The 60,948-nt window shown below is 42.2% G+C and overlaps 2 protein-coding genes and 1 long non-coding RNA gene across 4 annotated transcripts; 1 reads left to right on the top strand and 2 right to left on the bottom strand.

The window, feature by feature from the left end:
* Positions 1-8,176: 8,176 nt before the first annotated feature.
* Positions 8,177-10,018, bottom strand: LOC100691478 (uncharacterized). The gene is made up of 4 exons (XM_005472321.2): positions 9,863-10,018; positions 8,920-9,013; positions 8,716-8,803; positions 8,177-8,599 (listed from the first exon to the last, which is right to left on the bottom strand). The coding sequence occupies exons 1-4, from the start codon at positions 9,918-9,920 to the stop codon at positions 8,198-8,200; spliced, it is 642 nt and encodes a 213-aa protein (XP_005472378.1). The 5' UTR covers positions 9,921-10,018; the 3' UTR covers positions 8,177-8,197.
* A 21,137-nt stretch (positions 10,019-31,155) lies between these two features.
* On the bottom strand, positions 31,156-58,941 carry prr7 (proline rich 7 (synaptic)). Its single transcript, XM_005472318.4, is given in 5 exon segments — positions 31,156-32,634; positions 44,422-44,640; positions 44,643-45,851; positions 56,953-57,367; positions 58,800-58,941. Coding segments are annotated over 3 exon segments (465 nt in total). The 5' UTR covers positions 44,779-45,851; positions 56,953-57,367; positions 58,800-58,941; the 3' UTR covers positions 31,156-32,524.
* LOC102082024 (uncharacterized) lies at positions 56,108-60,541 on the top strand. 2 transcript variants are annotated; one of them, XR_269537.3, is made up of 3 exons: positions 56,108-56,913; positions 59,834-59,950; positions 60,120-60,541. It is a non-coding gene; the product is annotated as an uncharacterized LOC102082024 (long non-coding RNA). The 2 variants fall into 2 exon arrangements; XR_001225208.2 differs by having other exon boundaries at positions 60,123-60,541.
* Positions 60,542-60,948: the final 407 nt, after the last annotated feature.

The following is a 60,948-nucleotide window of genomic DNA, read 5'->3' on the forward strand; positions in this document are numbered from 1 at the left end:
TTCACCCTTTAAACCTGCAGATAAATTACAACTTGTACTAAAAACTGATAAAAATTCTGCCTCAGTTATCCCTCGTTACACACTGCTATCCTCTACAGCCAGAATCATTTCTTTCACAGGTAAACCTCCGAAATGTAGCATGTTATGTGCAGTTTTATTTTGAAATCACTCACCTATTTTCATTTAATAAGCTCTACTTCCTGTCTTTCTTTAAAGCATCACCTGTCACCAATCATCTAATTCATTTCCTCAGTATTGATGTGATACCCTGCTCTCATTTGTTTCCTTCCATATGCTCTTGTTATTTCCTTTCCATCTTTGTTTCTTTCACTGAGTGATTTGCATTTTTGACTTTACCCTGCTCCTGGCCTCAAACATTTGGGTCCCACGTCATGAAAAATCCCTCATTAAGATAAAATACCAAACTATCTGCTACACTGTGAAACTAAAAAATCTCCTTTTTCACTCGTTAAAACTAGTTCAACTTCGCCCACGTTGCTCTCCAAAACAAACCTTTCTGTCTCTATAAAACACTCTGATTATCAGAAGAGTTTCCGCTCTGTCTTTGATCTGTCTCGTGTTTTGTTTAGTAGATGGTATTAAATACTAAAAATAATTCCCAAACGTGCCGTGTGCTGTCATTTGCAATTTTCAGGTTTGGATAATCAGTATTCTTTTTCTTTCGCCATCATATCCAGGAGAAATAAAGAATATCTTGAGGCTCGTTTCACTTCTATCTGTTGAAACATGTCAAATATTTGTTGTACAAGTATACATATTTAGATATATAGAGATTTTTTTAACCTGACGTGTCCTTGTTTGGGTCTAAATTCTTCCTTCACATAAACTACAAAAGCAAAGAAACAGTAGAAATATTTGATGTGGTTTCCAAGGTTTCATTTAGGGGAGCAGCAGCTCCACTGACTTCATTACAGTCGGTTCAAAAATGTGAAACTTTTATCTCTCAAAGACACAAAACAGCAGAGCAGCTACGTGGTTCCCCACTCTGTGGAGGTAAATTTCATCATCCTCAGTGCAGCACATGATGTCCTCAGTCTCATCATCTCCTTTTGTTAGCTGAAGCTTTTCTGTTTTTTGGAGTTTGCCTGCCTGTAGTTAATTGCTTTGTGTAGATAAATACGACTGCCAGTAATTTTTCACTAGCAGTCTTTTTCTCCCACTGTGCTGTCTTTAAATAGCTCTTTTTGTACAACCCACAGTCCAAAACTAAAGGAAATCGTTGGTTTGTTATCACAGCAGTCAAAGACAAGCAGACACACAAAGGGACATTTGGTGTGTTCAATGTAACAGTGACTATTGTCTAAGTAAAGCAAGTGAATCAGTAATCATAGCGGTTTCTCAGAAAACTGGAAATTAAATTGAAAGCACAGAAAATGAAATCTTTATTAGCGAACAGGAAGGAAGCTCTTCAGAGTACAAAACAGTCAGAGAGACAAATGATAACATGGAAAATGTCCGTAACAGGGTGTCTCCGGCACCGAATAGATGGAAAGGTAAAGCTTCAACATAATGAAGATGGAAGAGATCTTCACAGGTGTTTCTCTGCCTGCTCATAATGAGATGAACTAAACGAGCAGGTAAGCTCTGAGTTTGCGTGGAGTCGAACATACCAAAGATATCTGCAGGATGAGTAACATCACTCAAGACAACAAGAAGTGCGGGGAGGAAGTCATAGCATATCCTAAGTGTGATAAGTCCAGAATTTTTAGCCTTTTATTTACATTAAATCAAATAAAGAAGCAGCTGTCTCCATGCAGAGTCTCAGGCATCTATTACTCCCAGGATCTGTAGTCCCTCCTGATATTTGGCAGTATCGTCCATAATGAGGGTGATGATATCTCCCCCTGACCGGACGTTCTGCCTCCCCCTTGCCATAGCATGTGTTTTGCCTTCATATTTATCTCTCTTGTTAGTGTTTGGATACAGACACCCCACAGGCAGGAATCAAACCTGCAACTGCCAGTCCAAAGGTGTGTGGTGTTACCACTATGCAATCCAGCTGCTTACACAGAATAAACATTCTACTTATTTTACCCACAGGTTGACCTAATATGGACCAGAAGTCAGGTTTGTTGAGACATTTGGGCCACGGTCACTACTGTAACTCATGTGAAACAATAAGATCTTCTGGGTTAAAACTCATCACGGTCAGCCATGTCTTCATGGAGCACATAAAACTACTCTCATGGTGTTTGCTCTGGGTTTAGAGCAGCTCACTGAGCTCATCTTGACAACAGATCAAGGATCGCACATTCCCCTTCATAATCGCTGTAACGGACAGTTCATAGTTCCTCCTCTTAGCTCTCCACTGTTCTCCAGCTCTGAAATCCCAAGCGTCGGAGTAAAAACGCAGACACGTTCAACTGCTGGAAGCTCTCCAAGTGTACAACGTGAGGAAAAAGCAAGACGTGCAAACCAAAAAGCATCCCTTCACATAAAACACGAAACGAAAACTGAATACAGCTGAATAAAATTATTGAAACATAGAGCTGCTGAATAGTGTTTCCACATCTCAGAGAGGTTCCAACAAACTGTTTCAGACTTTTGCAATAGAGAATTTAAATACATGTTTAGTTACAGTACTGCTCAAACATCCTGAGTCACGCCTCATTTCTTCAGCCTCCACATTGGCACCAGGTGTGGGAAGCTTTTAGATCTGACAGCTGCTTCTAGCTTTGAAGCTGCGATGTAACAGTGGGCGTGGCCAGCAAGACGACGCCGGCAGATGCTCCAATGAGAGGACAGCAATGTGGGACCGAAGCCAGCCCGTTCTCCATCGTTGCTGTGGCGATGTGATGGTGCGTTGGAGGGATGCGCCGATGTTCTCATTTTACTACATGTAAGCAAGCCCGAGCAGGTTTCCAGGCAACACTCAAACAGTCGATGGTGGAAGGCTGCGTCAGGCTCGATGGAGGAGAAAATGGTGCTTTTTTGTTTTGCTGCTTTTGTCTTTGGGTGGAAAATTTTCAGCGAGTGCCAACAGAAGGAGTCACACCAGGGTGTCCGGCGCTTCTGCCAAGGAAACGTCATCATTGTCTTGACCTTGTCGGGTTAATAGATGGCTGCAAGCTCCAAGGCTTCACACCTCAGACTTTCTACTTTTATTTGCTTCTGCACACATGAATAGAAATGTGTATGTCAGGCACACTCAGCAACACAAGTTCTACAATAAATACTGTCACCCTTAAAGGAGTGTTGATACACTTTGCTTGGGCAAACTCTGGACAACACTGAGATTATAAGAAAATACAGACGTAACACGGCAGCTTGAACAATCCAATTTAGATGCCAGTCAGTCCTCATGTTTTCATGTTTCTTCCTAATCAACTGAAGGAAAATGTTATGACGCCGAGGTCTGAAATAAAATGCATAAGGAGTGAGGAAAAGAAAACCATGGTGTTCAGGGAAGCCAAGGATAGAATTTAATTGAACCTTTGGGGTAAATAAATAGAAAACCGATGGAGGAATCCTAAAGACTGTACTCCACTGTGGGGCTCCACACCATCACTTCCAAGCAGTGCAGTGCCCCAGTCACCCACCGCGCTCTTGAGCATCCAACGATGACCCGTTTTCCCCCCACAAAATCCCATTCTATTCCCAGTGAGGATGGCATCTTTTTCCGAATCAAACTAATACAGAGAGCCAAGGAAAACTGCAAAACCAGAGAGCGACACAGAAAAACGCTCCGCTTCCTGTTCCCAAGGAAGGACCAATGCAGCCACAGAGTTTGCAGTTTTACAAAAACCAAATATTTTATTAATCTTGGAAGATTAGAAACGTCGGCGTGGGCGTGGCCAAAACAACAAACAAAACACTTTAGAAATGAAACAGAACTAACTGACCTATCAGGAGAAATCCAAAGTAAAACACAGGCCTCATACCGGTCTCCCTAACCTACGGGAGAAAAAAGGTTTTGACAAAAAAAACAAAGAACTTTCCCATCCCTAAAAAAAAATCAATCAGAAAAGGTCTATTTACAGTATTTACAAAAACAACCAATCTAGTTCTTCTAGCACAGAAACTTCAACACACAGCTAAACATAAAGCACAGGGCTAAACACACAGCCTGTTTGGAAGCAGGAAGTAGGCAGGCCATGCTGAGCTTGATGGGTCCCAATTTATAGCCAACCCCCCTCAGTCTTCAACCAATGGTTAGCCTCCACCTGGAACTTACATAAGCAAAAACAGCAGCGAAAATGAACAACGCCCCCCTGAGGTGTGAGGAGCAAAAACAACACAAGAAATCATGACCTGGGTCATAACAGAGACTAACCTTTGTTGCTTGTGCTGAAGACACCCATCTTCTGTCCTTCAGGTTACTCACCATGAGTCGCCTCCACTCATGGCATTTCCTCTGGTCTCAATCAGCTCATTGAGCTCCTCCATCTTATTCTCCAAGCACCTCACACTCTGCATGATGATCTGGGTCACCTGGTCCAGCCCTAACTATATGCTTTGTCAAAAAAGAAAGTTTTAAGCCTAATCTTAAAAGTAGAGATAGTGTCTGTCTCCCGAATCCAAACTGGAAGCTGGTTCCACAGAAGAGGGGCCTGAAAACTGAAGGCTCAATGGAAATACACAAAATACACAATATGAGGAAAGATGAGGAGAAAAAAGAATATCCACCCAGACTGAGCTCCTGAAGGGAGATCAGTTTGAGAAGAGAAAAAACACACACCGCAGCACATGAATCATCACATCTGACAACATAAGAAGACATAAGTCCATCAGACGCGTTTGAAAGGGGGAGGGGTGGTTGTGCGTGTGTGTGTGTGTCCTATAGCCAACTCGTGAGACAGTGTCCTTTCACCCAGTTAAGCGAACGTCAACAATCCCCCAGTCTGGCTTCATGGACATATAGAGCTGGGTGTCATCAGCATAGCAGTGAAAATGTATACTATGTCTATACTATGTCCATGTATAATGTAAACAGAATTGGTCCTAGCACTGAACCCTGTGGAACACCATAACTGACCTTAGTGTGTGAAGAGGACTCTCCATTTACATGTACAAATTGGAGTCTATTAGATAGATATGATACAAACCACTGCAGTGCAGTACCTGTAATACCTACAGCGTGTTCTAATCGCTCTAATAGGATATTATGGTCAACAGTATCGAACGCTGCACTGAGGTCTAGCAGGACAAGCACAGAGATGAGTCCACTGTCAGAGGCCATAAGAAGATCATTTGTAACCTTCACTAAAGCTGTTTCTGTGCTGTGATGAGCTCTGAAACCTGACTGAAACTCTTCAAATAAGCCATTCCTCTGCAGATGATCAGTTAGCTGTTTGACAACTACTCTTTCAAGGATGTTTGATATGAAAGGAAGGTTGGAGATTGGCCTATAATTAGCTAAGACAGCTGGGTCTAGAGATGCTTTTTGAGTAAAGGTTTAACTACAGCCACCTTGAAGGCCTGTGGTACATAGCCGATTATTAGAGATAGGTTGATCATATTTAAGATCGAAGCATTAATTAATGGCAGGACTTCTTTGAGCAGTTTTGTAGGAATGGGGTCTAAAAGACACGTTGATGGTTTGGAGGAATTAATTATTGAAGTTAACTCAGAAAGATCAATTGGAGAAAAAGAGTCTAACTTAACATCGATGGTACTAAAAGTAGCTGTAGATAATATTACATCTGTGGGATGATTATTGGTAATTTTTTCTCTAACAGTTCAAATTTTATTTGTGAAGAAGTTCATGAAGTCATTACTAGTTAACGTTAAAGGGATTGTTGGCTCAGTAGAGCTCTGACTGTTTGTCAGCCTGGCTACAGTGCTGAAGAGAAACCTGGGGTTGTTCTTATTTTCTTCAATCAGTGACGAATAGTAAGATGTTCTGGCTTTGCGGAGGGCTTTCTTATAAAGCAGCAAACTATTTCTCCAGGCTAAATGATGATCCTCTAAATTTGTGACACGCCATTTCCTCCCCAGCTTACGAGTTATCTGCTTTAGGCTACGTGTTTGAGAATTATACCACGGAGTCAGGGACTTCTGATTTGAGGCCTTAGTTTTCACAGGAGCTACAGTATCCAGAGTCGTACGTAGTGAGGAGGTAAAATTATTAACAAGATAATCGACCTCTGTTGGAGTAGCGTTCAGGTAGCTGCTCTGCTCTATGTTGGTACAGGGCATTGAAGATGATAACAGTGGGTGGATTATATTCTTAAACTTAGTTACAGCACTTTCAGAAAGACATCTACTTTGATAAAGTCTACTCTCCACTGCTGTGTAATCAATTATTGTAAATGTGAATGTTATCAGGAAATGATCAGACAGCAGAGGGTTTTCAGGAAACACTGTTAAATGTTCAGTTTCTATGCCATATGTTAAAACAAGATCTAGAGTGTGATTAAAGTGGTGGGTGGGTTCTTTTACATTTTGACAGAAGCCAATTGAGTCTAATAACAGATTAAATGCCATGTTGAGGCTGTCATTTTTAGCATCTACATGGATGTTAAAATCACCCACAATAATTATTTTATCTGAGCTGAGCACTAAATCAGATAAAAAGTCTGAGAAATCAGAGAGAAACTCTGTGTAAGGCCCAGGTGGACGATAGATGGTAACAAGTAAGACTGGTTTCTGAGTTTTACAGCTGGGGTGGACGAGGCTAAGCATCAGGCTTTCAAATGAATTAAAAGTCTGTCTTGGTCTTTCGTTAATTGATAGACTGGTGTGAAAAATTGCTGCCACACCGCCCCCTCGGCCTGTGCTTCGAGGTTTCTGGTAGTTAGAATGACTCGGGGGTGTTGATTCATTTAAACTAACATACTCATCCTGCTGCAACCAGGTTTCTGTAAGGCAGAGTAAATCGATTTGTTGATCAATTATTAAGTCATGTACTAACAGAGACTTGGAGGAGAGAGACCTAATATTTAATAATCCACATTTCACTGTTTTACTCTTTGGTTCAGATGTGGATACTGTATTGTTCTTTCTTTGTGATTTTTTATGTTTAAGTTGTTTATTGCTGGTTTTTAGTTTGTTTTTTGTCTGTTTGGGAGCTGACACAGTCTCTATGGAGATTTTTGGGGGGGTAGCAGGAGGAGAGAAGCTGCAGAGAGGCGTGTAAGACTGCAACTCTGCTTCCTGGTCCCAACTCTGGATAGTCATATTTTGGGGGGTTAAATAAATTGGTCCATAGTTCTAGAAATGAGAGCTGCTCCATCCAAAGTGGGATGGATGCCGTCTCTCCTAACAAGACCAGGTTTCCTCCAGAAGGTTTGCCAATTATCTATGAAGCCCACATCGTTTCTGGGACACCACTCAGACAGCCAGCAATTTAAGGAGAACATGCGGCTAAACATGTCACTCCTGGTCTGATTGGGGAGGGGACCAGAGAAAACTACAGAGTCCGACATTGTTTTGGCAAAGTTGCACACCGATTCAATATTGATTTTAGTGACCTCCGATTGGCGTAACCGGGTGTCATTACTGCCGACGTGAATTATGATCTTACTGTATTTACGTTTACCCTTAGCCAGCAGTTTGAAATTTCCTTCAATGTCGCCTGCTCTGGCCCCTGGAAGACAATTGACTATGGTTGCCGGTGTCTCTAGCTTCACATGTCTGAGAACAGAATCACCAATTACCAGAGTTTGACCCCCGGCGGGTGTGTCGCCGAGTGGGGAAAAACAGTTAGACACAGAATACTTGCTTAACAGCCAAGTATTCTGCTTGTAGAATATTACTTGTTACAGCTTTATTAACAGGATTGTTTGCACTTTTTTTTACATTTTTCTGAATAAATCTTAGTGACATGGCAGCCATCGATTACATCAGCCCTGTAAACCTAGATGATGCGGTGGACAGTGGAAACGAGTATCCCTAAACACCTCCTGGAGACCACCCAGTATCATGCTCCACTCACTGGCTGGGAACACAAACCAAGGTCTCACTTGTGGCACCTCCATCTCTCTGGTCCTGGTCCAGCAGATTCAGCAGCACTGCCAGAGACTTCCTGCTCAGCCAAAGATCAGGCCTGGTTAAAAGTACCTGTGTATACTGGGACACTCTGTTAATCCAGGGTTTTAATAATAATTACAAAACCTGTTGTGTTTTTTTTTCCATGTTATTTACTCTGTTTATACATGTTAATAATTGAGATAAAAATGTTGTACATAGTTTGAAAAAAAGAATTCAAATAAAGTTTAAGCATTCACAATGATTTTTATTTACAGAACTTTACACATTTTTTTTCAACAAGTTTTTCCAATAACCCAAACAGCCTGTCCATTCTCTGTCTTGCTTCCTCTGCTCTTCTTTCCTCAATTTCCCTCTGCAACCTCATATCTTCTCTGATCAAATCCAACAACTCGCTCTCCCAGTTCCTCTTTCTCTTTTCCCTTCTTGGCTCCAGCTGGCCATCATCCTCTTGCTCCTCCTGATCCCACGCTTGGTTTCCTACTGCTGAACTGGGACCTGGAGTGTTGTCCTGGATGGAGGTAATTAGGACTTGAGGTCTGGTGGAAGGCCTCTGTCCTAACACTTCATCCATAAGGGCAAACCAGGGCCATGTAGCAGCAGTGGGCTTCTCACTCCCTCCCTCGCCTGACCCTGGATACTTGCAATCCTAAAGGCAGAGGAAATCAAAAGTGGTGTTAACAAAAACAGCAACAGTACACGTTTACATGAATAAGTTTAATAACTCATAGTTAAAAATCCATATTTGAATACGACTGTACATACTTTGTATTTTTTTTTTAAATTGTCCCATTTTTTTTTGGCCTGTAACGGGGTGATTTTTCCCAGCAGGCCCATCTTCTCAAGAACTGCCCTAACAGACAGAAAGCAACAGAACATGTCGATCATGTTAATCCCTGAACAGCATCCACAGCAAAATATACTAAAAAGCACGCTCCCTCATGCCTAACAGATTTACTGTTACTGTACCTCCAACCCAGAGCGGCTGAGTGTTTAGCACCGGTGAAAAGGTGCTCGTTGTCTCCGCGGAGTTTAATAAACTCCGCCGTCTGCTCTTTGCTCCCTGAAATATAAAAGGACATTGGAGTAAATTCTCGACCATCTCACACTACTGTTTGACGTTTATTCAGCTGTGTGAAAACTATCAGTGTTTTATTTGTTCCTGAGTAAATCGGTTTGGCTGAAATTAAAGTTATAAAGCCAAACAATAACATTTTTAAGTTATCTAAGTGACTTATATATATCATGTTTAACCTGAGTTTGAAAACGATGCGTTTTAATAGTTTCTATATTACGCTTTTCTGGGTCACAAAATAAACTTTTAGGATATGTTCCGGTGAGAATGTAGCTGCGTAAACTTCAAATATCTACTCGATTTATCAAGATAGCCCATATCTGCAAAAGTGCTCCGACGTTTTCGGAGACGTCTGTTACGAACCAGCTCGATAGGTAGCCGCCTCACTAGAGCCGGTGAGAAAAGCGACCTCCCGGCACACCGTTTTCAAACCCCCCGCGGTCTTTCGTTACTCGGGTTAATAAACACGTTATATTAAACTCCACCGAGACAGCTGGTGACGCAAATCCAAAGGCTAGACCGTCTAATTTCACAGCCTCGCAATTGCGGCCTTCTCGGTCTTCGGAGGACCCGGCCCGCATGGACCGCGAAAGCCGGGTCCTCCGAAGGATGCAGCCCCTTAAGTTGCACACAGCTAATATCTTAAAAGTTTATTTTGTGACCCAGAAAGAGTAATATTCAAACTAACCCTTATGTTTAAAAAGAGCGGGATCTCATCTACAGTCACGTAAGTTTAATGACTGTAAAAAAACAACAACTTCACCTTAATATTTAAAATTAAACTCACATTAACTTTAACATCTTAACATTTGTATCGCTCCTTCAAAAATACCTTACATTTAAAAATGTAGGTTTCCTCCGATGCCATCTCTACCGACTCTGTATCTGCCGCCATTGTTGCAAACTGTTACTGGCTGGGCCGCGCTATGAATTCTGGGATAGAATCCGGGGAAATGGAGGACGCATTTGGAGCAGCCTTCGAATTGGACAGCCTTCGTCGCCTGGCTGTGACGTATTAGGCCTTCAAATGCGGCCTCCGAAGGATGCGGCCTAGGAATTGGGACCGGTGGATGACGTGATCAGCGGGAGGAGAACGTGGATCATTCATAAGCTGCGTTCCAATTCAGGTCCGCATTTGAAGGCCGATTACGTCACAGCGACGCAAGGAAGGCTGTCCCAATTCGAAGGCTGCTCCAAATGCTTCCAGAGAGAATCTCTATCTGTTCCACAGGTGATTTCTTATTGGAATTCCTTTGTCAGTGACATTACTTGGAAAAGTGTACAGACAATTCCTAACAAGTATCTTGTAATGAATAAAGTAAAAGAAGTTTCATTCAAAATACTTCACAAATATTATCCTGCTAATCATTATATGACAAAGTTTAAAAGGGACATAAATGTGATCTGTGGATTTTGTGGAAGCCAACCTGAGACTGTGCAGCACCTCCTCTGGATCTGTTCACATGCTAGAACGTTTTGGAAACACTTCAGTAGATTCATTACTGGACAGTTTTACAAGGACGTTACTCTGAAATGAGAAAATGTTGTATTCTGTTTCTTTCGAAGGCAAAAAAAGAAGATGTTTACTTTATAATAAACTTGTTAATTATCTTAGCTAAATTTTATTTCCACAAATGCAAATACAGTAGCCAAAAGCCTAATTTTAAACGCTGCTATAATGATACTCTATCTTACATAAAACTGATTAGTGGATCACTTAATAAAAAGGCTATAAAACCAATTACTATTTGTACTAATTACAAATTATTTGAATGTATGTAACTTTTTACATTACACCCCCTGGTGTATGTTAATTATGTTCCAATTTGTATACATTCTCTGTATACTGTTGCTTAATAAAGTTCAGAAAAAAAAGCCCCCAAAAAAGGATTGCATTTTCGGGACAAATGCAATCGCATAAAAGGATGCTGTAAACGGACCAAACTTCAATCGGGAGAACAACAGAGATAATCCATCCATAATACAAGGTTAGTTATTAATATACTAGTAGTAGTACACCATAAGGTTTTAAAAAGCAAGCTTTAAAATGAACAGTGGTAATAAAAACCAAGAGAGGCCAACAGTGACCACTGACTGTTTTTAGGGGCTTGTTCAGATTAAATAGAACAAGATACAAAGCATTAAAACATGTAAAAAACACAACAGCCTTATTAAGCGCGGGATCTATCACGTCATCACTTAAAGACCGGATATTATCCTAACACAGCTGTGTAGCTAGCGATCACGTAGCACATCATTATATACCAGCTAGTCCAACTTCAGTAACCCTACAAATGTCACTGCTGTTTAGTTTTCTGTCTTCATTTATGTCAGAGGTGATAGCAGAGCTGTACGTCTTAATTTGTTTCAGAAATCTCTCAGTCAGAACATGCTATACTACATTTAGATGGAAACTAGTGAGCTAACTCCCTGCTAACTTCTAACTCCATTAAATTATATAAAATCAGTTTTCATGGATACCTGGATATTAAACTTAATTGTTACACCTGGCAGAGCAGCCACACAGATCATTTTATTACAGATGAAAGAATTTAGACAGTTTTTCAACTCTCAGTGATCCCGCAGTGTTCGTTTGACTTTGAGACCTAAAGCAGAGTTTGGGCCCAGACATGGCTAATGACGTTGGACTTAAAGACCGGATTGGGCTCCAAGTGTCAAGAATGACAGAACTGACTCAAGTGCAGATTTGAAGTAAAGGGCAAAGGTTTATTTAGACACACAAACACTCGAACACATGAATTCAGGGGCTCCATGCTTAATGATCCACTCTCCTCACTCCTCTGGCTCCCGTCTACTCTGCAAACTTGCACACGTTAAGGGAAATCCAACGGAAGAGTTTGAGGATGGGATCGGGGAATCTATGTACACAACAGACGAGAAATCAAAGCCAGAAAAAAAATACAAGAAATCACGAGATTAGGTTGACCCGAGGTTACAGTGACGTGTGTAGTACAACGTTCGAGCGATGAGAAGAACTGAGCCGCCTCCTCAAACAGTGGCAGGGAGTGGGAGGATAATAAGCCGCAGCTGAGTAACTGCTTCCAGGTGTGTTGGCCAAAAGTGGGAGCCCACAATGAGCTCCGCCCAGGCGAGGAGGAGAGAGAGCGAGAGAGAAGCAGAAACAATAACAAATACCTGTAGCCTCACTGAGCCAGCCCGGTAGACACGGGGACCGTGACACTAACTTTTAGTTCTTGCCAGATACAAATGAATGTTTGGTCCACATGTGCAGTTTTCTGTAGACTACATTTGGCCTTCGTTCTACTTATTTTACCCACAGGTTGACCTAATATGGACCAGAAGTCAGGTTTGTTGAGACATTTGGGCCACGGTCACTACTGTAACTCATGTGAAACAATAAGATCTTCTGGGTTAGAACTCATCACGGTCAGCCATGTCTTCATGGAGCACATAAAACTACTCTCATGGTGTTTGCTCTGGGTTTAGAGCAGCTCACTGAGCTCATCTTGACAACAGATCAAGGATCGCACATTCCCCTTCATAATCGCTGTAACGGACAGTTCATAGTTCCTCCTCTTAGCTCTCCACTGTTCTCCAGCTCTGAAATCCCAAGCGTCGGAGTAAAAACGCAGACACGTTCAACTGCTGGAAGCTCTCCAAGTGTACAACGTGAGGAAAAAGCAAGACGTGCAAACCAAAAAGCATCCCTTCACATAAAACACGAAACGAAAACTGAATACAGCTGAATAAAATTATTGAAACATAGAGCTGCTGAATAGTGTTTCCACATCTCAGAGAGGTTCCAACAAACTGTTTCAGACTTTTGCAATAGAGAATTTAAATACATGTTTAGTTACAGTACTGCTCAAACATCCTGAGTCACGCCTCATTTCTTCAGCCTCCACATTGGCACCAGGTGTGGGAAGCTTTTAGATCTGACAGCTGCTTCTAGCTTTGAAGCTGCGATGTAACAGTGGGCGTGGCCAGCAAGACGACGCCGGCAGATGCTCCAATGAGAGGACAGCAATGTGGGACCGAAGCCAGCCCGTTCTCCATCGTTGCTGTGGCGATGTGATGGTGCGTTGGAGGGATGCGCCGATGTTCTCATTTTACTACATGTAAGCAAGCCCGAGCAGGTTTCCAGGCAACACTCAAACAGTCGATGGTGGAAGGCTGCGTCAGGCTCGATGGAGGAGAAAATGGTGCTTTTTTGTTTTGCTGCTTTTGTCTTTGGGTGGAAAATTTTCAGCGAGTGCCAACAGAAGGAGTCACACCAGGGTGTCCGGCGCTTCTGCCAAGGAAACGTCATCATTGTCTTGACCTTGTCGGGTTAATAGATGGCTGCAAGCTCCAAGGCTTCACACCTCAGACTTTCTACTTTTATTTGCTTCTGCACACATGAATAGAAATGTGTATGTCAGGCACACTCAGCAACACAAGTTCTACAATAAATACTGTCACCCTTAAAGGAGTGTTGATACACTTTGCTTGGGCAAACTCTGGACAACACTGAGATTATAAGAAAATACAGACGTAACACGGCAGCTTGAACAATCCAATTTAGATGCCAGTCAGTCCTCATGTTTTCATGTTTCTTCCTAATCAACTGAAGGAAAATGTTATGACGCTGAGGTCTGAAATAAAATGCATAAGGAGTGAGGAAAAGAAAACCATGGTGTTCAGGGAAGCCAAGGATAGAATTTAATTGAACCTTTGGGGTAAATAAATAGAAAACCGATGGAGGAATCCTAAAGACTGTACTCCACTGTGGGGCTCCACACCATCACTTCCAAGCAGTGCAGTGCCCCAGTCACCCACCGCTCTCTTGAGCATCCAACGATGACCCGTTTTCCCCCCACAAAATCCCATTCTATTCCCAGTGAGGATGGCATCTTTTTCCGAATCAAACTAATACAGAGAGCCAAGGAAAACTGCAAAACCAGAGAGCGACACAGAAAAACGCTCCGCTTCCTGTTCCCAAGGAAGGACCAATGCAGCCACAGAGTTTGCAGTTTTACAAAAACCAAATATTTTATTAATCTTGGAAGATTAGAAACGTCGGCGTGGGCGTGGCCAAAACAACAAACAAAACACTTTAGAAATGAAACAGAACTAACTGACCTATCAGGAGAAATCCAAAGTAAAACACAGGCCTCATACCGGTCTCCCTAACCTACGGGAGAAAAAAGTAGTGATGTAGTGACACTCTGGCGCGTGTGTAAAAAAACCCAACACACTGCTTCAGAAGCACTAATTCAAGGCTTCATTTACAACGTAACTGCTTCGGTACCTGATTCAGTGGTTTATAAGGAAGTGAATCATTCGTGGGATTTGTGTTTTGATGGCGAGAGATAGCGATTTTCGTCAATTGGGTGGGTTTGCCAGGTTTCTGTTCTTGTTGTTTGCCTTTGTTTTGTAATGTATATATATATATATATACAGTTAAGCCCATAATTATTCATACCCCTGCCAAATTTTGACTTAAAGTTACTTTTATTCAACTAGCAAGTTATTTCTTGACTGGAAATGACACAGGCATCTCCCAAAAGATAATAAGATGATGTACAAGACGCATCATTGTGGAAAAAAAAATATTTCTCAGCTTTTATTTACATTTGAGCAAAAAGTATCATGTCCAGAATTATTCATACCCTTCACAAACTGTCACAGTCTCTGGGAAAATCCAAAGTTCCATACCATTCCAAATAGTCAAAGCTGTTCTAAAGCATCCTAATTACCCTGATTAACTGGGAATAGCTGTTTTAATCAATTCAACAGGTGAAAAACAGCAGCTCTCTGCAGGTGGTCTGTGGACAGTCATGGCTAAGACAAAGGAACTCAGTGAGGACCTGCAGCTGTGCATTGTGGCTGCTCACAAGTGAGGAAAGGGCTACAAGGCCATATTCAAATGTTTTCAAGTTCCAGTGGCTACAGTGCAAAGTATTATTAAAAATACAAGATGTTCCGCACTGTGGAAAATCTCAGAGGACGTTGTCGGGAGCCAAAAGTGAAACCTGTGCTGGCCAGGAGAATAGTGAGAGAGGTGAAAAAGAATCCAAGGATCACCACCAAGGCCATTCTGGTGAATCTGGGCTCTGCTGGTGGCAATGTCTCAAGGCAGACAGTCCAACGGACACTGTTGGGTTCCACGGATGCAGACCAAGGAAAACGCCACTTCTCCAGGCACTTCTAAGGCATGCAAAAGCTCATTTGGCCTTTGCAAATGCGCATCTGGACAAAGAAGAAGGTTTCTGGTCTTCAGTGTTATGGTCAGATGAAACAAAAATTGAATTATTTGGTCACAATGATGTTGCCTTCATTTGGCATAAAAATGGAGAAGCCTTCAACCCAAAGAACACCATCCCCACTGTCAAACATGGTGGTGGGAACCTAATGCTTTGGGGGTGTTTTTTAGCCAATGGACCAGGGAACCTAATCACAGTAAACAGCACCATGAAAAAAGAGCAATACATGAAGATTCTCAACAACAACATCAGGCAGTCTGCAGAAAAACTTGGGCTTGGGAACCAGTGGACATTTTAGCACGACAATGACCCAAAACATACAGCAAACGTGGTGAAGAAATGGTTAGCAGACAACAACATTAACGTTTTGCAGTGGCCTAGCCAGAGTCCTGACTTGAATCCAATTGAGAATCTGTGGAGGGAGCTAAAGATCAGGGTGATGGCAAGAAGACCCTCCAACCTGAAAGATTTGGAGCTCATTGCTAAAGATGAATGGGCAAAAATGCCTGTGGAGACATGCAAAAAGCTGGTCTGCAATTATAGGAAGCGTTTGATTGCTGTAATAGCCAATAAAGGCTTTTCTATTGATTATTGAGAAGGGTATGAATAATTCTGGACATGATACTTTTTGCTAAAATATAAATAAAACCTGAGAAATATTTTTTTCCACAATGATGCCTCTTGTACATCGTCTTATTATCTTTGGGGAGACACCTGTGTCATTTCTGCTCAAAAAAGAACTTGCTTGTTGAACAAAAGTAACTTTAAGTCAAAATTTGTCAGGGGTATGAATAATTATGGGCTTAACTGTATATATATATATATGTGTGTGTGTGTGTACACACACAGCTGCTTTTCTACCAGTTTCTGTGCCCTCCAGCATCGTCTGTTTCATGTGAGAGGATTTTCTCTAAGGCAGGAGAAATTATCTCCAAGAAAACAAACTCGGCCATCGCACAGTGGAACAAATTCTCTTCTTAAATAAAAACCCAAATAGGATAACCTTAAATACACCATGTTTTTACTTTCCAGTTCACAGTCAATTCTACCCCCAGGTCAAAAACATGTATGAGAAAATTGGCCTAATATCATATTATTTATAAACACAGCTGTCCAGGGATTCAATTGCATAAGTACATGAAGGTAGGACCTCACAGTAGAGCCATACTCCATAATGTGTTGTACTTTATTATATGTATATTATATGTATTTTTCATCTGTTTATCAACATCAAGAAGTCACAAGCAAAGAAAGAACAAACAATGGCACATGTTTAAACAAGGAAAGTTTATTGATCAAATTTATTTATTAAACAAATAGACATAATTTTTTCACCCAAAAAATACATGTTCAAAGCAACATAAGGATGGCCCAATATCAGACAGAACTGTGAACTCCCCTCTGTAGAGTGGGCGCTCAGGATGAAGCAGTAAACTTTAATTTATAGATGCAAGCTGTTCTTCATACTTTTGGCCACCAGATGTCACCAGAGATGACTGTGTTGAAAAGCTTCGAGAAAGCTTCAATGCTAAAAGCTTCGTTTGGCCATCACTAGAAAAAAGGTTTTGAAAAAAAAGAAGAAGAACTTTCCCATCCCTAAAACTACCAGCTCAATCAGAAAAGGTCTATTTACAATATTCACAAAAACAACCAATCTAGTTCTTCTAGCATAGAAACTTCAACACACAGCTAAACATAAAGCACAGGGCTAAACACACAGCCTGTTTGGAAGCAGGAAGTAGGCAGGCCATGCTGAGCTTGATGGGTCCCAATTTATAGCCAACCCCCCTCAGTCTTCAACCAATGGTTAGCCTCCACCTGGAACTTACATAAGCAAAAACAGCAGCGAAAATGAACAACGCCCCCCTGAGGTGTGAGGAGCAAAAACAACACAAGAAATCATGACCTGGGTCATAACAGAGACCGACCTTTGTTGCTTGTGCTGAAGACACCCATCTTATATCCTTCAGGTTACTCACCATGAGTCGCCTCCACTCATGGCATTTCCTCTGGTCTCAATCAGCTCATTGAGCTCCTCCATCTTATTCTCCAAGCACCTCACACTCTGCATGATGATCTGGGTCACCTGGTCCAGCCCTAACTATATGCTTTAGCAAAAAGGAAAGTTTTAAGCCTAATCTTGAAAGTAGAGATAGTGTCTGTCTCCTGAATCCAAACGGGAAGCTGGTTCCACAGAAGAGGGGCCTGAAAACTGAAGGCTCTGCCTCCCATTCTACTTTTAAATACTCTAGGAACAACAAGTAAGCCTGCAGTGTGAGAGCGAAGTGCTCTAATAGGGTGATATGGCACTACAAGGTCATTAAGATAAGATGGGGCCTGATTATTTAAGACCTTGTATGTGAGGAGCAGGATTTGAATTCAATTCTGGATTTAACAGGAAGCCAATGAAGGGAAGCCAAAACAGGAGAAATCTGCTCTCTCTTTCTAGTCCCTGTCAGTACTCTTGCTGCAGCATTTTGGATTAACTGAAGGCTTTTCAGCGAGTTTTTAGGACATCCTGATAATAAAGAATTACAGTAGTCCAGCCTGGAAGTAAGGAGTAAGGAGCTTGGAAAGAAAAGCGTCTGGACTTCTTTAAGTTGCTTGAAGACGTTTCACCTCTCATCCGAGAAGCTTCTTCAGTTCTAAGAACAACTGGTGGAGAGTCCCAGATTTTAAGACTTATGGCAGTCTCCCCCAAGAGGGTCATGGTAGAGGATCACCCTCTATTGATCCTCTACCTAATCACATGAGCAAAGGTGTGAAAATGGGTATCGGTCACAATCAGCCAAGGTTTCAGGTGAACCCGCTGTGAAACCTAGCCCCACCCTATCATTTGATTTCCTGAGGTCAGATGACACAGGATGTGAGTGGGCGTTTAGGTGTCTGGGAAGGATCTCAGACGTTGCACATCTGAAAACTGAAGGAACGCTAAAGGACACCTCGCATAATGTAACAGCGAAACAGGAGAATTCTGACAAATAGCAAGTTCTGAGTGGACATAAATGGCTTCTTTCACTCCTCTTTCAAACCATCTGGCTTCTCTGTCCAAAATGTGAACATTGGCGTCCTCGAAAGAGTGACCTTTGTCCTTTAGATGCAGATGGACCGCTGAGTCTTGTCCCATCAAGGTGGCTCTTCTGTGTTGTGCCATGTGTTTGGTGGCTGTTTGGTCTCTCCGATGTAGAGGTCTGGGCAGTCCTAGCTACACTGTACAGCATGTACTACATTGTAAACTTGTGTTTAGGAGTTTTGTCTTTGGGATGAACCAGTTTTTGTCCAAGTGTGTAAAGTAGACTGGGATGCCGTGCTTGGAGTGTACAGTAGTCCCTCGTTTATCGCGGGAGTTATGTTCCAAAAATAACCCACGATAGGTGAAATCTGCGAAGTAGCCAACTTTTTTTTTTTTTTTTTTTTTTTACAATTATTATAGATGTTTTAAGTCTGTAAAACCTCTCACTACACACTTTATGCACTTTTCTCAGACAGGCATGAACATTTTCACACTTCTCTCTCTTGTTTAAACACTCTCAAACCTTCGTAGAAAAATAAGTCCAGTATTATAGAATGAAACCAAAGGCACCTGCAGCTGCCTTTGACGGTGCAAACCGTTTCATACATTGTTGTATTTTGGGGGGAGAAAACCTAAAAACATACAGTTCAGCACTTCAGAGTCACACTGCTAGCGATCGAAGATTTATGTAAATTTGACAAGCTGAACGCATTCTGTACTGTACAGGAGACACGGCAGGAGGTTTACAGCCAATCAGGACGCAGAACACAATTCGCTGTAAGAAAGAAAAAAAAACATACAAAATTGCACCAAAAAAAAAAAAAATCCCACGAAACAGCGAAGCCGCAAAAGGTGAACCGCGTTATAGCGAGGGACCACTGTACTTCAGACCCAGCCACACACTCAGACAAAAAACGGTTCATCCGAAAGTTAACTCAGAAAGATCAATTGGAGAATAAGGCTCTAAATGAATATCAATGGTGCTGAAAGTAGCTGTAGATAATATTACATCTGTGAGATGATTATGAGTAATCTTTTCTGTAACAGTTCAAATTTTATTTGTGAAGAAGTTCATGAAGTCATTACTAGTTAACATTAAAGGGATGGTTGGCTCAACAGAGCTCTGACTTTCTGTCAGCCTGGCTACAGAGCTGAAGAGAAACCTGGGGTTGTTCTTAGTTTCTTCAATCAGGCTTTTTGGAAGTCTGTTTTTTTTTTTTTTTTAAATAAAGCAGAAAACTATTTCTCCAGGCTAAAATATGATCCTATAAATTTGTGATACGCCATTTCCTCTCCAGCTTACAAATGATCTGCTTTAATTTACGCATTTGAGAAGGGGGGCAAGAAAACATCCTCTACACCAGGGGTGTCCAAACTTTTTTCACTGAGGGCCACATACATAAAAATATAGGAGGGGCTGGGCCACTTACTAGAAATTCGGTATATAACCTTAACTGTAGCGTATTAAAGTTAGAAAAATCATTTAAAAGTGGTCAAATGTGTTATATTGTTGAATATAATTAAAGACAAAACTGCCTTCATCACAGCTTTCCATAAATGGATCTTTATTGATTTATTCAGAAAAAGCTTTGGTAGCTCATTCTCAGAACAGCAGCCTCAGATTTCTTCTTGGACAGAAGATTTACAGCACAGAGAAAAAACAATAAAGGGGAAAATGGGACGGGGACATTTCAAGTTTGTTATTTAAGTTCTTAGACTTAGCAACACACCTATTAACGTTCGTTTGAAACCTTTATCAACATTAACAGACTGAACTGGACTTAATAACAGGAGTGCATATAATTTCAGTAAATTATTCTGGTGAGTATCAGCTGCGCTGGGTGTAAATCAGGCCATCCAGCCGCGGTGCTGATCCGACGCCACTCGTGCCAAAAATCCGGACAAATGTCACTTGATCAAGGAGCAGATCTGCATCAGATGAGATCAGCTGACTTTGCGTGTGCGTGCGCTGTGCACAGCGGTGTGTACTCTGTGTGTTAACAAGAAAAACGCATATAAGAAAGTGGTGCGCAAAAGCAGGGTAGTGACAGAATTGATGCGCATTATTGATATTTGAAGCATGTGTACCTGCACATTAACACACGGGTACTGTGGAATATATTCTTTACTCACCTAAAGCGCTCGTGCTCTCGTCCACTCCCCGCAAAAAAAATTAGCAGCTGTGCGGTGTCTGTGGCATCGGTGCTCTCATCGCATGCGATGGAGTAAAAATCAAAAGCACAGCTTTATCAGACAGTTGCAGTTTAATGTTGGCTGACAGTCTTCAGTGCGTGGCACAACTGTATTTCTGGACATGCTGACGTTGGTGAAGTCCTGCACTGTTTCCGGGCACATTATTTCGGTGACTTTAACGAGGCTGTGTTTTATGAGTCTCCATCTGAAAAGGCTTGCCATGTCTTGTGATGAGTTGGGCGACCTCATAGCTGCTATTGGAGCCTTTTCCTGGACAATTTGAGCACGAAAAAAATACTGTTGCTGACCCCGCAGGATAGCTACCCTTTGCTTTAATTTCTGTTCTCGCTCAGCACCAGTGTAGGATGCATAGGCCTGATGTTTGGTTTCATAATGACGTCGTACATTATACTCTTTCATAACTGCCACAGTTTCAGTGCAGATCAAACAGACACACTTCCCCTTGAGTTCTTTGAAGAAATATTCACTCTCCCACCGTGTCTGAAATTTTCTGCACTCACTTTGCTTCTTTGGTTCTGCCATGTTTGGTAACTTGGGGGTAAATTTCTTCTGTGATTGTCCTTTTTGGTGGAGCAACTGCCTTGATCAACAGTAGCTCCCCCTGGTGTTAAAACTAAGAAGTGCAATACACTCAAGCAAAAGTTGAAGTGCGGGCCATTTTCTATTCTATTTATAAAATTACTTGAGGGCCAATTAAAAATGGACCGCGGGCCGGACTTTGGACACCCCTGCTCTACATCATTACACCACCAGCAGCCTGAACCGTCAATACAAGGCAAGATGGATGCTTGCTTTCATATCTTTTACACCCAATTCTGACCCTACCATTCAAATGTTGCAGCAGGAATCGAGACTCCTCTCACTCTGCAGCTTTGGTTTTTAATCTTTCCTGATATCTCAGTCTTTCACTGCCTTCAGAGTGATTTTAGTGTTATTAAAATGGGAATTGGTGTATCACAAATGAGCCTGGTTTATATACATTATTCTGAAAAATAATATGGAGAAAAAATGAGATCATGCTCAACAAGTGGATGTTGAGTGATGGTTTCATAAGAATCCAGGCATGTGGTACAGAAATATCTCCAAATGTCACATCAAAATAAAAATACAGAACAAAATGAAGCGTGAAGCTATCGAGAAGTCTGTTTTGTTCTCTCTCCAGAGGTCTTTTCATTACTCAGGAGCACATTTGTAGTTGTGGAGACGGTACTGTATGGCCTCCCTCCCTCTCTCTTTATATAACCTCACAGGGTGAATCATCCCCATCATCAAGGTGTTTGTCTCCGTGCTGAACTGCACGTCTTAAAAGCCAGATACTCATACTGTTACACACTCAATGTTCTCAGTTTCCTTTAGGCCAAGAAATATTTCTCTGAAGGTGTGAGGATGTCATGTTTGTGAATCATGAGCCTGGAGGTACTGCTGTAATCATCCTTTAACAAGATGGTGACCGAGTTGACTCTCCGCTCACTCAGGGGCATCAAGGATTGCAAATAAACTGCAGGCGTGACTGAGCTCAACGGGACACGAGGAAAGTCTTTAAGAGAGTGGCTCATAGGCAGCATGTTGGTGAGCCTGCAGCTCAGAGTGAATACAAAATGACATTCACATGGATCTGAATCTATTCTAAATGACTCTGCCGACAGAGGCAGGGGTGTGCCTTCTTTTTGCAGTGCAGGTAAAGTAGTGGGAACTGTGCTGGTAAACAGAAACCCAACACAGGGTCCAGACTCATAATTGGACGGTGGTGCAGTGGCAAGCTCTGTCACCTCATAGCAGGTACTAACATTGGCACTAACAGAGATGCCCTTTTTTACCCAACCCTTCCAGGGATTTGAGTCTCCTCCAGTGTCAAACCGGGGACTTCTTCTGTGGCAGGTGAATATGATAACGAAAACAGTCTCGAGCCAGTAAAACTGGATATCAGTGGCTATAGGAGGAAACGCAAGACACTGTCCACCACAGCTGTCTTAAACCAGCTTCTGCCAGTATGATCGTTTCATAACCAGGGGTTACAATGGACAGGAACTACCCCAGTATTACTGTGTAATAACCAGAGGTCACAGTAGACAGGAACTACCCCAGTATTACCGTGTAATAACCAGGGGTCACAGTAGACAGGAACTACCCCAGTATTACCGTGTAATAACCAGAGGTCACAGTAGACAGGAACTACCCCAGTATTACCGTGTAATAACCAGAGGTCACAGTAGACAGGAACTACCCCAGTATTACCGTGTAATAACCAGAGGTCACAGTAGACAGGAACTACCCCAGTATTACCGTGTAATAACCAGGGGTCACAGTAGACAGGAACTACCCCAGTATTACCGTGTAATAACCAGAGGTCACAGTAGACAGGAACTACCCCAGTATTACCGTGTAATAACCAGAGGTCACAGTAGACAGGAACTACCCCAGTATTACCGTGTAATAACCAGGGGTCACAGTAGACTGGAACTACCCCAGTATTACCGTGTAATAACCAGGGGTCACAGTAGACAGGAACTACCCCAGTATTACCGTGTAATAACCAGGGGTCACAGTAGACTGGAACTACCCCAGTATTACCGTGTAATAACCAGGGGTCACAGTAGACTGGAACTACCCCAGTATTACTGTGTAATAACCAGGAGTCACAGTAGACTGGAACTACCCCAGTATTACTGTGTAATAACCAGGGGTTACAATGGGCAGGAACTATACTACACACAATACTGCAGAGTGACTTTGGCTCAGTAATAAGAAGGTAATGATATGTCATGCCCGCTTACACCTCAAACACATCCCTTATTCCTGTGTTGCATTCATGGTGTAGACATGAAAGTTAGAACTTTGCACCACTATGCTATACAGTATCGCTGCCAGGGTTTGATTCCTCGATGGGGAGTGAGAGCTGGCTGCTGTTGTCTTTAGTTTTGTCAGGTGGCTGTGCCTCAGGAGGGGGAGGAAGGTTGGTGGTTTGATATTGGGCAGTTTTAGTTTGATGCCAAAGTATCTTTGGGCAAGATGGTCTGAATTGGTCCTGATGCATTCATTAGTATGTGAATGTTAGACAGAAAGCTCTAAAACATAAAAACAAATCCTGCTCCTCACATACCATCAGGCCTCATCCTATCTTAATGACCCCAAAAACTTATGTAGCTCTGGTGATTTCAGATTCAGATCAAACTGGTTCTGCTCGGGTTGTCATGCATTGTTTCTGGGAAGCTAAATGTACAGTTGCTATATTTATGCCCAGGGTGACACTCACTTAGATGAAGAGAGAAACATGGGACACTGTTATTAAAGTTAAGGCCTTTTGCTCTGATTTGTAATCTCCTAATTTATTTTAGTATAAAAGAAAATCAGATATTAGACGTATGATGGACATGTTGATGAAGTTGTTTTTTTCATGTTGTTGAAAATGTTTTGTGCTATTCAAAGATTGCAGGTTAACTTTCTGATGGGAGCTTCACAGCTTTGTTTTACATAAACAGAACATTTTTGGGGGCGATTTTGTCCTACCACAGGCCATCTCTTGAAAAACTAATAATTTCTCTTTAGAAACTTGTGATTTTGTGCCAGGCTTGTGGAGACCAGAAGTATTCTGGTGCCAACTATAGATGACATCTCCCCGACACCTTTTGCAGTCATGCTGTTCCATATCATCACACCTTCACCGCCGTGTTTCAGCGTCAGGTCTATGAATCCACTGCGGTGCCCCCCGGCAGACGTGCTGGACCTCCATCTGGAGCTCATCTGACCACAGAGACACTTTGACATATTCGTCAGGCTTTTTTCATGTTCTTCTGCAAACTTTAATCTTGCACTTTTATGCCAAACTGACAAAGCAAGGTCTTTTTTCCCCTTGGATGCTGTCTGCTGTATAAAGGTTATGTAATAACCTTTGGGCTCTCTGAGCTGTCACTGAAGCTCCGATTTCCTTTAATACTCCCTGCATCAAGTCTGAAGCACTCTCTCAGAGACAGGGAGTACGTGGTGTCTCCTAAGAGTCAAATTAATGACATTATGTTGAGTTTTATAGCTCTGATTTCTGCTGCAGCTTCAACAATCCCTCTCCATCTCTAGAAATTTTCTGTCAGAGTTCAACTGAAATGCCTTTGTCGTGTGTCAACAGCACTGCTGGGGTTGAGTTTTGCTTTCAGACAGATTTTACGTGAGTGCTATTGAGTCTGCACTGTCTGTCCTCAGTATCCTTCGACAGCTTAACACAGCACTGAACTGAGGCCTGCCTCTGTGATGCATTAGTGAGAACATGCTGTAAACAGCCAGGTGTCATGTGTAACTTTAACAGACAGCTGCAGTAATTTGCTTTTTTTGCTCAAAGTTAAATGACTGGTGATGTTAATAAATGTTGTTTGTGAGGGCAGCTCATGAAGTGGTCACGACTATGACACTGAATCGTGTTTCCAGACACTAATTTTCTGCCTTTTGTGTCCCTGAACAGAAACGTTCGTCTCTTTTACACAGAATCTTGTAAATCACCAGTCTCGAACTCCAGTCCTCGAGGCCCAGCGTCTTCAAGTTTTTCCATCTGTTGCAACACACCTGAATCAAATTAGTAGGTCATTAGCAAGACTATAGAACTTGACTGCATTCTGAGGTGGCAACCCCTAACCCTAATCAAGTAAATTTAAGTAAATGTAAGTGTTTGGAAAAGTGTACTTCTAACAGTACTTTTATTGTACCATGTTCATTCAGTCATGAGCTGCTGTAACATGAACCAAATGGCTGAATTGCCACCTCAGCATGCAGTCTACTTCTATAGTATTGCTAATGATCTGCTAACTGTATTCAGGTGTGTTGCAGCACGCACACATGGAAAAGTTTCAGGACAGCGACCCCTGAGGACTGGAGTTCAAGACCCCTGTTGTAAATGCATGAATACTTTCCCCTTTAAAGGCTACATACAGATGTAGGCATTAAAAACTGCTGTTAAGTTAAAGTAAGGCTCAAGCTGCGCAGGTGTTTGGTGATCACCTGGTAATCATTGATGGTTGCTGGAGGTTCACTGTTGTTCAATTCAATTTTATTTTTCTAGCATCAAATTACAACAGCAGTCGCTTCAAGATGCTTTATATTTAAGGTAAAATTCAAGTAACTTATACATCTGCTGCCTGATGGTTGGTCGGATGGGGGTACTAAACACAAACAAACCTCCATAATTTCATTGTACATGTACCATGACAATAAAGGGCTATTCAGTTCTATATCCATGAATTAAACTCCCTCTTATATGAAGCTACACTATTGTTTAAAAGTCCTAATGGTGATCTCCTCCGTCTAGTGTTGGCCATCATGTGAAAGTGCTGTTTGTGTGTGAGGTAGTTATAGTAACTTTGTGAGAGAATAAGAGCAACACATATCTCCGTGTTAGGGAGGAAGGACCTCAGACCACTGTCATGGCTGATAAACAGACATCATGTCTGCATCCTGATCTTTGATATTAAGAGCCAAAGACAGAGCCATGAGTCCGGTCGCCTTACACATCGGAGCATTTTCATAAAAACGACTCAGAGGAAGCTGCCGGCCTGGGTGTCGATGTTATCGTAGAGTTTAGATTTGAAACACCCAAAAGACATAACGAATGTGCCAACCTGGATTCTCCAGTCCTGTAACTTTCTGTTCTTTCACACTCTTGAGTCTGGAATTTTGTTTCTATACCACCAAAAGAAGAAGAAAAGGGGAAAACTGAAGACTTCTCATCTTCCAAATCTGGATGCACCTCCACCACCTCTCATTAAGATAATCTCACAAGTTGGTATTTTTGTCTTCTTGGTCTCTTCTTTGATTTTGTTCCTTTTTGGGTTCTTCTGGATGTTTTGTCTGATCTTAACATGTTTAAAAACAAACAAACAAAACACTATATTAAACTTCAGCCACCAGTCCCAACCATTTCATCATTTATTCTGACATTTTTATTGAGACTCTTTACCTCGATGAAAGCCGGAGCTGGAAACGATTATAATTGCTTAAAAGCATCATTAACATTATTTTGTGGCAGCAGGGAATCAGAAGTGCTCAGAAAAGGTGACATTTAAACAAATTGCTCCATTTGTCCCTTTCTGGCTGAGGCTCTTTAATCAAATGAGCCTTTGTGGTTTAATAAGCATCATTCATAATTGATATTCCTTCTTTGAAAAGAGGCTAAACCAACAAAGGATCAGGGATACACACCTGAACCAAAACACCTTACAGGGCCTCTGCAGGTAACTCTCTACAAACCTTACCTGCAGGCCTTTTTCAAATCAAAGTCAGGGTTCTGGTTTGTCTTATAATGCTAACGTTAGCTGGTGTCTGATGTTAGCTTGATAGAATTGCTGTTTTACCTTGAAATAACCTTATAGTGCCAAAATCTGTGCTCCCAGAATTGGTATTTTTGCAGTCCTATAACATTACCTGGATCAAGAAGCGTCCATCCATCTTCTTCCTGTTGTCCAGGTCAGGATCACCGGAGTGGTGGAGCCTACCCCGGCTGTCATGAGGTGAGAAGCGTCCTGGACAGATGAGCAGTCTGTTGCAGTCGTCGCTAAAAAAAATAAAAGTCTACAATTCTAAAAATAGATTTGTAGAAAGATCTGTATTCACTTGTGAGTTTGGATTCTTGGTCGTTTGGCCTGATGGTCTATTTTTTTTACATGACTTCCATTTTGTCGCTCTGTCACACTCGATTCTGCTGTCATCACTTTGGTCCAATCATTTTCCTGCCTTCTGTTAACCACCCGATCTCTGCTCACCTTGATGCTCAAACATCTTTACCTTTGGCGCAGCTGCAGGGAAGGCAGACACACCTGAGCGGCATGAGCAATCACGCCTCACCCGCTTAAAAGAAGAAAGAACTGGGTCCTGGATGTTGTTGTTGCTGATGTGTGAAGCTGCGAGCTGCAAAGCTGCAGCCGAGTATTGTTGAAAAACCAACCGTAAGAATAAAGTATGATGAAAAGCATGACACCATGGTCGGGTCTGCTGTGGCGTTATTACACCTCCGTATCCTGATCAGTGACAGCTCCACCAGTGTTTAGACTGCTTCCACTGTTAGCACCACTCTACTCTGTGGCTTCCTCAAAGTCTACAAAGAGTTTATTACTCAAACAGTTCACTAATCTACTGATGATTACTCATTAGAAACTTTACAGCTGCTGCTTCACAGAAGGTTGTGACCGGCTGACACTGGGATTAGCGTTTTCCTGAATATGCGCTTTAGCCAAACGTACACGGGGGTTTCTACTTCTGTATTTAAGTGTTTTCAGTGTGCACACCGTACAGTGTATAGATGTTGACCTCAACATTTGAACCACAAAGTCATGTGTTTGTGTCACGTGTGGTACTAATAAATAAATACAATACAATACATACAGCTTTAAAACATGGAGCAGAAGTCTTTATATTTCATGAAAATTGGAAATGGGTGACTTGTGTGAAAATAAAATGCATAATAAATGTATTAGACCACCATCCAGTGTAAGGTCGGTGCCTAAGCAGCTCTAAATTAACAGTACTGGTAATTACCAAAGTGGGTGTTTTAAATTTCTATGATGTTTAATCGACCAGTGAGTGCAAACTCCTTAATGAAAACCATACTTTTAATTTTTAAATAGAATTATTTTAGTTATCCACACATTTTCTAATTTAATTTTCGAGAAAAAGCTGAAAAAACTGTGAAGCACATTATTAGTTTTTGATTAAGAAATTACAGTTATTTACTTGCATTCCTGAAAAGTAGCTTTAGTGGTTCAATCTTATACTTGTGCTCAAATTTGGGTATACAAAAGGTGAATTCAGTTTGTTATGTGGCTAATAAATAACAGCGTAAAAAAATATTTTAAAAGTTTAAAAACTTTTTTTTATGAAAGCTGGTCTAATAAATGTGTTAAGCACTCCACTGGCTGTAGCCTTGAACCATGACACACCTCCACCTGTGTTACAGCTGGCTTCATCTCTCTCCTGACCTGCTCGGTACATGTTGACGAAGATTTGAGCCAAAAATGTCTCATTTGGATTCATCGCTCGTATCATCAGACCTGCTGCCACTCATTCCTGTCCACTCTTCTGTAGTTTGGCAAACCTCAGCCTGTCCTCCCAGTTTCCCTTCCACTGAAACCATTCCTGACGAGGCTTCAGTGACCAGTACACGGATCAGCTGAAGGTCCAGATGTATCACTCAGGTCTTGCATCCTCTGATTCTTAAAGACGTGACTTTCAGATACCAATCATCTGCTGAAGATTTTTGACTTTTACAGGTTCCTTGATTTTTGATGATGAATCTGTTCTTTGGGAACAGAAATCCTGTTGTATGCTTGAAACTTTAATCTGACTAAACTTTACTGATCAAACAGCCGCAGTTCTACAATCTCAGATCTTTGACCTTCAGACTTCCAGCTGCTGGACTTCAGGTCCAAACACATACAAATACAGTAGTTCAATCAGCACTAAACGGTACATTTAGATCTTCTGACAGCTGTTAGGTCGGTCAGTTTTCATTAAATGTGTGATTACTGGCAGGAAGTAGTGTTTGTGCCCTGGAGCTGTTAAAATTGTTAGCCAACAGCACCAACTGACAACTTAATGGCAGAGTAATTATGTTTAGTCTTAACAGGCTTTTATTTTACATTTGCCAGCGATACAAACTTCATATTAGCAGCACGTCTACAAACAGCACGAATGTTTTGAGCCTAAACGACTCTTTGAATTTTCACTAAACATCAGTGGCGAGCTGCGTTTCCTGAGGCTTTGATATATAAAAAGCCACCAATGACACACTGTGAAACTTCACCTACCACCAAATCTGTCACAGCCAAAGGCTCCTCTGTGAGTCTTTTAAGTAGCAGCTCTTGGTAATTTTACACATAGTAGTTGAAGAATCGGAGAACATCTGACTTTTTTTAATCACAAATATTTCATAGAAACTCATCTCTGCTGCACGAGGCTGAGGTGAGGAGATGAAACAGACTCGCTGTGAGCTCGTGAAGAAAAGAGAAGATGTGAGGCTGAGATGATGGATTTGTCATTACAGCAGATTTCATTTCCACATCTCTCACTTCGTCTGACACCCCAAGAAATAAGAATATTCGGATGAGGACACGTGTTCAGCCGGGATGTCGAGGTAGAAGAGAAGGGTGGAGAAAGGAAGAAGGAATATTATTAAACAGAAAAGGAGTTTCACAGGCTCTGAGGGAGCAGCACAGGGAGATCTTTGAGTTTTGATGGAGATGCATGGAAAAGGTCAGAGTCCTCTGTGTGAATACAAAACACATTTTTCAACTGATTTCATTTATTAAAGGGAAAAACCAAACCTACCTGCCCTGTGTGAAAAAGTAAAACCTAATAACTGATCGGAGTCAAGCATTTGTAATGACTTTCACTGTGGAGGACCTTTTCTGCAGGATTGTTTGAATTCGGACACATCGAGGATTTTTGAGCATAAACAGTGTGTTTAAGGTCACGACAAAGCATCTCGGTCGGATTTAAGTCCCGACTTTGACTCGGCCAAACCGACTCGGCCATCTGAAGGGATGTTTTTCCATCCCTTCAGATGGATGTGCTGGTGTGCTTTGGATCATCGTCCTGCTGCCAAACCTGAGTGCTCTTGTCCTATTATTGTCCTGCAAGATTTTCTGGTAGAGAGCAGAATTCATGTTTCCATCAGTTAAGTGAGTCGTCCAGAAGCAGCAAAACACCCCAGACCATCATGACCTCCATGTTTCACTCTTGGTGTGATGATCCTTTTATGAAATGCTGTTAGTTTGATTCCAGATGTAATGCGACTCAAACCTTCTGAAAAGTTCAGCATCTGTCTCGTCGCTCGTCAGAGTATTTTCCTAAAACTCTCGGGAATCATCAAGTTGTAATTTGACAAATGTGAGACGAGCCATCGTGATGGTTTTCTCCCTGAACTCTTTGTTTTTGTTGACTCAGTAGGAGGGACACATGGGTTTGAAGTGGGGGTGGGATTACATCAGGAATCTGAGCCCCTTGTTTGCAGGGGTGATGGACAGGTGAGGGGGTGAGGGGTCACTGTCCGGACAACATCATGATCTGCAGTGGGAGTGGGGAGCAGGTGGAGGGCAGCCTGGAGAGGTGGCGGTATGCTTCAGAGAGAATGTAAATCAGTAGAAGTAAGACAGAACACAGGTGTGAGAGTTTGACAGGTGCAACAGTGAAGATACGAGGAGCAGAGGTGGGACCAGTTTAAATACCTCAGGGTAAACTTCAGGTAAAGACAGTGTCATTCTTGTATAAGGCTTTTTCAGTTCTGTGATATTATTACAGTTTAATTTGGTTACACTGTTACACTCATTGTACCTACTAGTGAGTCTCCCGAGTTTTCTTTGAGGGTTTTTCTTCCTTTCCTCCATTTTCTCACTTTCAGCTGTACCTTGGTTCCCTCATGTGTCCATTTCGCCCTCAGGGTGTATACATTTGTAGTCCCATCCCTCTCAGTCTGTTTTCCAGTTGTGGATTTTATTTGGTCAGCCTCTGACCTGGAGAAAAGGTTCACTTCTGTTTGTTTAAGCCCTGCCTCAGTAATCCTTTCATCTGCACCATATTAACCTGTTGTTCACTTTGTTCCACCTGACTATTACCTGCAATCATAAATATCAGGCAGGAAATGTGAAGAAATTCACTGTGAACGTTTATGTTTTGGATTTTTTCACAAAGCACAGGAAGACGCGTCACAGATGAAGATGTTTTTATTTCACAAGGCATTTGTCACAAAGTTTAAAAGAATGATTGGAAGTTTGTACATGGAAAAATCTTTTCTTTTTCATATCAGAGACCCGGCTGACGTCAGCCGGTGACCATCAAAAGGGCTGTGCCAGCAGTTTGCAGTAAAGACGACACTGAAAACAACAAAACAGCAAAATGAATCCAAGCGTGCTCGTCTCTGTGGCTTTCTTGTACTCTGCACAGTGGAATCCAAACAACTCTGAAGGTAAACTGACCTTCAGCATTTCGACTGTAATATCACGGACGTGCTGGCCGAAGGTCACCGTGTGCTCTTTTGTAAGCGTTAATGCTCACAGTCCTCGAGGTGGAGGCAAGCTGTGAACAGTCTTCCTAAAATTCAGCACGGATAAAAGAAGAGAGGTCGTCGTGGGCTACAGACGGTTTCCCGGAGCCATGGCAACAGCAGCCTCGTACAATAGGTTGTTCGAGTGCAGCGAGAGGAGGAGAGATCGCAGATGAATGAAAGTGCACCATGAGAGAGGGTAGTTAGGGGTGGAAATGAAGGCGATAGTAAGTCTGCATGAAAGGTAGTGCAGCCGCTGTGCTTACTGCTCGTTTTGATTCTCGTCCTCTGCCTCCTCTCCTTTCCTCCTGGTGTTGACTCAATTAGCTCCAATGTGACAGCAGAATACCTCTGACTTGACAACAGTGCCTTGAAACAGTGTGTAATACACCTACACAGCTGAAAGCCTCAGTCCTGGCAGAGTTAAGTGGCAGCTTTTGCCCACAGAGCTACAAGGGGGAACATAACTCCTAACGCCTCTCCAGCCCTAAAACCCTCTTTGGGCAATTAAATCTCTACTTGTAGCAGCGTTATGATACCAAATGTCCAGCTTTTTAGTTGTTTATCCTTCTGACAGAATTTGGGCCTAAACAGCAGTGCTCCGGCCCAGCAAGGGGAAGGCTGTTGGCATGCCACAGCTGGGCTCCAACCCCCCTGAGTCCATGGACCCCCCTGAAGCCCTTGCAACCCTCCTTGGAACCCCTGAATCCCTCCTTGAAGTCCCTGTATTCCACCTCTGAGTCCGTCATTATGAGTTCTTGGCTCTCTGCGGGGCATGGTAGCCATCGCGGCTGTAGCCTGAAGGGATCGGGTTGCAGGTGGGGTGAGGTTATTGTGGTTCAGATCCATGTTGGACAGGAGGTGACCCAAAGAGTCCCAGCGCTGAGACGAAGGCAGGCGTATCAGGGAGGAGTAGCCTCGGTTGGGGAACACGGTAGCCGCAGGAGGCTTGCTGGTCTCGGATGTGAACACCGGGGCGCGATCGTGAGGTTCCCTTAAAGACGACGGGGCGGCTCGGAGAGGGGCGGGCTTCAGGTACGTCCCCCCCGCGGGTCGGCCAAGACCTCGCAGTAAGGTGGAGGAGGATCATCCATCAGAACTGCTTCCTCGTAACAAGGCGGCTTCCCAAACACATCCGTGTCTGCAAGAACGAGAAAATGGGAGTTAGCATTATGGACCGATAAGCTATAAACTGCAATTCCCCTAATGGCCACTGGAGGCAGTTTCCAAAAATGAGTCAATCCCTAAAGACTCCCATTTTTAAATGTCCAACCTCAAGCCAGAGCTGCTTAAATATATCAACAGTAAAGTTACAATTATTTTATTCAGCAACGTTTTGGATTATTTAACATGATTCTTAATCTAAGAATTACTTAATCAAAGCTCTGTTCAGCTCCATTCCCCTTGGCTGGAGCTGAACTAAACAGCAGGTAATGGAGTATTAGTATTAGTAGTAGTCTTTGTTGTCCAACTGAATCATTTAATCAAAACCCGGAGGCTACGTCAGTCTATGATCATAACAGTCCAGATTTTTCAGCATTAAGCATTAAGTTAGCACCTTGAGGGACTGTTGTTGTAATTCGGCAGAGTATAAATAAAATTTTATGTTAAAAAAGAAAAAAAGAAAAAAAAAAAAAGAGTAGCTTCTGGGATGCCAAACGACGACGTGGTATTTTGAACATGCATTCTATTTAATGGCCACCAGAGGGCGCCTCTTGCTTTACAAGAAGGGGAAACAGCCCTTGGCTTTGACGCTTTTCCGATCAGTTTATCGGCTCAGTCACTCATTTCAACTCATACTGAATAAAACATGCTCATTGGCTAACACCATGCCAATCACAGTTCATTATCTCAGAGCCACAGTTAGAGCCCCCTCCCCCCAACACTCATCGCATTCTTTGATAACCGATGTTTAACATCACTGTGGCTGTGTCCATGTTTTATGCTCTTTTTATACAGAAGCAAGACTGCATCAAAGATCACAGTGGGCACGAATGGAGAAGCTCTAGTGGAGGTGGGTTGAAAAGTGGCTTGCAGTAGCACCTGTCGTAAAAGGGAATCAGCTGCCTGAACTAACACTGTGTTCAAACTGAAGTAAAAGGAGGAAACTTTTAGATCACAGCTATTAATTAACACCATTGTGATGAGCTCAGTTATTTTGTGTTGTGTGTTTGTGTTGTCATCCCAAAGTAAAGTCTGTAGGACCAGGAAGCAAAACACTAATGAGCTTCTTCCCTGAAGCAGACCGGGGGGAAACCTCAGCTTTCACTGCAACACAGCATCCATTTATCATAATACATGCCTGATGCAGTGTGATACACTGGAATAAAGCCAATGTGCAGCGCACACACACACACACACACACACACACACACACACACACACACACACACACACACACACACACACACACACACACACACACACACACACACACACACACACACACACACTTACTTCATTTTCAGGTCACAACCCAAACAGCTTGTAATTACTGCACGCCCGCTGTGATACCTGTGACTGTGCTCGGCGGCAGGAACAAAAGCCATCACAGGACTTCTGCTCCGAGTTTGCGCTTCCTCTCTGTCATCTTTCGTGTTTTACCAAATCTCTTTCTGTGTCTCTTACATCACTCACTCCTATTTCAGGCCCGCTTGTTCTCCAGCTTTCCGCCTCCCTCTCAAGACTTCATCAGTTCAAGCGGAGAAACTGCATTGCAGCACGTTGTGCAACAAGACAAACACAAGCCGATGGTTCACAGAGAAAGAAGAGGTGACGATTCTCCAGCCTGGTGTCAATGGTCTGAAGTTTGTATACATTAAGATTTAAAACCACTCTCTCTTTGATAAATCACAGTGCACTCAGATATTCCCCCAATGCAACAAAATGCCAAAAAACTCACAACAAACCAGTCACGAAACACAAATGTCAGAGATGAGGAAAGCAGCGATGATTCATCCGTCTGAGATTTCAATTTACTATTTACTACAGAGGAAATACTGCGTGTCGCTTATGTACACTTGGCAGTGCTGAGTGAGGGAAACATGGAGCCATTTCAGTTCATCTGTGGAAAACTGAGTTAAAGTTTCTCACTCAGCCCAGAGCGAGCTCGGAGTAGAGCCTATTCAGCATGGGCGGCCCTGATGTAGACCCAGAAGTCGCTGGAAAGATTATATATCACCAACACAGAGGCGCATTTGTCAGATGCCTCCTGTTTTGCCGTTACATCATGCGAGGTGTCCTTCAGTGTTCCTGCAGTTTCAGATGTGCAACGTCTGAGATCCTTCCCAGACACCTGCTCACATCCTGGGCCTGACCTCAGTAAATCACACCTGAAACCTTGGCTGATTGTGACCTACACCCGTTTTCACAAGTAGAGGATCAGTAGGGGGTCCATGACCCTCTCGGAGACACACCCATAGAGCTTGGGACTCTCCACCAGTTGCTCTTAGAACTGAAGAAGCTTCTTGGATGAAACATCTATAACAAACATAAACAAGTCCATACGCTTCTGTTTCCGTGCTCTTAGACTACGACGGCCTGGATGACTTGAAACCTTCACAGACGATGTGCAGCGTCCTGAAAAAGAGGTTGGAGGCCGGCGGCTGTACAGATTCCTGGATTAACAGTCAGGAAATTACATTTCAATACATCAAAGTTATCTGCAAGTCGAGCAGATTGAAAAAAAATAAGTGTAAACAGTAAGCCAACGTGCAATCACTCAGAAAAACAGCAGCGCAGTGGTCATTAAGTCAAACTGATGTGAAAAGTTCGTGCTTCCAACACAATGTTTTGTTGTTTTACAGTTTAAACAAACTAAGGGGAGCTACTTGTTCCTAGAGCGTCACTTTGACCATTACAGGCATCAAAACTGATTCTGGTTCCTGCACTGAATATATTTATTTAAGGTTTAAAAGTCCGCAAACTGAAGTAATCACGAGGCTGTACTTTGAAACATGTCTGACACTCATCTGAGGCTGCAGAGATCTAATCACCGAGGATGAGAAGCTCCCCGTGGAGATGATTGTAATTTGGTGAAATTGTCTGAAATACCTTAATTTGCTATTCTCTTCCTGATTTCCTTTCTTGCAGGATGCACTCTGATTACACTTCACAACAGGAAAGCGAGCTTTTAGATGAAGTTGAGAACATTTCTGTCAGTTATGCAGCAACAGGTTGGTTTTTTTCCATTGTTCTCTCTCCTAATTGGCTCGCTCACACCTGCTACTAATTGCACTGATGGACTCGTCTGTTTTACATTTGCAAGAATCTCAAATCTCTGCAGTGAATGTTGACATGCATGTTCAGCAGAAGCACCTGCGCAGGTTTCTGAGCTGCTGTGCTGCTTTCAGGGAGCGCTGGGACATTAATCACGGTCAACACTCAGCTGAATTCGTGCTGAATGGATTTCAGCTGACGTGCGAGATAAGTGAAGGGAGCAGCTGTGTCTGCAGTGCGGCTGAAACAACAGAAAACAAAGTGCTGAACTGTTGTGGCTTTTAAGCGGCGTGTCTGCTACCTGACACAGATTACTTTGACATTTTCTGACATTTGAGAAAGAAAGCAACTGGAGGTGGTTGTGCTGCAGAGAGCACAGCAAAGGGTAAGATTCAGGAAAACCTGACCGGCAGCCGATGAGAGCCGAGTTTATATTTCAGTGTATCGTCAGGAATAATTTAACCCTCAGGCTGCAAACACACATCAGTCGAACTGCAGATTTCTGGAGCTGAAAGACATTTTTATATCCAGGCTGATGAATGTGCCCAGATCGTGATCAATATCTGTCGAATGTTGCACAAGCTGCCGTCCTCGTTTTTCAAACACCGAAGACAACTCGGCTCTTCAGACTGCTGCACGAGCTCTGTTTAAAGCAACTGTGCGACTTCTTTAGCCAAGCAATCAACTATATTTATACACACACACTCATACAGGTTTTATGTTTCTAAAATGACTGATGGGATCTCTCCTCAGTTTCTGTAGAGCAGTGAAAAGACTGGCTCTAAGGATATTCAAGGACAGTTTGCCTGCAGCTCAGCCTGTTTAGTCATGTAGACATGATCAAGATGAGTTGAAGTTCAAACGGAAACATCAAAATCAAAAAAGGTGATTTAATTGACTTTGTCAGACGAGCTGGTCTGAGTCTGTAAGGTTTTTTAGAGAATGGCGGCAGTTCTTCAGGTGAAAATACATTGTTGATGGCAGGGGTCAGAGAAGAATGGCAAGATTGCAACAGTAACTTTGACAATCACTGGTTCATCCAACATTCAGATGGCATTGTCAGAATTTGGTGTAAACATGAAAGCATGGAGGTATCCTGACTTGTATCAGCTGTTTAGGCTGCTGCTGGTGTAACGGTGTGGGGGGGATTTCCTTCACACATTTTCGACCCCTCAGTGCTGAGCATCGTTTAAGCACCACAGCTTAGCTGACCACGTCCATCTTCTGATGGGTGCTTCAGCTAGGATAACACACCGTGTTGTTTAAATCATTTCATATTAGAGCAACAGAGGGGAAAAATAATAAACTTTTCAGGGGTGAATTTGAAGTTCATGAAGTTAAAAAGATATTTTCTGTGAAACTGACTCAATCTTTAAGCCAGTGACGAATCATGACATGAAAAGTGACTAAAATAGGAATAATTGGGGTTTTTTGTCACAATCTAACAGCCAGGGGTCAAAACACATCCAATTATTTTTCCACAAGAAGTGACAAGAAATGCTGCCATAAATACACTAATCAGAGAAAGGAAGAGAGGAGGAGGCAGAGCCAGAAAAAGCTGACGAAGGCTCTGAGAGAACCGCTTCAGCTGGAAAAAGCCCTCCAACATCTTCCATCCATGTGTGAAGCAGCGCCTCCATGAGTGTTTTACTGCGATTACTGACGCGTGTACCGCTAATTTGGGTTTGTAGGTGTCACCCCGAGAGGTAAAAGCAGCTGTATGCAAGATAATGATGGATGGCGGTAAGAACATATTATCCATTAACACTTTTTCACAAGTATGCTGTAGTGCCTGAAAAATGACCCACACCCACACCCATCAGCAGCAGCAACCCACATACCAACCAACAGCCTGTTTACAGCCACCACAGCAAACAGCAGCGCTGGAAACCTTCAGCTGTTTGGTGAACTGTTGCCATGAAACGGGCCTTACTGATCAATGCAAATGTGTTTGTTTATACCTGGCCAGAGTCCATCAAACATGGCTCACAGATACCTGCAAGATCAGGTTACTATTGTTTCTCAGCTCTGCACCAACTCCCCTATCAACACGTCGGCTGTAAACAGGACCAGCAGCTGTCAGGACGGCTTTAAATACCCAGCAAACGCTCAGCAGGGACGTCAGCAGAAACACGCGGGCTGATGTTTCCACCGGAGGGTCGGACGGGTCCGAAGCTGAAACCGCTCACAGGATTAGGCTAATGGGAACCACGGTCGCATCCATTAGATAAAACTGACCCAGTTTAGCTGCTGTGCCTAAACCATCAAAGCTAACAATAAGAACCTTCGACCCCAGCCGTGCCCAAGTTTGAAATGTGAAACTGTTCCTGTGATCATTAAGGAGAGGATTAAAATTATCTCTCTTAATAGTTTCATTTCTGATCTTTTGATGAGTTTCCTGTTAAACTCGAGTCTCCATCAACAGCTTTACTTTGACAATTTTGTTCCCCGCTGAAGAGGAAGATGTTGAGGATTATAAATGGGTCAGAAAAGGACGAATGATTTGTATAGCTTTCCTTCCTTAATACAGCTTCCCTTTAAAAAAACAAAAAAACACAGGAAAAAATCCCAAAAGCCTGGTTTATTTTAACGGAAAAACCTTTTTGATTTTTGCAACTAATCCTGTAAATTCATGAGAGTTTAACAAAAATTATCATTTGGTTCATTCAATTCAATTCAACTCAACTCAGTTTTATTTATACAGCACCAAATCACAACAACAGTCACCTCAGTGCACTTTTTATTGTAAGGTAGACCCTACAATAATACATACAGAGAAAAACCCAACAATCATATGACCCCCTATGAGCAAGCACTTTGGCGACAGTGAGAAGGAAAAACTCCCTTTTAACAGGAAGAAACCTCCGGCAGAACCAGGCTCAGGGAGGGGCGGGGCCATCTGCTGCGATTGGTTGGGGTGAGAGAAGGAAGACGTCCCATCATGCTGTAAGTATATCAGGATTAAGCCTGATGAAAGTCTGAAGGACAACTTTTATCATTTGAAATACTGCTAATTAATTTTATGCACAGAATAACCCAATAAAACAAATATATTGATTTATCTACATCATTACTATGATGACAACCACAGAAAGCTTAACTGTCGCCATCAATGAATGAACTGACAAATTTACAAGACCAAAACTAGAACTTGCTAAATTTATGAACCAAAACTTAAAAGGAAAATAACATTTTCAAAAGGGGAAAAAAACTGAATTTAAAAAAAAAAAAGAAAAAAAAAATCTGGAGAAAATGTAAGAAGAAGAAAAAAAACTAGTAAATGTGAAAATCCTAGGTGATTTTCAGAAAATTTGACCTCTGACCTTGAAGCTATTGGGATTCGAAGTCATCTGAGATTTTTAGTAGATGCACCTATGGTATCAATTTAAAAATCCTGCGTGACCTTGTTCTTCAGTTATCATATTCACAAACTGCTCACACCGCCCGCCCGCCTGGGTGACAACAGAACCCCATCAGCCTTTTACGGATGATGGGAAACAACAAACCTTTAAAAGGGGGAAAAAAAGAAAAAGCAAAATTTATGATGGGGAAAAAACAACAACAAAAAAGGTACTCTAAAATTTATAGTCAAATACTGCAAAATTTACAAGGAAATATGTGATAAATTTAAGAAGAAAAACCACAAAGTTATGATGAAAAAATTTAAAGGGATAATATAGTAAATTCATAAAGGATCATCCAGCTAAATTGAAGGATGAATAAACGCAATCTTAAAGGGAAAACAAATTGGTAAATTTGCAAGACAAACACTGGGGGAGTTAAAAGAACTTAGAAGATCTAAAAATCCAAGATGAAAGTGCTTATTTTATGAGGGAAAACTGTGAAATCCAAGAGGAGAAACAGTGCATTTAAAAGGAAAACGCTGGAGATTGAGAGGAAACCTGCCAAATGCAAGAGGAAAAAGGCCAAATTTTTATTAACAAAACTGAAAGTCAGGGACTGATGTTTCTTTGGAGGCTGTTACTAGAAAATCATAAGCACCTCTTTCTGCTCGTATTTTAAATCCAGTAAATAAACTCTTAACTGGTTTTCATTATGAGTCTCCTCCACCTGGACAAACACAGATTAATAACAGCTAATATTAAGAAAACCATCTGTATCTGCCGCACGTTTTGCTGTGAAATAGTCTCATCTTCTGTGTTTTTAGCAGATACACAGTAAAGCTATCAGCGGCTGCTTCACACAGTGCTGCAAATGGACCAAAACTGTTTGCTGAAAGAGGCTAAAAATGCTTCTTTCCACTTTGCTGTAAAACCTCCAGCTGTTTTTACCACCTCCTCTGCTGGTGAAGTCGACTGAAACAGCTCCTCTCAGGTCTCGGCTGCCGAGCACCTGCTTCGCTTTCAGCTCTGCTGCTGCCTGGATACTAAACCTCTTCATCAGTCTGCTTTGTGGCCGAGACTCCAGCGATCTTTTGTTTCATCCTGTACTGTCTGTCTCCGCTCATTAATCAGCAGCTGATGCTCTTTTACCTCTTTCCCTTTAACTCCTTTAATTCCTCTTCTTTTTTAGATCTGTACAGATATTTAAAAGCTTGTTCGTTTTGTTCCTCCGTCATAAAACAAGCTGCTCCTTACGCGCATTGTTTTCACTCTATAGATCATTTAGATTTTCCTGCTTCACATTTTTATATTTGTTTAGAAAAAAAACCCAAGAACTGAAATGGGAGTATTCTCACACAACTATGACACCAAAATGTTAACAAAAATATTTAATTTGAAAAATATTCAATTTAACTGGAAGTTAAAATCACATCTCAGAGAGAAAACCTGGGAAGCAACCACAGGGAGAAGAGGAAAATCCATTCAAACTGATTTAAACACTTAGTTTCAGCCATTTTTTTTTCATCTCTTGGATCTGCATGATGTCACAGAGTGAATAGTCCTTGGCCGTTTCTCAATTCTCAAGTACGTGAGTACGTACTCGCGGTCTCAGCGAGTACGTACTCGCCGAGAACGCACGGGAGTACGTACCCGCTGAGAACGCGAGCACGGACTCGCGATTTGTACAATTGGAACACCAGCGTACGTGATGATGTCACAGGTCCGGAGCTTTTACTGCCGTCCCCTCTTAATTTAACTGTGAGTAACATGTTATGAAGCTTAACTTTAATCACAGCCAAACCGGTTTACTCAGGAACAAATAAAACACTGAAATAAACCAAACATTAACATTTAGAAGTGATCTAAGTGACTTATATATCATTTTTAACCTCAGTAGTGAAACCTCTATTAATAAAAATAGTGTACATGTACATACGTGTACATACCTTAATAAAAACAAGCAGGTGAGATGTTAGAACGCTTTTATTTCTATTTTAGTGGACACTCAATACTATAGACAGCTGCTGGAGTTTCTTTAACCTGAGTAGTGAAAAGACCGCGGGAGGGGGTTGAAAACGATGTGCCGGGAGTCCACTGTTCTCGCCGGCTCTAATAATCCTCGACCTCGCTGTCTGCTATGGAGCTGGCGGGTCACAGACGTTCTGGGATATTTAGCTGTACCAAGTCCACACAAGTCCACACCGATGCATGCTCGATAAAACGGGCGGAGCGAGAACACATCCGGGACCTTTTCGCGTTCTCGGCTTGATGCGTACTTCGAATTGGAACAGTACTTGGTCTCCGACTGATGACGTATCACGAGTACACGAGAACGCAAGTACGCACAAGTACGCATATTGAGAAACGGCCCTTGTATGGTTATATCAGGCACAGAAGCCACACCCTTCTGCTGTTAAAAATTTCTGCTTACGAGGGACAGCCAATCAGAAAGAGTTTGGCTTTAAAAAGGGAGGGGAGGAGCTAAAGTGGCTTGTTTCAAACAGGAAAGCCTCAGGCTACACAGAGAGAGCCGTTTTTTTGTTTTTCAAGGATTTTTCCGAGGTTTTTTTTTTCTTTTTTCTTAGAAAACATGTCAGTGTGAAAACAAAATTATCTGTCCACAGCACACCGATGCTATCTGTGATGTTTTAACCCCAATGTTGACTAAAAGGCCACAAGCAATAACACAATGAACAATCTGTCTTCAGCGTTAGATTTTGACATCAAAATCGTTTTTCTTGTCCGCATGTAAACGCAGAAACTGTTTTCTAACATCTTTACCTGCACAGGAGTTTTTTAAAGCTCAGTTTTCAGTGGAAACACCCGTGTACGTGTGGATGTAGCCTGCAGAGTATTACTTTGAGCTGCGAATCATGAACTGCTCCTCAGGTACAGTGAGAGGACAGAAATATAAAGCTGTAAATGAGCAGGATAGCTCACATACTGCAAATTACATGTACTATGTGGGTTTATTAAGACCTGAGCAACATTTTTCCTCTTCAGAGTTTAATCCGTGCGTGGCAGTTTCATTAGGAACGGGGAGTTTCACAGTCTCAGTGATTACAGAGATTCTTTGCGAAGATGCACCTCTCGGCCTCTGAGTGTCTCCTCCTTCTAATCACTCTTATTTTATTGTTACTTACTCCATCACCGCACGGCCTCCGCGGCTGTTGCCTACGCCTCAGCGGCAGCTGTCACCATGACACCATGCGGGGGAACGCTGGCCAGCATGGAGGGAGGGAGGTGGAAGCTGGGAACTAAACCGGGAACTATAAGAAATGCTCCTGTACTTTGCTTCTCTGTTTGCATTGTATAAGTTTTCTCTTTCTCTTTCCTGTTGAGCTGAGTTCAAACCACGAGGCGCAAGTATGAAAAAACGGCTTGTAAATACAGATCAAACACGGCGTGACAGGTTTGGTTATTTGCTCAGCAGCAGAGAGGAGTTCTGCTTCAGAAAGTGAATCAAGTTTACAGTAGAGACTAATAAATGCAGGAGGAGGTATTATGAATGCTGACTGCAGCTCTGCTCTCTGTGGAAACTCTTATAAGCAGTACTGGATCTGAAGAGCTTGAAGCTGTATTTTTCAGGTTACTCCTGTGAGGATGTGTCTGATGGCTGACAGGAAATGTCCAAATCACGAACACGGTACATCGTCACGAGCCTTGCTGGTCATAAAGCTGGGGCAGTATTACTGCTGAAATTTGAACTTCTCATGCTTAGCTCACTATAACTACCTTTTCCATACTGCACATGGAAACAATACAGCAGGAAAAAAATTGTAAACATATCTAATATCAACTGAAGTCAAACTGTAAGAGTGCTGCAGTTTCTTGTAATACATAATAAGCACCTTCTGCCACAAGATTAGGACCTAAATACAATTAGAGGATGGTATAAGGCAAAGTGTCTTTAGGAAATGAGGGTAGGGAGAAGGATACAGCCAGGCCTACATGAGTATTTTGGTAAACACCACTTTTTGTGTTTCGGCCTTTTAACCACACAGAAACAGGCTCTTCTGCACACAGTCCTCATTTATAAAGTGCTTTACAAACTCGTACATTACAGCTAACAGCTGGATTTTCTCCTTTGAGTGCAGCTAGCCAAACAGCAAACAGCCACTTGGTGCTAAAGAGACAGACAGTGGAAGTGGACAGTATATCCTCAGTTTCTTAGCATAAAACTCATTGTTACAGCCAGGAGCAGCACTAAAGTGATCCACTAAAACTGATTTTTAATTTTAGTGTCGTTATTTTCCTCTGAGTTATTGATTCTGTCCCTAGTTAGCTAATGTAAGTCTATTAGCTGCAACCAACCAACCAACCACATGACGTCACGTTCCATACTGAGAGAAGATGGCGCTAAACATGTTTTTATAACTTTAACTTTGAGCACTGATTTCTTAAATCCAGCTTCACAGACAGAGTTAGTTGTCAGTTTTTGAGAGCAGGGCTCAGAGGTGTAAATTAGCCTTTAGGTGTGTAGCATTTCATGTCCCATTAATCTATTGTACAAATAAATTTTTGTGCTGTTAGCGTTAATCTCGTTGCACAGGGTCAACGCGTTAGCCTTAGCGCCATCCAGCCCCACGCACGGGGCGATCCGCGTTAACTCGCTAATGGAGATTTGCCGCATTAATGCGGTTATGGCGTTAACGCCATTTTAACGAGATTAACGCTAACAGCACTAAATATTTCTCTAAACTTTATTTCAATGATGTACAATTAAAATTAGAGGCAGTGAACAATAACTTGACTATAAATGAACTAACATATTATCACAGATCAATTGTATCCTGTTTCTTCCTGGTATGTAGTTAGCTGTGTGCACTTATTATGCAGGGAAATGGGACAGGTTTAGCTGAGGCCAAAGCTGTAGACACAGGAAAACCCAAATGTTTTGTTTCGTGTTGAATTAGTTCTCATAAATGTGAAGCAAGTTTCTGCTGCAAGTCTCAGTCGCACTGACAGCTTGGCAAGATCCAGAGTTCATAAAGCTGTGACAGTGTGCGTGGAGAAGTCGGAAGACTGAATTATATCCATGAACTCTATTTTTAACAGCTAATTAAATACTAGGATTTCACCAAACAAAACTGGAGCAGACTCCATATTATTTGTTAGATACCTCTGAAAACTACAGAAAAGACCAACATCACAAACACAGTCAGGAGGCTCAGCCGAGCAGACAGCTGTCAGAGACAAACCTGTTTGTGGATGTAAATTAAGGAATTTTAACACGGAGGTTTTATGGAGATCAACTCACTTTTGGAATCCGCTTTAAGTGGCCATTAGAGGAACTGCAGTTTTTGAAACCTGAGGTTGCGTCTTAGCTCGTGAGCATTTTGTCACCTGTGAAATAAAATGATTACCTGGCATGCTGACCCAGGTCGCTTGAGGCAATGGATGGGGAACGGGTAGCGGAAGAGGAGGCGACAGAGTCTGAGGAGGGCTGAACTGTGGCGGGTCTCTGGGCAGCTGTGGAGGTTGTTGCGGTGGTGGTGGTGGTGGAGCAGGAGGAGCAGCAGGTGGGTATCCGGCAGGGTGGCAGCTGAGCGGCTCCATCTCTACAGTTCGCAGACACTGCTCCTCAGCCTCTCCTCGCGCCGGCGCTTCAGCCGGCGCTGCAGGAAGCTGCAGAAACAGCAGAGCATGACGACGAGGGCCCAGACCAACCAGAAGCCAGCGAAACAGGCCAGGAAGGTGTAGGTGCCCTGCGACATCACCATGGCGGTGACTGGATGCGCAGCGAGTTCCCCCCAAGACAGGAAGAGAGGATTTCAGATGGGCGAGTTCAGCGGTCGTCTAGAAACTCAGCAAGGTCACTTTCGTTGAGAAAGACGGAGGATAGTGACTTAAACACGGGTCGAGTCAGAATCCTTCACCAAACATCGAGATGGCTTCAAGTTTCTTGTTTAAATGTTAAAGAAAAGTGCGTCAAGACCCTTCAAGCTCCTGCCTGAAGAAGTTAAAAATCATGGGAGGAAAAAAGATAAAAAAGAAAAATCCAGTAAAACTGAAGCTTTTCTGGAACACAGCAGTCACATGGCTCAATATTTAGCCGCGCTCGTTACGCTTATAAAAGGCTGGCAGGTGATAAAAGCTTTGACAATAAGACGTATAATCGCACACATTAGTGTCCTAATTACATAAGATCCACTGAGAGATAAAATAAATCACAGAGAAATTTACAGAAGAAAGCAGGTGGAAAATTTAGATTTTTGTTCTGCATCAGCACCAAAATCATTAAGAAAAAAGTATAAATAAATCTTTGTGCTTTGAAAAAATAAAAATACTCAACATAAACATCAGTGATCAAAACCGTCTTCGTCTCTGTTTGTGAGTCTCCTCCATCCGTCCAGATGTTTCAGATGATAACCCTCTGCTGCCTGAAATACGCCTCATTTAGATGGAAATCTGTGTGGATCCCACACAGTTATTCCAAATGACTACAGATGAACTCCCCGGTGTTTCCACTGCAGCAAACCTCCATTTAAATTCTCCGAAAGGCTCCAGCAGCCTGCTTTCAATAATCCACCCTCTCAGGAAGCTTCTGCTTCGTTCCTGCTGGAGGATAAAGTTGTAACGGTTCCGTCATTGTCAGATTTTTGCAGCTGATTCTAGAACTAAACCAAACGGAGAACGTCTTCCGAACCAAGCCGACATCCGGTCAGAAGCACCAAAAAGAAACACGGCAGTGTCTTTGTTCACGTGAAGTCAAACAGCTGGTCCCTTCGGGGCCGGGGTCCCTCAGATTTCTTCCCCTTCAGATCACAGCTGGACTCCTCGGCCTCACGCTGCCCTGCAAACACACACGGGAGGCCTGCATCAGGACAAAAATCAGGCAATATTTTCGACACAGAACCGAGAGCAGGAAAAACAGCACTGAGGCTGGGCCGTTATAAATGTCAGCCGTTCATGCAGGATATAACACCGACATCAGGGGGGCCAAGTATCAGTTTCACACTTCAGAGAAGAAAAGACATTCACACAGTGGTGAGATACGCAGAACGAGACAGAATCACTGGGAACGAGTCGAATAAACACTTCAAATAGAGGATCAATTTATTACTTCAGTGTAAATCAGAAGACCATAACAGACATAAGCACCTCAGCGATAAACATGAAAACAAATGTTTAAATTCTGGTGACTTTCTACATGAGTATTTAAAAAACAAGAACATCACAAACGTAATATTAACACAAAAGTCAATCTGGATTTGGCACACGGTGTCATATCTGGGGAATAACACAGGTTGGGTCAAAATGTGATATATTTTTTAGCTTTAACAGCTGTGACACCCTCACCTGTTTGATTTCTTTCACAGACCCGTCACGTGCCCTGTATGAGAAGCTGCATGTAAGGAAGTGTTTCTGCAGGCCTCCAAATCTGCTGCCAGAGATCAATCATCCAGATATTTTAGGAAATTCAAGCATCCATGTTAAACTGAGCTCCACACCTGAGTCTATACAGAGCCAGAGTACCAGAAATTTACCCTAAAACATCCAATAATAGGATAATTCAATGTTAAAACGGCCCCTCAATAAAGAAGGACTGTAGGGACCTGAAAGTCTTCCCTCTACATTTTTCCAGGATTGTCTCTGATGGTCGATGGGAGGCATTTGACTTGGAAATATAACTTAAAAATAATGAGTTTAAACCTTTTCATATAAATATATAAACATATTACTGCAACTGAGTGATTGGGGTTTCTGTGGATGCACTTTTCTCGGTACACGATTTGTTTTTTTTAGAAACTATAATTTTAACAGTTTATGATCTGTAATGGCTCACATTAAAAACTTTTATTTTTTCTGTGAAAGCTCCAGCACATCGATCCCACGCTCATTCCTGCAGCTGCTGAAGGGTGCAAACTGAAATCATTATGATTTTCCCCTCACTGCGATGACAGGAACAAGCAAACATGTCGTTCCCAACAATGATGCCGACACTCCTTTGGACATTTTGTTCCTTCAGATTTCACACTTGGCGAACAGAAGATCCTGCAGGGCTTCATGTCAACGACCCCAAACAGACAGACAGACGTTAGACTGCAGACCTCCATCTGGAGAGATCTGATTCTGCACAACTTTAGTCTCAAGAATCGTGCTGACACAGTTTTATACTGAAAAGTGTGATGGTGCTAGGAGAGTACTGCAAGATGGTAGAAATGTAAAAAGTTTTACTGTGTTAAGCAAACATTTTTCAGTAGTGTTACATCAAAAAGGCAAAGGGTCTTTATGAAATGAGGGTAGGATGAAGTCATATGTGGGTATTTTGGTAACTGGTGCTTTTTTAAGACTGCCTTTTTTATTCCCCCTTCCTGATTCATGGTCCCTGCTTCTTGTGGAGGATTTGCCAAGTTTTTAGTTTTACTTACTTTTAGGTTTCTTGTGGGGGTTTTGTGTCTGCTCACTTCCTGTTTTAGATCAGTAATTGCTTTTCTGCATCTTGTGTCTTCTCTCTGATTCTGTTCCCACCCGAGTCTTCGAGTAACCAAGTTCTCTTTTTTGTAATTGTTAATTACATCTTAATCCCCTCCACCTGTGCCCTATTCCCGTTTCTAATTCTACAAGAAGGACCTGACACGTCTTTCTGTTACCTTTGCTCGATTGTCGTTGAATATTTGTTTAAAGCGTTTTCTTGGATATTTTCAGGGTTAGCTGATGCAAAAATCAAAAAGTTCTCGAAGGATCTTCTCATTTATAATAATTTCGCTGTAAGGCGGAGTTCTGAGTGATTATCTCTGATGACCCTCTGCAATAAGAATTTAGTTTTGTTTTTAGTTATCTTTGTAGATTTTTCCAAAATGGTCCATTTGATCTTTATCATTCATTGCGTTCGCTGGTTCAACAAAACCTAAAACCCACATCATGACTGTGGTTATCAACGTTCCAGCTCCCATTTCACTTCAACACAAAGTTGATCACCTGAGCCATGCCTACTCCAATCAGTTACATTATCAGAGGAATGGGTGACAGGAGCATGAAAAGAATGGAAAATATATCAAAAACTGCTGCTGTAGAAAGTTGTCTGTCTGGTGATTTGATCACAACATCAGGGCAGCTTTCGCTCAGCCAATTGTCTACCAATTGAAAGTCTTATAGTAGAAAGTGCTTTGAATGCTCAAATAGAGTAGAAAGCAGCACACAAGTACCACTCCATCTACCATCATGCTGCTCTGTATTTTTAACATAACAGCTGCACATTAGAGCACTAAAACTGTCCCACAGCCTAATAAAGGAGCCATAGAAATCACTTTGTCCACGTTATTTGTTGTGCATTTAACTTCACTGATTCTCAGGTAACACCTCGCTAATCTGTGTTCTAGCAGCTCCAACTGTGTGAAACAGGCTTGGCAGCAATTTAGGAGCAAGTTACTTCTTTATGTTTTTAAAGAAAAAAAATCGATGCCAACTGTAAACAATTATCTCCACATGTGCGCTGCAGTTGTTAATAACAGGATAAATTTTAATTTTCTACAGTTAATTTCAAATTTCTGGGATAAGTCTGTAACTTACATTCTTTCCATTATAGTATTACAAAATTTTGTAGTTTTACTCTTGACATCATCTAGTTAGAAGTTAAAGTAAATTTTTTAACACGAGAGTCTATGTCTTGATGCACGCTCATCATTCAGGTGTTTATCTGGACGTTGCATTTACAGTAACGTTGAAGCTCAGCTGACTGCAGCTTTCCCCAACCTTATAAACACTACATTTGCATAATGACTAAAACCAGCAACACTGTCTAACAATGGACCGCGAGTATTGATCAGGGGCCATGAGCAGCATTCACAGAGAGTTGGGGAGTGGCTGCAATCACAGCATTGTAAGATGGTGAGGCTTCCTGCTCAGTTCAGAGATGGTCTTTCTCTTTAACTGGCCTCCTTGACTCGCCCCCCCAAACCAGCGTTCTTCCCTGTTCAGCACGTCTACATCCTTATCTGTAATACAGTGCACACTGGCCTGCAGGTGTAAACAGACTGCAGAGTCCTGGCCTGACAAGGTGGTTTTTCTATGTTGTGCCATTTACCTTTGGGCAGACCAATATTTGGGGGGGGTTGAAAGCCACAGATGTAATGTTGCAAAAAAATGCATCTCAGCTGTTTGATACTCCCGACATGAGGGATCAGGAGAGGTTTTCACTTAGGCAGCAGTTTGCCCGTCTCTCCAGGATCGCCTGGAGCTTTCTTTAGGTGCCCTCCCAGCTTTGACAAATGTCCGGCTGAGATAACTACATGTACTCTGGGTCTTTTTGATATGATGATCTGCTTCCCCGGACGCTGTGTCTCTGTGTTGTAGCATCCTGATAACACCCAATTTGTGCTTCACTGAAGGAAGCGAGTCAAACCTTGAATACGTTCCATTTATGCTGGTTTACACATTACTGATGGAAATGTCACAGTCTAAGAAAGCCGGCCTGTCATTTCTCATTTCTTCCCTGATCAACTTTAAGTGTTTGATCAAATGACCAGTATCAACTTTCTGGGATAGGAGTCCATGGGGACTGACTCACTTTTGTTTGGACATTCAAGGAACTGCAGATTTTGGCACTTAGCTTGTTTTTCTTTCTTTTTTAAAACAACTTTAAATGTCTCTTATGTCTTATGTCGCTCAACGTGTTTTATTGTTGTGTTTTTGTGGTTGTTGTACTTGAGAAAGACAACAGAAAAGAATTATGCAGCCATAAAGCGATTCTCAGAGACTTCTTCTTTCTCTCCAGTCAGAACGACTCCTGTGGGAATTCCTCTCACTTTGAAATACACTCAGCAGCCGGGATTACCTCATGAGTCTAGCTAAAGTGAAAAACATTTTCTACAATTAAAAAACATTTCTGACTTTGTCATGCTGCAAGAAAATTTTTTTTTAAATGAGCTAAATGTTGAGGGCTGTGTTTTCTTCTCTGAATCGGACACTTGTGCTAGATTACCGTTTTATTTAAGCCGTGTTTCTTTCCCTCCATCCTACAGCACCTTTGGGAGTCACACCCTTGTGTCTGTTGCAATTTAATACTGTTCAGTAGCGGTGATTCATCAGCTGAGGGCTCGGTGAGGTCGCACAGCCACTGATATTTCAATCTGCTGTGAGCGCTGATATGGAAGAAAGGCTTTGTTTACTCCCCACGCTTCCTGCCTGTCCGACACAGTCATCAAAGAGAAGCGATACACACTTGGACCTCCACCTCTACACCTACAACAATACACATAACACTCGCTCTATTTTTATCTGCTCTTCCTTTTGTCTTTTAATGGCTCTCACTCGAACCACAATCTGAGATGAAGCTGATCTCTGGGAGCTGAGAGGCAATAGCAAAAGCAGGAGAGGATGCAACACAATTAAACCTCTTTAAAAAGAGATGTTTCGAGATAATACGTTCTAATTGTGCTTTTATCTGCAAAGCTGTTACAACCTCGACGAGACAACTTGAGTGCACCATCAGAGCCAAGCAAATCAAAGTGCTTCACGGAGCGAGGGAAAAGAAAGCAGGTCATTGGTTATTTCATTTTCCATCACCGTTGATGTTTGGTAACCGCACATACACGGCCCTTCTGTAGTCCAATTTATGTAGAGCCTGATGGATATGTGATTTAAAAGACTGATCTCGACATTTGGGGATTTAGAAATTCGCTATATTGTCTCTTTTTTTTCCTCAGACGCATGAAACAAACACTTGTTATTTGTAGTTATTTCTGAGTAGTTACCCAAATGACAATAATACTGTTTTATTGTTTCAACCAGTTGTAGATTTCTCATTTACGCTTTGCCCGACTGCTCAGGTCAGCTGTTTGCTCTTGTAGTGCCCAAACATATGATGATAACAGAGAAGTGGGAGAGTGCACCGCTAGTTAATAAACTACACAATATCAACGCTCACAGTGGTAAAAGGGTGTTTCTCATATCTGCACTTTTTACATTTCCATTAAACAGCTGTTATAAATGCTGATGCTTTACTGCGACAAATAGCTAATATTGGTCAATATATCAGCCCCAGCTCTAACTTTAAGTCATATTCTGAAAATTAAACATTTCAAGAATAACACTAAAAAAAAAAAAAATATCAGTGGTTTTAACCACAGTTTTAAAATGATACATTTATTATTCCTCGTAAATAAAATAATTTTACAAAGAAATTTTATCTTAATTTGTGTGTAAGACCTTGGGCAGATTTATTAATTCATTATATCAGCTAATGGCAAAGTCATGTCTTAATAATCACACTTTCCCTCTGATAAACACTTCAGTTATATTCTCTCATTACATCAGAGTTTATTCACTGTCTACAACAATGTTAGATCCACTTCAAAGAAAATTCACTAATACTAACAGCAGCTAACAGAGGTTGGAACAGAGGCTAACAGCATTGAACAGGGCTGAGTTTCACTGACTCATTGACTCGTATCGGACTTTCACGAGGTTTGACAGCCTTCTCTAAAATAAATAGGAGTTGACACCTGGCTGACATAAACAGCGGACTAACAGCCTACATTCACTATAGGTAAACTGGGGCCATAGTTGTTTGTCCTACATGAGCCACAGTAGGATGATACACTTGAATTGGGGAGTAAGTAAACAGAACAATGTTTCCACACCAAGCACATGTGGTAACTGATCTCAGAGCCAGCAGCAGCATGTCAAGCATGCTAATGTCCCATCAAAGACCACAGGTTTATCCATAATGTGCATGTCCAAACAACCAGCTGCGAGCTTCTCAGACTGACAAACTCTAGCAGTTGTTAACAGGAGACGGACACTCCCTGTCCCCAATCAGTGGCCCAGCAATCAAGTGGCATTAATTCTGCTTCCAGAGACAATAACAAACTGTGGCCTCAAGATGGCCGTCATATAGCAATACATTCAAACAGACATTAGAGAAGCTTTATGACTTCAGGTAAAAGGAGGCAGACCGCATTAGGTATGTTTTAACTGATATCTCTTTTTTTTAGATTTCACTGCCTACCCTGACAAAACACTAATGAAAAATAGTTATGAAACATGGATGCTGTAACTAAATGTTTGCACTTCCTTTAAGGTCACAAGCAGCTCTGAGTTCTTTGCAGTCTATCAAAACCAGCTATGTAAACTTTAAGAAGGGTTTAAAAGTGCAAACTCATATTTGTACTTATGATAATAGTAAGCAATCTGTTTGAGAATAGTCAAAACCAAAAAAAGCTCCTGTTGTCCTTTTCAGCAGCTGAAGGCTGACACTTTTCAGGAGTTTGGAAGATTTTCTAGCTTCTGGAGCTGGAAACCTTTCCTGGAAAACTGCATGTTGAGGCAGCTGAGGTATGTGAGAATCCCCCATCAGTTTAAACCACTTTAGCTACTTCATAGCTGGAAACATTTTAAACCACTTAGAGCGCACATCCTCCAACATGAACAACACAAAACAAGTTCTTCATCATCTGCAGCAGTTTTGTATACAATGGTCCTTACTAGACCTGACTGTCATCATCATTTCACTCCGCAAGCCGCAATGACACATTTCTGCATTACAATGCCTGTTTTTAATTTAATTTGTTACCATTTATATAGCACAACAGTCACCTGAAAGTGCTTTATATTGTAAAGTAAAGACCCTACAATTATACAGAGACAACCTGAACAATAAGACAGTCCTCTATGAGCAAACCTTTGGCAACAGTGGGAAGGAAAAACTCCCTTTTAACAGGAAGAAACCTCTAGCAAAACCAGTCTCTGGGAGGGGCGGGGCCATCTGCCTCAACCGGATGGGGCTGAATCGAGGGAGATAAGTATTTGTCCTAACAGTGAGACAACACTGCCACCAACAGGTCAGACTTTAAATTACCAAATATTGAGCAATTTTTTTTAAATCGGAAAGACAAAAATTAGGGCGTCAAGTATGCTGTCATCGCCACTTGTTCATCTATTTTCCAAAACTGCCTAAAACCTACCCAGGTGAAAATCATAAAACATGTTGGAGAGCTGGAGCAAGGACAAAAGTAAAGATCCGCTACATTTGGTGTGATTTGAATCTGACCGCTGTCACAAAAAGAAAAAAATTCCAAAGTCCAACAATGTGAAGAAATAGGTCACCAGCAAATCTGGCTATTGCTTGGTATTAATGTGTGTTGCAAGCAACTCTTAGTTCCTGGAGTCATAAAAATGCATGAAGGCATTCAAAATATAAGCACAGAAAGACTGAAACCTTCACAAGTTCAATTTTATGCTCTAAAAGCAACGTCTACACTAAATTTGGTAAAATTTCATATCTGGTCTAGTTTTAAAAATGAAAGTGATCATGTGTGATTACAAATAAAAGAAAAAAACCCTTCAGGTATCCTGTTAACATGGAAAATTCCTCCCAGGATGTACTTCCAGCTTTGGGTTGATCTCTGTCTCTGTCAGGATTCAGAGTTTCTGCTTCAGTAGGTCGCGGTGTCTCCTCTCAAAGCAACACATCTGTCGTCACTTTTCACTCAAAAATCCCTCATGATCACCGGATCCACATGCTGAGGGTGTCGGATAAAATCTTAAGACCTTTTCCTGGAAACGAGCTGTTTTTCCTGCTGGTGTCCTTTAAAAGTCTGCAGCACTCACATTTCTCAAAGGTCACTGAGAAAATGTGGCTGAAAGGACAAATGAAATCATGACTATGAGGTGAACATTTTCTGCTTTTCATGTCTGCTTTAGAGGGACATTTACTGTCTGTTTTTTATGCCCTAAGTTTTTTCCTACAATTTGTGTAAGCAAGTAAACAGTTAGTGCTGTTTCGTGCCCTACAGATCACCACTGTCATCTGAATATCTCAGCAGGGTTAAAGGGCACTTATTTGCTCTTCCTTATTTCCTGTCATACAGAAACTGTAGGATTTCAAAAAAAAAAAAAAAAAAAAAAAAAAAAAAGAAGAGGTCAGTCGATCCACAAGTAACCCCTGTGAGCCAAACGCACAGACCGCTCACTGACCTGCTCTTGGATCTGTATTATGTCATCGAGACGGGCTATCCCTAATTATGGTCACTTTAGGCACAGAAGCCCCACCCACTTGCTTTTAAAACCTTCTGTTTATGAAGAACAGCAAATAAGGAGAAAGTTGTATTTAAGGGGGAGGAGCTAAAACAGCTTGTTTCAGACAGAGGAAGAACTGAGGGACCAAGAATGATTATTTTGAGCTTTTAACCATAATAAGCTATTCTAGGAGAGCCCAACAATAAAACCAGAATAAGTCCACTTAAACAAAAAAGCCTAAACAACTTAAACATAAAAAGGTTTGTTGTCGTTTCTTTGGGATCATAAACCAGCTGATTCACTGCTAAGGACCAGCCTGAGGATAAAGGTCTGAGTCACGACTGAGGCTGCAGAGCAGTTTCACCTGCAGATGCTTCACATGCTCACTGAATACAAAACAATCAGACGTCACATACTAAACACAGCAATGGGGCACTTTACGTCCCTCCTCTGCAGCATTTCTCCACAGGTGTGTCCAATCAGGCCTAATGTTGCAGGTCCTTATAAAGGCTCATCTCGCCCTCGTCTCGGCCTCAGCAGCAGGTTCCTGAGCTCCTCGGTCTGATAAGAAGGTCTTTGCCGTGTTCTGTTCGACGCCTTCTTGTTGTTTGTTGTGCAGAGGGTGTGCACGTTGAACCAATTTAAAGGAGCGCTGGTTTGAAGCCCCTCAGCTCTGCTTTGATCCCGTCTCGCCGGTTTTGTGTCCATAATGAAACAAACGGCACATACCGATGAGTGTCAGCTCGATGCATTTATACTTCAAAAGGTCTGCCTCAAAACGACGTGAAACACATTAGTAAAGGTGCAAGTTTCCATTCGGCTCATTTTATCCAGAGGCAGCAGAAGGACAACAACACAAGGTCGAGACTTTATCGTGTTAGAGAGGAAGCTTGTTGGGAGGAATGAGGAGTAATGACTCTCTGCAGTCAGTGAATGCAATCAAGTCCAGAAATGAGGACTTGCCTCTTACAATAATGCAACCTTTCACAAACAAACTCATCTCAATACCATCAAATTTAGAAACATCCTGTGTCAGAGTAAAAATTAGTCCAAACATTTATACCTCTAAGCTGAGCTGTTGTAGTTAATTATCAGCCTGAAAAGCCTCAAGTTGATCCAAAACGCTGCAGCAGAGTACTGATGAGGCCTAACTAGCTTCTCTTTAATTAAATCCTGAATTTAATTCTAAATCCTTCTCCTGACATACAAAGTCTGGAACAATCAGCCCATCTCTGTCTTAAAGACCTCACAGTAGCTTATTCCCTATACATCACTGCTTTCTCTGGTTTATTTTTGATTTCTGGAGTTTCTAAAAGTAGGATGGGAGGCAGAGCCTTCAGCTTCAGGCCGTTCTGTGGAACCAGCTCCCAGTCTGGGTTCAGCAGACAGAGATACCCTCACTACTGTTCACATTAGGATTAAAGCTTTCCTTTTAGGTCGGGCTGGATCAGGTGACCCTGAACCCTGCTGCTATTGGCTCAGGGTGCTGGTTGTTTAGTTTGTGGGGTTTTTTCCTGTCTCCCTGACTCCACCCCCGATGGCTCCCTGATCATGCTTCTATTACTGTCCTCTTCCTGTTAAAAGGGACTTCTTCCTCCCCAGAGTCTCCAAGGGCTTCCTCAGAGTGGATCACCTGATTGTTGGAGTTTTCTCTCTGATACTGACTGTTGCGTTGATCCGTCACTACATGAATTAAACTGAACTGAACTAAACTTCAGAGTAAAGCCAACAATAAAGCAGAGTTTGTTTATGATCGTTGCTACCCTCAAACTGTGAGCGAGCAGTGCTGGCTGGTGTCTCAGTCACACCTGTTACCTCTGGCTATAAAAACAAAAACTGTGGCAAAGTCCATATTTATATACAGTCTGTGTTGCTGAGACCAAGAGAAGAGTCAATGAAAGTCATTTAAACAGTGCTGTAATAATATCATGTCTATCATGACTGTCCAGAGTTCAGAATATGGAGAAAAACTACAACAAACCTGGTCAGTAAAGATAAACACCGAGTCCACTTAGCCGCTGAAATGTTCAACGCTTTATTATTTCTCAATAAACTGAGGAAAACTAAATGCATAACAACTTACAAATCTCATTCTTCTTCTTCATTCAACTGTTCGTCCATCAGTCGCTGCTCAAGCTTCACTGTAAGCTCTCTGCACTGGAACTTGTTCCCCAATAATGGACACATATGACGTCAGTCTGGGCCAGTTATGGCACAGTTACAGCACCCGGATGGGGTCTGTGGATGTAGCCCAGGTGTCACAACACACCTGAAGTTTGGCCAAATAAATCTTCACAATCGTTTATTCATCTGCCTATATATCACTGCACCCACGTGACCTCTAAGGCCCCTAAACTGGACCTTCCTCTCAAATAGAGGACACGTTTTACGGCAGCAGGTGTAGGTGTGTCTCTAAATCACTGCACCTGCTTCTTCTGGGCCACTTTCAGCGTTTATGACTCGCTTTGCGCACTCCAAAGTGTTCAGTGGGCCAGATGTGATCCGGCTGTCACCCCTGACATCGAGGCCGTGTTAGGTGGAGCTGTGGCTGATCCGAAGCAGTCAACATTCAGAGCTACCTGTGCGTCAGGTGCAACCATGTGTCGCTAAAGAGGCTCAAGGAGGGCGCAGCTGGCGCTAAAAGTGCGCGGGAAAGTGTTTGTTTTGTGTTTAGTGACTCTGCGTTAAGCGGAGTCGTGTCTGTGAAATCATCCCCAAAACACGCTGATCGGTTTCCACATTGCGCAACAGCTCAGACGCACTGCTGCTCTCCAAAGGTCTCTCCTTTAATTCCCCAGCAGCAGGAGGGACGCTGGAGCAGCTCCGAGGAGCACCGACGCCAAAAACACGGGAGTGTCTGCGCACAGACAAGCCAGGATAACGTGACAGCGCAGGTAACAACTCCACGTTATCGAAAAAACAAACAAACTCACCTTTAATTCCTGCGCTGGTTCCGACGGGCTCCGCTCACTGTGCCATTCAACTTAGAGTCCACAATTTAAAAACCAAAAAGGTAAACACAGTTTCTCCTCGGTAAAGATGGGAGCTCCTCCGCTCCTCTCTCCTCTCTCCTCTGCCTCCTCCCGGCAGCGCTGCGCGTCGTGTTTTGGACGTCAGGCTGATAAAAAAGAGGTTTATCGGTTCACCTTGACAGCCTGGCTCCTCCCTCCTCCTCTCTCTCCCTCTGTCTCTCCTTCACTCAGTCCCTCCCCTCCTCTCCATCAGCGGAGCAGCAGCAGGAGTGTTTCGTGACTCTCGGGCCAGCTGTCTGTCTGTCTGTCTGTCTGCTTGAATGATGAGAATACAAATCAAGCTGCCGGTGGCGGGGTTTTTCCAAGGACGCACGAACTGGCAAAGGAAGACAGAAGGAGGAAAGGAAGGAAGGAAGGCAGAGAGGTGTAAAGCATTAGAGTGATGTTTCCATGTCAGACAGTTTAAACTGGGTGGATTTTACTGCTGTGGGGTTTTCTCAGACTCATGCAGGAGAGTCCGAAAAAGACTGCACCTGAGATCCAGCTGTGTCAAGGAGGAGTGGGAGCAAACAAAACACAAGCCGCTTAAAATAAGTTCAAGTTCCTCACAGCATGCCACAGAGCCGGACCGATATATCAGCAGATCTATGCAACATATATCTGCATTTATAAGAGCTCATAACTCTACATTAAAAGTAAACATGTGAAAGAGAAACACCCTTCAACCAGTGTGAGGGTTGTTGTTGCATAGTTTGTCCACCAGAGAGCGCTGTCTTACGAACAGGTGTTTGCTGCCCCAAATATGAAAACCAGCTGATCCGAGCAAAGTCTGAGGCTACGTCCACACGTACACGGGTATTTTTGAAAACGGAGATTTTCCATTTTCGTTTTAAAAAATAATCCCATCCACACGTAAACGCAGACATGAAGGAAAACGCTGCTAGGAACATGCCAAAACAACAGGTGGCGATATATTCCTAACCGTGTAGAAATGTTGGCCAATCAGAAGTCTAGAAGCCTCGGTGGGAAATAGTAAACAAAGATGGGGCATAGAAACAGAACCGAGTCGTATGTGTGGAGGGACAGTAACTATGTGTGTATATGTAAGCATTTAAACACTGCAGAGAGTACAATTAACAGTAACAGTATTGTAGAAATTCATTTCACCGAAACAATAACGTGGCGCACAGTGTGACGTCAAAAAAGGCGCACACCTTTGACGCTGCGTTTTCTCCGTTTTCCTCGTCCACACGTAAATGCAAAAACGGAGTTTTCGAAAATCTCCACCCTGGTAGGCGTTTTTAAAAATCTCCGTTTCCAGTGACCGAAAACGCCGTTTACGTGTGGACGAAAGGTGCAAACACATAGAAAAATCTGCGTTTTCAAAAATACCCGGGTACGTGTGGACGTAGCCCGACAAACCATATTTCTCTCATGCTGGCTTATGAGAGACATATTATACAGCGACTGGAGGAGACTGCTGTTGCTGTTGCTATATCAGTAAAACTGAATTTAAACTGAACTGAGTCAGGCAGAGCGTGAGCCACAACTTATTTTGACATTAAAACTACATTACTTTTAAACTGCACTGTCACGTTATCTGAGTGAGAAGTTGTAAATAACTGCACATAACAAATGTTAAAGAAATCTGTTTATGTTTCATGTGTATGAAAAAAAAAAATATCGGCTGATATATCAGATAGCTAAATCACCAAATACCAGTATTGGTATGTCGAGGCTCATCAGTGCATGATGAACCACAGGCTTTGAATAAAAGATGAATTAAAATAAGACGTCAGGTGTCCTACCTGTGCATTTCCAGCCATTTCATCGTCTTTATTCTAGCCAGTGGTAGCTAACACTATTGTCCTTTCTCATTTGTTAGCTACGTCACTTAGCATGAGGTAATAAGGTCAGTTAATCCATCCAAACTACTAGGGGCTGATCCTAACTTAGCTAATGATCTCGTTACATCACAAACTAACCTCTCCAGATTAAAGCAGCGTATAACTAGCATGCTAACCATAGCTTCCTTGCTAATATTATTGCTAACAATATGGGAAATGTAGTCCCCAGTGTTTCTGAGGTTTGCCTTTTTAAATCAGTCTCCTGTGAGCTGAGCAGTAACTTAAATGAACTCAGTTGTGGTTTCCAGCTTTTAATATTTAACACAATGCTACAAACCAGTGAGTTCGTATCAGGTGACTGTTAAACACACCTGGACCTCCTGAACATTAAATATTTACACTGTCATTAGTGGTAAACTTACCTGTAAGGCATCAGTGTGCTGTCCGAGTCCATATATAAAAGGCTCCAGCTAACATAATGGCTGAAGGCTCTGCATCAGTGGTCAGATTTCAGGGGCTGAGCTCAGACTACCTGCAGCTCATTTGACTTTCAAACTTCTTCATTACACTAGATTCAAATCACATCTAGCATGCTGCATCTCTAGTTAAAAATTTCCAGCTTCTGAGAAAGTGTTTTGTGCCAGTTTTTCCTGCTGAACAATAAGTTTTCCTTATTTCCTGTCATGCATCTCCTGTTCCAGTGGTGGCTGTTCATCTTAAATATGGACAAAGTTTCTAATAACGAGTTTAGCTCGTGCACAAGTAATCCCTGTGAGCTAAAGGCCAGGCCTTAAAACACCCAGGTTTACACACTATGTTGTCTATCATTGGTCCTATGTGATGTCAGAGAGGGGATATACCCAACTGCTGCACCAAGAGGCCCAAATAATTATTCATAGCAGTCTTTTCAGTCTCGTTATATTGCTGCTTTTGTTGGATTTTAGTGAAATTTCATGCCTTTATTTTTCCTCCTTTATAAATTATGTCCCCACCAGAGATGAAAGGCAAATACTGGGGCCCCAGACCACTGTGGGCCCCCGAGGGCTGATCCCGGGAGGAGAAACAAATCGCCTTGGAGATCTGTTATGAAGCTTTGACTAAGTTACTCTGAGGTGTGTTGGTGTAAATTATGTAAATTATGTGCAGTGTGAATTTTATTACGTGCTAGACTCCAGGAACGTCCGTTTAATCCTCTACAGTGGAACTATTATGTTATCAAAAAGTATCTTGGACTATATTCCTTTATTACATTTTGTCAGAATCATTACTTTCTGGCACCAGCAGCAACGTGAAGGATGTGCACCCAGCATCCCCTGCAGGGAGGGGCCCCCTGTTCATTTTTGCCCAGCGTCCCTGCAGACGCTAGAATCTCCACTGCTTCCCACCACAGATGTGAGCAGAGGTCTTATTGGGCGCACTGCAGTGACGCTTTAAGGTTTGTCCATCTTAAAGAGCTGAATCAAATTAAAGAGTCCTCCTCCCTCCATTGTTTGTGTTCCACCTGTGCCTCCTGACTACACCTCCTTCTTCAAACCTCCTCTCCCCTGCAGATACATTACAGTGGTGTCACTGGTGTTGTGACCTTTCAGTATTGTGTACAGAGACTGATTTCTGGGTTACAGGCAATAAAAAAGCCTTTGGTTTTCCTCTTAACGATTTGAGTTTAGCTTCTTTTTATTTCGGGTTGAAGTGAGTAAAGTTTCCTTGCATAGACTTTTCAAAGGAGGTGCTGAGAAGTCCTTTATGTACGAAAGTAAGGACGGAGGTGGATTAAAGATGAGGAGAAATGCACAACAAGTTAAAGGCAGTGACTTTCTTTTTTTTTTTTTTTTTTTTTTTTTTTTTTTTTTTTTTATTAAACCTGTCCCGTTTGGTTCTTTTGCCATCAGAATTATTGTCTAAAGGCGAAGAAAGATGCCCAACGGATTTACTTTACCAAATGGACCATCCCAGCCTTGCCGTAATGGTCCATTTGATTCACCTTTTATTGTTTATTTTATTTTGACTTGCTGAATACAGGACAGACTTGACTGGTGGAAAGAAAGGGGAGAAAGAAAGAGGGAAAGAAAAACAGCTGAGAAGAGGGACGGGGGAGAAGGGCAAAAACCAA

This window comes from Oreochromis niloticus, linkage group LG10 (assembly GCF_001858045.2).
Source record: "Oreochromis niloticus isolate F11D_XX linkage group LG10, O_niloticus_UMD_NMBU, whole genome shotgun sequence".
In the NCBI taxonomy this organism is placed as follows: Eukaryota; Metazoa; Chordata; class Actinopteri; order Cichliformes; family Cichlidae; genus Oreochromis; species Oreochromis niloticus.

Coding starts and splice junctions, on each gene's coding strand:
- LOC100691478 (XM_005472321.2), bottom strand. CDS start 9,920: ATGGCGGCAGATACAGAGTCGGTAGAGATGGCATCGGAGGAAACCTAC. Junction 8,804..8,919: donor TCAGCCGCTCTGGGTTGGAG/GTACAGTAACAG, acceptor TCTGTCTGTTAG/GGCAGTTCTTGAGAAGATGG. Junction 8,600..8,715: donor ATTTAAAAAAAAAATACAAA/GTATGTACAGTC, acceptor CTCTGCCTTTAG/GATTGCAAGTATCCAGGGTC.